Genomic DNA, 72,089 nt, shown 5'->3' with positions numbered 1-72,089 from the left:
CCTGGGTGATGCAAATCCCTTTGCATATTGTAACAATATCAACCATCAACCAGATATTATCATTCCCAACAACAGAGAAGCTATCCCATCCACATCATATGTAAGTCCAGCCTCTCTTTCCAGTTCAAACACCATTATACCCAAGCAAGAGAACATAAAGATGAAAATAGCAGAGGAAGGTCCTGGGGAGTACAATCTAAGCCAACTCTTTTGTGTTAGGCAACTACCCACTTCCCCTAGAACTCATGGTAAACCTCAAAGGTTACTTCACACACCATTGGTCAAGCCAGCATGCACTTTGATGCTTTTATCCTTGGAAAGAGTCAAGAAGAAGAGACCAGAGATGAAGACTTAGCAGAATGGATCTATAAAGACCCTATCACCACGGAAACCCCACAGGATAAGCTTCCCACAGATCAATATGGCAAAGGCCTTTTCATTATGCAAAGAATGGGCTATGATGGTCAGAGTGCATTGGGACCTTGCAAGCAAGGATGACACGAGCCATTGCAGCCTGAATTAAAACCTAAAGATAAAACTGGATTAGGCTTTCAAAAAGAGACTTTGACTAAGCTCAAGTTCAAAGGGAAACCCAGCAAACCTCTATATCAGCCTAAAACTTTAAAGAGGTCACCTTTGATTATATCAGCAACACCAAGAACCGTACCAACTACCCCAATGAGGCTAAAAATCCTAGCAATACCATCTACAGTACCAATCATCCCACCAATCGAACCGTCAACCCCCTCAGCAGCAGCAACTACATCAATCGCACCATTAGCAGTATCAGAACCCCCAGCAGTATCGACAACACTGATAATTCCATCAGAAGCAGCAGATCCAACAATATTGATACTCCTAGTATCGGATTCATTGATTCCCATCCTTCCCGCAACACCAACCATTCCATCTCCAACGGTACATAAGCCGATTACACCAGCAGTGTTTAACTCAAAGGATATCCCGGTTTGGTATAGTAATTGGATATTGGAAAGTGACTCAGAGACTAACTCACATGAGTGGGAATTTGATTATGTCTAGCTCAATACTTCAGATGAGGAAGATGCATCACTACCTCCACCTTGCAAAGAAATCCCTATTTACGGAGAAGCACAGATAAAAACCTTTTGGGTTCCTGAACTGGAAACATCTTTCACAGACCCTACATCACATCCTACACCTGATTCTGACAAGGAGAGTACCATCAACAACCTTCACCACAACGTCTTAACCCTCACTGACACATCTTATGAACTTAAACTGATCGATGAGGTAATGCCCATTATCCATCCTGAACTCATTGAATGGAACCAACCAAATCCCCCATGCCTTGACCAATTCCAAAACAATGAGGCGATCATTGACTTTTTGGAACTACGGGATAACATACCAAGTGGGGATCACAAAGCTGGATTCGACATTGAACTTAATAGCGCAGCATACTTTGGGGCGGATGCCAAACCTTTCAACTGCAAAAATATAACAATAAAACATGGATCTTCCAGTGAAAACCACACTATGGCATTGTTTGATCCCAAAAAAGTAAAAAGAAAGAGTGTATCCAATGGTGAAAACCTCTCAGAGGTGCTTGAGGATGAAAGGTTTGACATTCTCCCCTCTAGTACAAATCAGGAACGATCAATGATCCTTATTGAGGAAACAAAAGAATTCAATGTTGGGACTCCTGAAACTCCTCACCACATACATCTGGCATCTCTTTTAACTCCAAAGGAACAGCCTAAGTTTGTATAATTCTTCCAGAAGCATCAAATAAATTTTGCATGGTCATATGTAGACATGCCTGGTCTTGATCCTGATTTAGTCATTCATCACCTCATCGTAGTAGTAGGAGATAAGCCGGTCAAATAGAAGCTTCGCAAGATGCACCCCCAGATTGCGGTACTAGTCAAAGCAGAACTTAAGAAACTCCTGGATGTTGGTTTTATTAGACCGATTGATTATGCAGATTGGATATCCAACATTGTGCCTGTCAGCAAACCAAATGGGGGCATTTGTATCTATATTGACTTCAGAGATCTAAACAAGGCATGTCCTAAAGATGACTTCCCCCTACCAAACATTGACATGATCGTGGACCTAACAGTGGGACATGCCATGCTCTCTCTTATGGATGGCTTTTTAGGGTACAACCAGATAAAGATCGCACCAGAGGATCAACATAAGATGGCCTTCACATGTCCATGGGGAACATATTGTTGGAATGTAATGCCTTTTGGTCTAAAGAATGCAGGGGTGACCTATCAAAGAGAAATGACCACCATCTTTCATGATATGATGCATACCATAATGGAGGATTATGTCGATGACTTATTGGCCAAATCATTAACAAGAGAAGTTCATCTAGAAATATTAGAGAAAATCTTTGACAGACTAGAACAATATCATGTTCGACTCAACCCAAAGAAATGTGTCTTTGGAGTAACCTCAGGTAAACTTCTAGGATACATTGTCTCAAGCAAAGGCGTTGGGGTCGATCTTGCAAAGGTCAAAGAAATCATGGACATGCCACCTCCAAATAATATCAGTCAGCTAAGGACATTACAAGGGCGGCTACAATCCATCTGAAGATTCATTGCACAACTAGCAGATAAGTGTCACCCCTTTACACACCTGTTACACAAAAACATCCGCTTTCAATGGGATGTCAAAGGCCAGCAAGCATTCTAGATGCTTAAAGACTATCTCATGAATATACTGTTGTTGATCCCACCAGATCCAAGTAGACCTCTATTGCTCTATATTTCAGCAACTAGTACAGCATTGGGAGTATTGTTGGCTCAATATAATGCAGAAGGGAAAGAGTGTGTTGTATACTACATTTCTCGCACATTGGTCGGCTATGAACTCAATTACACACCTATTGAGCAAGCTTGCTTAGCAGTAATCTTGGCAGCCACTAAACTAAGGCACTACCTATTAACGCATAAAGTACAACTCATTGCAAAGATTGATCCACTAAAGTACTTACTTAGCAAAGCAGCATTGACAGGTCGCTTGGCCAAATGGGTGATGATTCTAAGTGAATTTGACATCGAGTATGTGGACCGTAAGGCTATCAAGGGTCAAGTTATTATAGATCAGTTGGTCGATGCACCTCTCATAGGCGATCATCCTCTCATTTCCAATTTTTTGGATGAAGAGATATTCATGATCACAGCAACACAACCATGGAAACTATACTTTGATGGTTCATATACTAGGCATGGCTCGGGGGTAGGCATTTTGTTTATCACACCTCAAGGTGATAGCATCCCGATGTCTTACAGGCTCACATTTCCATGTACAAACAACATAGCATAATATGAGGCCTAGATCGCAGGACTTAGACTAGCCTTACAATGGAAATTAAAAGTTACAGATATATGGCGACTCCCAACTGGTCATTCGATAAGTCACCGATGAATATCAGACCAAGGATGATAAACTCATGTCATACAAGCAAATGGTAGAAAATTTAAAGGAATCATTTACTACTATCACCTTTGAACAAATACCCACAGATCAGAATCAAGTTGCTAATGCTATGGCTACCATTGCATCTCTCCTAGATCTTCCACAAAATTCAACACGCTACGAGTTCTTGGTAGAACAGCTTTGGATTCCCGCTTATGATATCCCCAAATTCGAGATGATATGTCGCCTTACCGGTTCTGCATCCCCATGGTACGGTGAGTTCTACACCTATCTACGTGATCACACACTTCCTCCTAACCAATCAAATAACCAACGTAAAACCTTCATTCCTCAAACCGCTCGATATACCATTATTGTTGAAACCCTATACCGACACAGTCTTGATGGTACTCTCCTTTGATGTCTGGAATAGGATGAGATAATAAAGGCCTTGGAAGAAGTACATAAAGGAATTTGTGGGACTCACCCAAGTGGTCCTTCCCTACCAAAGAAGATCATGTGAGTAGGATACTATTAGTCATCCATGGAAAAAGACTCCTATTATTTTGTCATAAAATGCAAGAAATCTCAAGTTCATGGAGACCTGATACATACACCAGCATAGGAATTGCAACCAATCACAATGCCATGGCCCTTTTGTCAATGGGGACTTGACCTTGTGGATAAAATCCATCCATCTTCATCCAACGGCCATAAGTTCATCATTACCACTACTGAATACTTCACAAAGTGGAATCGAAGTTGTTCCACTTACCTAAGTCACCAGCAAGCAGATCACCTCATTCATCCTTAATTACATCATCTATCGGTATGGTGTACCCATGTCCATCATCACAGATAACGGCCTTCCTTTCAAAAATTAGGATGTTCGTGAACTTTGTGAGAAGTTTCACATCCAACACCGCTTTTCCACTCCTTGTTACCTACAAGGAAATGGTCAGGCCAAAGCATCAAACAAAAACATATTAATAATTCTCAAGAAGACAGTCAATAATGTTGGTCATTATTGGCACGTTCAATTAAATCCAGCGCTATGGGCATATCGAACTAGCATTTGAATCCCTACAGGCGCAACTCCCTACTCACTGGTCTATGGCGCAGAAGCCATCCTTCCTGTTGAGGTTGAGATACCATCTCTACGGGTTTCCTTGCATAATTTGATAGATGATGAAGCATACCGAGTACACGTCTCCAGGACTTGAAACTACTTGATGAGAAATGACAAGATGCATACAATCACCTCAAAGACTATCAGCAACGAATGAGCAGAAGCTATAATCATCGAGTTAGACCTCATACATTTGAGCTATGTGATCTTGTTCTTGGGGAAAATCCTCGTAACCAACCAAACAGAGAACATCAGCGAAAGTTTGAATCAAACTAGTTGGGTCCATATGTTATCACTGTTGTATTTGGGTCTAGGGCATATCAGTTGGCTACTTCAGAAGGAGAACCGCTAGCAGATCCGATCAACAGCATGCACCTAAAATGATTTCATACATAAGTTGTATAGAGCATCAGCTCCCATACATATCATAAAAACACCAAAAACATTCAAATAAATGTACTGAAGAAAATACAAAAACATCAAAATACTAAAGAAAAATCATGCATCCAAACAGTGAACAACCCCTCTGGTGGCATCTTGGGTAAGTACGATGATGAAAACCTGACAAATAGGCGCCACTCATAAAGGCTATGGCTCCATTGTCTTTTTAGACTTGTTGCAATCACATTCATTGCATCCACTCATCCATTCATCAAACCATGGCTTGATTATTGATCTGCAAATCAAGGATAGTACTTCATGTGTCTTGTGACTCATTGAGTTCTTCATTCAAAACTGTCTCATAAAATCCACAAACATTCAAAAAATTGTCTCATAAAATCCACAAACATTCGAAAAACTCTCATAAAATCCAAAAATATTCAAAAAAATTGTCTCATAAATTCCAAAAACATTTGAAAAACACTCACAAAAATTCAAAACCATCATAAAACATCAAAAATCAACCAAAAACATGGCAACATAACAAATCCTTTGTACATACACAATCACAAACAGACACCAAACAAACATTTTGAGCTACTCAAATGATGATCATTTATCAAATCAACCACACAATCAGCGCAGGTACCTGCAAACTGTCTTAGCAAGGATGCATCCTTCCTTACCAAAACAAAGACATGATAACATTTTCTTTGACAAGGAAATTTTGTTTAAGCTATCAAGTACTTGGTTAGTTTGATAAATTTATTTATTCATTTATATTAGGTTCCTACACTACTCTGGGATACACACAAGAGATTAGAGTAGTCGGGATGGTTCCTAAGCATTGTTTGTTTATCTTCTGTGAATTATTCCAATGAAGTTCTAGGGTATGTACTAATGGTGTCTATGTGGGAAGTTCACTAAGCTACATGATCATATGCAAAATCTAGACATGGATCACTATGGCTTACTGACTACAGCATATACCGCGACCATATGAGCATGAACCATTATGGAGGGTTCATATTCTTTATTTATTTATGCTACTTACTTGCAAGTACAATGCTCCAAACTTGGTTCCTACTGCCTCGTCCAATATTGATACTACCATGCTCAATGATTAAAAATAAAGCACTATGGATCGTCATTTCATTTCATCTGTTTATATTGCATTTTGTTGCATTCCATCCATCCATACATTCATAATATCTGCATATCATACATACATAGTCATAACAATGCATACTTTATTTTACTCATCTTCTTCCATAGGACTCGGTCCTAGGTCCTCCATATCTTCTATCTAAACACTGAATCCCCACTTCGCCCTCCCTATCTTGACATCAACATCATCATAATCCCTTCATCAGTTCCCATCAACCCAATCAAGCCAGTTACTCTGTCTACGCAAGCACATCAACTCACACACACCTCGACTATCAATAGATAATATGATCAAGTATCTTCAGGTCTCAACAGGTAATCGATTATGGCAAACCTAGACTACAATAGGCATTTATCATAATGACCTAATCTCAATGGGGCTGCTATGATTCACCACAACCATCCATTCCACGCATGCACTATCAATTGCTCAATCAATCCAACACAATCACAACGGACAATTACATCCATTGTCTAAGTCTCAACGAGTATTTTGCTTCATATACCTTGACTTCATCGGGAAATTACATCAATTGTCTAAGTCACCAACATGTCACTTTGATTCACTTACTCAGACTTTATCTTGTCCAAGCAAACAACTGACATCAATTGTCATGCTTTGACTCGACCGGGGCAATTAAACCAATTGCACCAGATTGTTCAACAAATTTTAATCAATTGTATAGCATCAATCAAAAGCACACACCACATTTGCACTGTATCTCTTGCCTGACCTAAAGGTACTCACTAGCTTGATGTTTCTCCGTTTCACTCCGATTTCTTCTATTCTTTCACCGTTATTGCTAAATTCTTATCTTCTACCTCCCTGTCGATTCTCATTCTTTTTCGAGAGATCGCTTGATTTTTCATAATTTTCGGCCCATCTCTCGAGGGGGCATACCACCCACTAAATTAACATTTATGGGGCATATTTCTTCACACCTATTTTTCTTTCTTTGAAACGACGCGATAAATCGCACCATCTCAAAGAGGGGCAAATGTAGTCACATAAATTTGTCCATCTTAATTAAATGAATATTTACTTTTTATTTGATTAACAAACCATCCATAACCAATTAATTAAATTAGCATTTAATTAATTCATTTTCAAAACATTCTCCTATTAAGTAAATAAATTATTCAATTTATTTTAATTAATTCATTAAACTAAATTCATGATCAATTAAATAAATAAATCATATTTATTTAAATTAATCCCCTTTCTTCTTTTAAATAAATAAATTAAAATATTTATTTAAATCATTAAAACCACCACCCCCCCCCCCCCGCCCGCCCCCTGCCCACTTGCATTCTCCTACATATGCAAGTTGCACCTATTTGTTGAAATAAATGAATTTTATTTTAATAAAAATCTTATTTTCCCTCACCCATCAAATCCACTTGCAATCCTAAATCCCCTTCTAGACTCTTCTAACCCCTTCCTCATTAGCGTAATCCATCTCCTAAATATTGTCACATTCCTAAGCAACTTGGAGTCACTTCTCAAAGATTCCAAATTCTTTGAAAATCATTTAATGCTTTATGTGCCCCACAAGCTAACCCCTAAAGTCTTCCAAACCACTAATGGCTCTTGCATGACCATTAGTGGCTCTTACATAACCATTTATGGTTAAATCTACTTGCTCCCATGGTTAGAGACTTTACCTCTAAACTCAACCCTCATGTAACCCATGTGTCTTCTCAAGCATTTATTGCTTTGACCATGGTTATCCTCACTAACTCTTGCACAAGAGTTTATCCATTGGATAAAGACGTTATTTATTGGATAATGGATTTATTCTGTCAACTCAACATTTACCTTACCTCCCAAGTTAACCTTCAAGTCATATCAATCATTTAATGTTTCTTCCCTCTCCTCTCAAGCCATCTCATGTTGACATTTGTCATCCTAGGATTGGGTCGAAATCCCTCACATGGATCATAAACCCTTCAATCCTGACCCTTGTTGAGATCACTCAATCTCAACCCTCCATTGCTCCATTTTACCTATAAATAGAGCTCACGTTCCTCATTTTCAAATCCTCATGTATTCGCAAGCATTCTCAAGCACATCCATGATCCTGAAATCTTGTATGCATTTAATCTATAGTCAATTTTAAAAGAGAATTCTAGCATAATCACTCATATTGTCATTTTGGACTAAAATTAATCTTAGTTCATTTCATAATATCTCATATTTAGTTTGTTTTACACTTGCATAGCATAGTTTAAAGCATTTTTTAATCTTGAACCTCCATAAGGAATTCATAGTGCAAAAAGTTGTTGAGAGCTACACTCATTTGGAACTTGGAGAGGAGAGGAGCAAGGGAGGAGCCACTATGAATGTTTTGGGCAGCATTTGGAGGAGTTTAGTTTACTTCTTTGGTCTTTGTATGCTTTCTATTTCATGCTTAGTATCTCTCTTGATATGCTTGCTTAGGATAGTGCTTAATCTTTGATTTGCTAACACTAACATCTAACGTTTATTTCTTGTGCTCTCTTGTGTGTGTGTGTTGCCATCAAACAGATTTCCTAACCATCATTTTCGTAGAGCATTAATATGTATGTGTTCTTGTAAAATTTGGGTGATTGCAGCTTCTTGGTAATATTAGAATCTTTTTCAGCATTTCCAAAGTGTCCAGAAGGCTTGAGAAAGTCAAATGTGACTTTTATTTCACCAAAATCAGAGTTTGGAGGACACAGTAAAAAAATTAGAGTAAAATCTGTTTACTGGAGTTGTTTTCATTTCAGCTTTATAATTCCAACTTCCACTCATTTGCAAAAAGAAAAATTCTGGGTTTTTCTACGAGCATCAAAAAACTTTTGAATTTTTGGTGTTGTTCCGAGAAAATGAATATTTTTTGCAGATATCAAGTTTGAACAGGGAGTAAGCCATTTTTCCAGTGGCCAATTCAACAACCTCTCTTAAAAGTTGCATAACTTTTGCCTTAGGTGTCGGTTTTTTGCAAACAAATACTTGACGGAGAGCTGGAAAGGAGAAATTTCCATACATGTGGGTATCATTGAAAAATTCCTCCTTTTTCCATCAGATATATCAGGTTGAATCAGCTGCTTATTTTTCTCTTCAACGGGTCATATCTTTTACCTCACAACTTTGTTTTTCAAAAACTAATAGTTGTTGGAAAGGTATTGATAAGTATTACACAGCTATAAGGATGATTTTCTCAGATCTTGTATGAAATTGATGTTGGCATTGGGTTGTCATTGATGTCAACTGAATTGTGTTGTCATTGATGTCAATCGGCATGTCACTTGTAAGTATGGAGTGTTGACTGGTGAGAAAGTATTTGAGACCGGTAAGCATGTGACCGGTAAGAAAGGAAGGATTATCCATAAAGAATGTGCAGACAACTGGTAAGTAGTTGGATGTCAATCAGAGGACTCCCATTGGATGAAGATGGTGTCACCGGATGAAGAGAAGATTGGCAGATAGAATGGTAGACAAAAGGGATGTCTACCGGGTTTGAGTTTTCATTGAAGATGTATATGCTCAAACAACTAATTCATATCAGTGTTATACAAGAAGTAGAGAAATCAATGTATTGGCAATCAGTTCCTACTAGATGATGGTTAGCAAGTGACAAAATTCCACTTCTATCGATAAGTGATAATACTTAGTTTATCCCACTACATGCAGGGAATGCATCATGAGCCTCCTATATGTGAAACCAGAGATATGCACCAGTTCAACAAGTGAAAGCATGATGAGCTATCAGGATAGAAGAGGAACAATAAATTGTGATGAGTTTGCAATTGAGATGGAGTACAAGCCGATGAAGGAGAAGGAAATATTTTGCATCTACAGACATGGACCTACTCCAGGATGTTGATGTCAATCGGAATGCAAATAGAGATTAGTGTCACCGGAATGCAAGCAGATGAACTGTCAAATGGTAAACATATCTACCGGTATGCTATAAGATCAGATGGAGATTGATGTTGTCATGGTTAGACACAGTTGAAGATTGTTGACATAGTGATCCTATGGGTGTTACTGGTCACTCCGGTAAGTATGTCAAACAATAAGTCAGTAAAAGAGACAAAGTGAAGATATCCTATCAGATGGACATGTGTGTGAGTTTGGTGATCGGGCAAGTGTGATCCAACCCACAAAATAGAGAGAAGAATGGCATGAAGGTTGATTGGTTAGTGTATAATCAACAAGGTAAGATGAACTAGTAGGTGTATACCGATAGTACACTTGGTCGGTGACTAAGCTTGAACCGACACAGTCTATTAAGGTGGATGCTGACAAAAAAGACATGTGGCTTCTAGGTGGCAAAGTAGAAAATCTAATATGCAGAGGTCGGTGAATAAGGTAGTTGGTGATTGGATCGACAGTTAATGCAGACTGCAAAAATCATGGGCTAGATGCAGAGGGTTGCGGCTCAAGACAGAACGAATGATAGAGATCTGATTCCTTGAATTCAACGGCTGATGCGGGATATCCAAGGGTAGATTGGATCAGGTGAAGGCAACCGAGAGATCATTTAATGCGATTGATAGATATAGGTCGATGATCATTTTTTCATATTTGCTAAATATAAAAAACGTGTATTGGAAACAACGATATTACTGGTGATGTCTGATTGCTTACAGGTTGTCAATCCCCATGCAAATCAGATATGATTTGATACTATCCACAGTCGGTGGAAGGAACCCTGGCGTGCCAAGTTTGAATGTCCATCTTGGCGGGAAAGCTCAAGTATAAATATGCAAACCAAATATAATAGAAGATGATGTTGCAGGCCAAATAGAGGAGAAGAAGAGTGTGTCAATGATTCAATCCAAGTGTAATCTTTGGAAGATAATAAATGACAGAGTGTGTGGAGGTGCAACCGGAAAGAGGGATTAAGAGGGGTTTAACCGATAAGGTTAGAGTGACTGGTAAGCTGCAAAGACTGTATCAGTCAAGTGAATAAATAGTGACAAGTTGTAGTGGGTTAGTGTGAGAAAAGAATCGGTAGAGATCAAAGAAAAGTGAACCGGCAGAGAAGAGGCAGAGAAACAAAAACAGGACTCAACCGGTAAGGTTGCAGAAGAGAGTGAAGGAGAGCAAGATCAATGTGAGAAGACAACCAAAAGAGAACAGAGCAGAGGAAGACTAGTTCAGAAGAGCTAAACTGGTAGAGTGATTTGATTGTGTGAGGTTACAGAATTCATTTGTAGCCAGGTAATAACTATTGTATTATTTATAATCATTATGATCACTGAGTTGGTGCTCGATGTAGGGGTTGGTTCTCCTTGGGTTGGTGCCCTAAATTAGGGGTTGGTGCTCCTTGGTTTGGTGCCCTAAACTTTGTAATACAAGTGTTTATTGTGAGGCTGGATTGGAGCAGTAGACTCCGATAGTATTTCTCACTGAGGTTTTTCCCACATTGGGTTTTCCTCGTACATCTGGTGTTATGTGATGTGTATTTGTGTGTGTTTGCATCTTTATTTCTTCCCCTATCTCACCGGTATATTTACTTTGTGTTTGAACTTCTAACCCGTACACACTTTTAGGATTAAAAGGTTAAGTTTTTTGATAACCACTTATTCACTCCCCCTCTCAGTGGCATCTTGTGTTCTACAATTGGTATCAGAGCCTAGGTTCCCGGTTAGATAAGCTTTCTCTAGCTTGGGTAGGTTCTGGTTTGAGAACAGAATGGTGAATTTTGAGTCAAGCCCCACTCCTTTTTCTAATGGGTCAAATTATTCCATTTGGAGTTGTAGAATGGAAGTCTACCTATCCTCTCTAGGTTGTGATGTTTGGATGTCGGTTGTTAATGGTCTCTCTATTCCTAGCAGTCCTCCTATTGGTCTTGAAGCAGAAAGAAGATCTAAGTGCAATGTTGAAGCAAGGAAAGTCATACTCAGTGGACTCACCCGTGATGTTTCTTTAAAAGTGGACAACTGCAAATCTGCTAAGAGTTTATGGGATAGATTGAAAAAGCTATATGGAAATGAACCTAGCATTGCAAAACCGGTTTGTGAGAGCAAGAAGGGGAACGGAACACATCATGATATAGATGATATTTGTAGATCTGTTAGCTGCTGCAACAATGATGAAGAAGAAACCCATCTCTTCATGGCTCAAGAGACAGAAAGTGAGATGCACACAATAAGAAGGGATAATACAAATCAATCCTACTGGCAAGATGTGTTTAGAAGTGATGATGAAGATGAAGAAGAAGATGAAGCATAAATTGATCTTGAAGGAGAACTTGTAAGTGCACTTGAGGAGCTTAGTAGAGTAAGAAAAGAATACAAGTTGTTCAAGAATGCTACTATTGTGGAAAAAGACCGGTTGATCAAATTCCTTCAAGAGTGAGAGCTAACCACTGCTACTCTGAAAGCACAAGTGGATGGTGCTAGAAGGATGAATGTAGAATCAAAATCAGATTTGGATACCAAGGAATACAGGAGTAAAGATTTAGCATCAGAACTAGAGGCCAAAGATAAAGAGTGTTGGAAGTTAGAAGGAGAAATGGAGAATCTTCGAAAAGACCTTGAGAAGTGCTAGGATGAGATCAAGGTCAGGATCCGGTATGATGGTAGGACGAAAGCCTTGGACAAAATGTTGAACAAACAAAAACACTCCAAGGATAGCAGACGATTAGGTTTTGGTGTCGGTGAATGCTCCACAAGCAAAGTTATCACCAACAAAGAGATTCAATTTGTCTCCACAAATAGAAACAACAAAGAACAAACCTCCACTGTCAGAAATGCTCCAAGAAGGAAGATAGACCTAACTACAACCGGTGAAGACATGAGGATGAAAATTGGTGTTGCAAGAAGAAGTAATGTTGATCTAAAAGGGAAAGGAAAGCTAAGAGAAAATGGCTTCACCGGAAACAAGAACATAAGAAGACACCCTAGAAGATCTCCTACCAGTAGAAGATAAAAAAATGTTGTTGCCCTCAAGACAAAGCAAGTGTGGGAAAAGAAGGGATCAAATGAAAGGACTGTAGTGACCAGACAGCTCAAGACAAGTCCTCAGAGAAGTAGAAATGGAGAAGCCAAACCGATAAGATCACCTCATGCTTGGCAAAATAAATTTGTAAGTCGTAAGCCCTCCTTCTCTAGTTATTGTTATTCATGCAAGGATTATGGTCATAGGGTAGATGAATGCAAAATGAGGTCTAGGAATAAAAAAAATGTTTTTCCTAGGAATGACAATTTAGTTTGTCAAAGATGTAATGGTTTTGGCCATAGAAGTTGTGAATGTAGAAAGAAGAGCTTGCAGTCATATGGTAGTCGATTTAATAGTCATGCTCAGTATGGAAATGGTTATAGAGCATATGAGAATCAAAGGCAGGCATGGAACAAAAGGACAAGTGTTCCTACAAGACCAATAAATCCATTGGTTCTGGTAGCGGGCTACAATAGCATAGTTTGGAGAAGAAGATCAAACCGGTTTGATAGAAGGTCCTCCAACCATGTGTTTGGCATGAACACGGGATGCTAATACAACAACGTTTGTGGAGAAAGAACCCATGAGAAAAAGGAAGTCAATACTTCTCCCAAGACTGCAAATGAGAAAAGGAGGGAGACCAAGTAGGTATGGAGGAAGAAGGAAGAGAATATGACCATGGGCAGGCATTGTGCATTCAATGCATAGGTGATATCTCCTAAGGCTTAAAGGAGATGCAGGACCTCAGGGGGAGCTACATGTTGATCACATCATTCACCCCCAAATTTTGAAAAGTACAAATGTAAGGACTGGTTGCTACCGGTACAAGGAAGAAGATTAGATGCCAATGTATGTAGTTAGTGTCTTGGCTACACATCCACATAGGTGTGATGAATTATTGATGCATGTAAAATTGGATGGTCCAAACTGTTGATTGGTAGCAAAGGCTTTTGATTCAAGAAGATGGAATTTGGTGGATAAAGTGTCCCGATGGAGATGTTGGTCTAGTATACTAAGCCGGTATGAATAGTATGTTACCGGTATGGATATTGACCGGAATTGCAGGTTATGTAAGTTAATGTGTTATGGGATCATTGCAGTAACTCTGGTGGCATGGATTGAGGAAATTATGTCTCAGGTGATATTGGAGAAGACCTTAATGACAATGTGTTGGTTCGGTGCATCTTTTTTATTCAATTGATTTGGTGGTTGAAATAATAATGATGAGGTTTGGCATTGTGGTCATGCAAGATCATGTCTCAAGTTGTGATGGGAATCATGGAAGTGAAAGACCTTCTACTGATCACATATACTCAGTTCTACCAGTACAAGGTGTAGTTTGGAATACTAGTTTAGAATCTAACAGACAAACATGACCTGAGATCTATGGCTCGAGGGAAGTTCATAGCCATATCTTCTGATTGGTATCAGATATACTGAACAAGGGGGAAGATCAAGTGTCTATGGTTGTACCATTTGAGACTTTGGGATGTGCTCATCGGTCCGTGTTTGTGAGGTCTTTCAATGTCTATTCAATGTGTGCTTAATTGAAATCACAATTGGACCATCGGGAGAGTTGCCTGCAACAAGGGAGAGAATATACAACTAATATGATTGGTATCAGACTAGTATATGCTATTAGTATCTGGTTGGTGTCTGAGTCCTCTATCTAAAATGTTGTTGGATAAGAGGATGCAGAGTATAATGGTCAAAGGGGGAGAAGAAATTGGTAGAAAGCTCTATGAGGTCCCTTTACCATTTTTGTCAAAGGGGGAGAGAAAATATATAGTATATCAGATACTACATGTGTTGACATCAATGCCAAAGGGGGAGATTGTTGGCATTAGGTTGTCATTGATGTCAACTGGATTGTGTTGTCATTAATGTCAACTGGTATAGCATGTCACCGGTAAGTATGGAGTGTTGATCGGTGAGCAAGTATTGGAGACCGGTAAGCATGTGACTAGTAAGAAAGGAAGGATGATCCATAAAGAATGTGCAGACAACCAGTAAGCAGTTGGATGTCAATCAGCAAGACTCCCACCGAATGAAGATGGTGTCACCAAATGAAGAGAAGATTGGAAGATAGTATGGTAGACAAAAGGGATGTCTATCGTGTTATGATTTTTTATTGAAGATGTATCTGCTCAAACAAAGCTAAGTCATATCAGTGCTATACTGGAAGCGGAGAAAGCAATGTATTGGCAATCGGTTCCTATCAGATGGTGGTCAGCAAGTGACAAAGATCCACTTCTACTAGTAAGTGGTAATACTTAGTTTATCCCACTACATGCAGGGAATTCATCATGAGCCTCATTTTTGTGAAACGAGAGATATGCATTGGTTCAACAAGTGAAAGCATGATGATCTATCGGGACAGAAGAGGAAGATTCAGTTGTGATGAGTTTACCTCTTTGGCAAACCAGTTGAGAAGAGATATGAATTGATGAAGGATAAGGAAATATTTTGCATCTACGGACATGAACCTACTTGGGGATGTTGATGTCAACCGGAATGCAGATAGAGATTAGTGTCACCACAATGAAGGCAAGTGAACTATCAAACAATAAACATATCTATCGGTATGCTAGAAGATCAGATGGAGATTGATGTTTCCAGGGTTGGACACAGCTGAAGATTGTTGACATAGTGATCCTAAGGATATTACCAGTATGCAGACAGTAGTGTAGTCAACCGATAAGTATGTCAACCAGTAAGTGAGAAAAATAGACAAAGTGAAGAGCTCCTATCAGATGGACATGTGTCTGAGTTTGGTGACTGGGCAAATGTGGTCCAACAGACAAAAAAAAGAGAAACATGGCATGAAGGTTGACCAGTTAGTGTATAATCGGCAAGGTAGGATGAACCGGTAGGTGTATACCGGTAGTGCACTTGGTCGATGACTAAGATTGAACCAAAAAAGTCTTTTGAGTTGGATGCCGACAAAGAAGACATGTGGCTTCTAGGTGGCAAAGTAGAAAAGATAACATGCAAAGGTTAGTGAACGAGGTAGTTGGTGATTGGGTCGATAGTTAATCCAGACTGCAAAAATCATGGGTTAGATGTAGAGGGTTGCGGCTCAAGACAAAACGAAGGACAGAGATATGATTCCTTGACGTCAATGGTTTATGCAGGATATCCAAGTGAAGATCAGATCTAGTGAAGGCAACCAAGAGATCATTTAATGTGATTGATAGATGCAGGTTGATGATCAATTTGTCATGTTTGCTAAATATAGAAAATGTGTATTGGAAGCAGTGAGATTATTGGTGATGTCTGATTGCTTGGAGGTTATCAATCCCCATGTAGATTAGATATGATTTGATATTATCCACGTTCAGTGGAAGGAACCCTAGCATGCCAAGTTTGAATGTCCATCTTGGCAGGAAAGCTCAAGTATAAATATGCAAACCAGAGATCATAGAAGATGATGTTGCAGGTTGGATAGAGGAGAAGAAGAGCGTGTCAATCGTTCATTCCAAGTGTAATTTGTGGAAGATCATAAATGACTGAGAGTGTTTGGAGGTACAATCGGAAAGAGGGCTTAAGAGGATTTTAACCAGTAAGGTTAGAGTGAATGGTAAGTTGCAAAGAGTGTAGCAGTCAAGTGAACCGGTAGTGACAAGTTGTAGTGGGTTAGTGTGAGCAGAGAACCGGTAGAGATCAGAGAAAAGTAAACTGATAGAGAAGAGGCAAACCAACAGAAAGAGGATTGGATTGGTAAGGTTGTAGCAGAGAGTGAAGGAGAGTAGGATCAGTGTGAGCAGAGAACTAGAACAGAATAGAGCAGAGGAAGACCGGTTTAGAAGAGCGGAATTGGTAGAGTGATTTGATTGTGAAAGGTTACAGAATTCATTTGTAATCGGGTAATAACTATTGTATTGTTTGTAATCATTGTGATCACTGAGTTGGTGCTTGGTGCTCCTTAGGTTGGTGCCCTAAATTAGGGTTTGGTGCCCTAAATAGGGGGTTGGTGCTCCTTGGGTTGGTGCCCTAAAAATTTTAATACAAGTGTTTATTGTGAGGTTAGATTGGAGCAATGGACTCCAACAACATTTCTCACCGAGGTTTTTCCCACATTGGGTTTTCCTCATACATTCAGTGTTATATGATGTGTAATTGTGTGTTCTTGCATCTTGATGTCTTCCCCTATCTCACTGATATATTTACTTTGTGTTCGAACTGCTAACCAGTACACATTTTTAGGATTAAAAGGTTAAGGTTTTTTTATAACCATTGATTCACCCCCCCTCTCAGTGGCATCTTGTATTCTACAACTGATTTGTATTAAAACTTTCTATTTTTGGCCATTGGATCCTGAAAAGCATTGTAATCTGATAAAAGGCCTTGTAAACACACTAATTATAAAGTGCCAACCTTGTAATATTTGGGAGGGTGATTTTTGAGACTTGTGGAAAGGGGGGGTGTCTCTTGTGTCTTCTTTCTTGGAATTTTCCTAATTCTTTGCAATCTTATTTTCTGCTATCATGGATGCATCTACAATTCCACTTTTAACATCATATAACTACTTTGAATGGAAATATATGATAATATATCTAAAAAGACATGGATATCATTGTGTTACTATGGGAAATGAAAATGAACCTCAAGATGATGTAGAAAAGATTAAATGGTTTAATAAATGTGATGCAGCTTTAGGTACTCTATGTATGTCAATTTCTCCTGACCTTCTTTTTCACATTGAATCTACCACTACACCAAATGCAGTGTGGAACACTTTGGAAAACATCTTTGGTAAGCAAGATGAGTTAAGAGGTCATCAATTGGAGAATGAACTCATAGGGTTGAATCCAACCAATTTTGATACTACACAAAACTTATTCACAAAACTTAAGTTTGTAAGATTGCAATTGGAACAGTGTGGAACTAAGAAAGATGATAAGCAACTGATCTTGAGTATTCTTTCTAATCTTGGTCCTAACTATTCAATATTTGTTTCTACATTCTATGCTACAAAATGTGCCCTAGGTACCACATTCAAAATGCCTTCTCTAGATGAATTTGATGCAGAACTCACTATGGAGCAAGACAAATTGGTTCGAATGGGTATAATAAAACCCTCTAAGTCACATGTCTTAGTTGTAAATCAAGGCACAAAAGAACATAAAGGGTCTAGTAAGCGAGATAAGAAACAAAAGAACCAAGGAGATAAGAAGAGAGATCAAAAATTTGCTACTTGAAAAGAAGATAATCAGACCTCTTCATCAAAAGGTGAACAACCTAAGAAGGAGAAGGTCAAGTGTTCTTATTGTAAGAGGCCTGATCATGATGAACATAAGTGTTTAAAAAAATAAATTGATCACATTTCACATCTTCTTGAAAAGAATAATATCAAGGTGCTTGATCCAGTCAAACAGAGTTCATCAGAAGGATCTTCAAAGGACATAAATAAGAGTAGGGGGAAAGGAAAGGGTAAGGCCCTAGTTGCTATTGCTTCACAACCCAATTCTTGGGTAATTGACTCAAGTGCTTTGCACCACATGGCTTCTTCAGAAGATGATTTCACCTCTTTAGAGCCATGTTTTATGCCTACCATACTAAAGGGTGATGACACTCCTGTTGAAGTGCATGGGAAAGGGTTTGCTGATGTGGGTGAAGGAACATATCAAGATGTCCTTTGTGTTCCATCTTTATCATCTAATCTCCTATTTGTTTATCAGATCACTCACACTGGTTCTGGTAAGAGAGTTGAGTTCATACCAAATACAGTTGTAATGAGTGAAATGTATAATGGATCTACTGTTGCTATGGGAAAAGAAATTCCTCATTCTAGATTATATTAGTTTTCTCACTTTGTTCCTGACTCTCCTTTGATAGTTTTACTCACTCATGCAGATGAGGTGAGTCATTTGTGGCATCAACAGTTTGGCCACTTGAACTACTATTACTTGCAACAACTCAGTCAATAAGACATGGTTTCAGGGTTGCCTTCTATTCAATTTTTTGATGGAGTTTGTCAAGGATGCATTTTGGTAAGCATCCTAAGGAGAAGTATGATAAAGGCAAAGCGTGGAGAGATACGTAGCTATTGGAGTTGGTACACAGTGACTTGGCAGGACCGTTTCCACAACCATCTTTCAATAGAGCTAGATATGTCTTGACATTTATTGATGACTTTTCTAGATATACATGGCCTACTTTCTCAAACAGAACTCTAAAGTCTTTGAGAATTTTCTAGATATCAAAGCTTTTGCAGAGAAACAATCTGTGAAGTTCATCAAGATTCTGCGTACAAATAATGGAGGTGAATATGTTAATAATCAGTTTGAATGGTTTTGTACTTCAAAAGGTATCAACATATAGCACACAGTACCATACAGTCCTTGGTAAAATGGTGTTGCAAAACATAAGAACTCCTTGAAGGAGATGGCCAATTGTAAGATTTACTCCAAGTCTTTGGCACCTAAGTATTGGGAAAAGGCTATCAATTGTGTGTGTTACATCCAAAATCAGGTTCCTCACAAATTTGTGAAGAGGGTAACTCCCTTTCAAGCTTGGACTGGTCAAAAACCTACAGTTAAGCACTTTAGAGTGTTTGGTTCTCTTGCATGAGCCCACATTCCAGTAGAAAAATACAAGGCTATAGATCCCTAGAGAAAGCCTTGCATATTTGTTGGGTATCCAAATGATGTCAAAGGGTATGGACTTCTCCATCCCTCTACTCATGAGTTGTTCATTCAGAGGAGTGTTCATTTTGAGGAGAGTTCTTCTAGTTCTTCTCATACCACTTCTCCATCCACTATCACATCGGAGACATTGCATCATGATGATAGTTCTTTACAGGATCTTAATCCTCCTAATCTTGATGAGGAATCTTCTTCCTCCACTTCATATGGGCACAATGATTACGATGATTCACATTCTTCCCATAGTCATTAGTCAGAGGTGGATGATTCACACCCAAACTCTCCAGCCTCAATGCCTCTTTGGAAACGAAAAACATTTGAGTTAGTAGGAGATTAGCTTGGTGATACATCAAATACTAGAAGAACAAGGTCACAATTTCAACAGGCTCTGCATCTCTTCATTACTTCAGTTTCTTATCCACAGTCTTTTCAAGAAGCTTCAGGTGTTCCCCAATGGGATGTTGCAATGCAAGAAGATTTTAATTCCTTGGAAAGGAATCACATGGGATTTGTTGGCAATATGTTACATTTGGTTAAGTGTTGTCATTGATGTCAACACTGTATCCCAGTTGGAGACTATCCCGATTGGACCTATCTCGGTTAGTCTTGGTGATCATCTTGGTTTTGGCTATAATTTTGATCTGGTATGATCATATCTATGGAATTGATTTTGGATGCTTGCTCTGGAAGGTTATTTGTTTGTCATATTTTGTTGGTTCATGTTTTGTTGCTCCAGTAGCTATCGCTTATGTTCCTGGTTGGTATTTCCTGGTACCGATTAGCTTTACCAGTAAGTGTTATTTGGTGTTTTGGTCAGACGATTTTGGTCCAACTTATGAAATTGGTTTCTATCATGTTGAAGGTTCTTCTTGATCATATTACCAGTTTTTGGTGACTTTGCATTAGCTGTCATGTTGTTATGGTGGTCCTATTTGGATCCGATTAGACTTTCTATGTTACTTCACTAAGGGTTTCTACTGGTTGGTGAAGCGTGTTGAATTTTGGTCTTAGCAGAATTTCCAGTGGATGGAATTGTTTGGTTACTTGATTTAGGTCCATGTTATGTAATGTAAATCATAACATTCGTCCGGTGATATCGTGTAATGTAATTTTTGTTATTATGGGTTTATGGGTTTAGGGTTTAGCTGACCTTGTCAATAAGGTTGATGATTTGTATTTATAGGTGATTTAATCATGCAATTTGAATATTGATACATGGATGGGATCGATGGCTATGTCTACATTATTAGAGGAATGTTTATGTGCGAACAAGTGATATATCATTTAGTGAAGGTTTTTGTGTTATAGGGCACACGTCTGTGCTTAACAAGACTTGTATCAAGCATTAGGAGATGCTACTTTCACGGTTCATTCTTTTTGAATTGTAGTCCGGTGTTTTTTTAATTCAGTGAGACTTCTTTTTGTGATGAGGAGTGAGCTCTAGGTGGTTGGCTTGATTGCAAGTGCAATCCCCATTGTAATTTCACATACTACTGCAGAAGTATTATCTGATTGTGGGTAGGGTTTCCCAACGTGGTTTTTCCCTTTACTAGGTTTTCCAAATCAAAATATTGGTTTTGTGTGTACTATGCTTTCATGTTCTATTCTTCATTGTGTTGGTTTCTTTGTGCTTCGGTTTAATAGTTTTGATATGCATTAGTTCTGATTTCTTATAGTAAACTAGTTCCCCCCCCCCCCTCAGTTTACTCATGGTATCAGATATGTCTATCAATTGGTATCAGAGCAAGGTCCTCTCTACATAAGCTTAACCGCTTGAGGAGATTCAATAGCAACTACATCTAGTTCTACATTCAATTCCTATCAGAAGGAGAGTCCCAGATTTGATAAAAAATGGTACAAATTACAAAATATGGAAGGAGCGAATGAAGATTCATCTCAGATGTCGTGGAGCTGAAGTTTGGGAGATAGTGGAGAAAGGATATATACCTCATGATCCTAATTCTGGAACACCAGCACCTGTTGATGAACATAAGAAGGCTTAAAATGATGTCAGAGCAAAAGAAGCATTGCTAAGTGCCCTATCTGATGAAAGGCTATTGAATGTCATAGAGTTGGAGAATGTAAAGCTGGTCTGGACAAATCTTGAAACTCTTTATGAAGGTGACCAGGTTGTGAAAATTGCAAACCTTGAAGGTTTCTGGGTAAGGTATGAAACTTTGAAGATGGAAGAAGATGAGAAGATAAGTTCTTTCATGGATAGAGTAAATGAGATTGTTATGGGAATCAATTGTTGTGGCAGATCGGTTAGTGAGGATTAGATATTGTCAAAGGTTCTGAGAGTTCTACCTTCGGCTTATAAGATGAAGGCTACTGCAATCAATGAACTCCAGACAATGTCAAGTACCCCTATTACCAGAGATACACTCCTTGGGAAATTGACTGCTTTTGAGCTTGAGGAACTTGAAGATCTGAGTTCTACTAAAACTGAGTGCATTTAAAGCATCTGCCTTCGGTAAGTAGAAGATAGATTGGAAAGAGATGTATGCTAAAGATATGGAGGACATTGAAAGAGAAGAAAGAGAACTTGAGGAGCTAGAAGTCCTGATTGCTAGAAGAATTCCTAAAGGACCGACTGGAAGTAAGTATGAAGGAAAAGTCCCTTTTAAATGTTTTTCATGCAATAAGATTGGTCATTTTGCTTCTAGATGCCCTAAAAGAGCTGTTAGGAATCATGAAAGATTTGTGAAGAGTTATAAGCCTAATCTGGAATATCAGAACAAACCTAGATTCAGAAGTAATAAGGATAAATCATGATATTATGTTGGTGATGATGATTTTGGTATTACTAATAATGATGATGATGAACCTGTGAGTGGAACTAGTAATGGAGCTACCTCCAGTAAAGACTGGGTTTTTATTGCTATCAAGGATGATTCTTTGGAACCTGTCATTGAAACAACTCATACTGAGGAAAAGGCTTTAGCTGCTAAAATTGAAGAAAATGATGAATGAGTTATAGACAGTGGATGCTCACATCATATGACTGGTGACAAGAGAAAATTTCTATCACTACAAGAATTTGATCGCGAATTAGTCATATTTGGAGACAACAAGGCATGTAGGATCAAAGGCAAGGGAACAATATCATTGGATGGTAAGACTAACACTGATAATGTTTATTATGTTGAAGACTTAAAGCATAATCTTTTAGGTGTAGTTCAAATGATGGATAAAGGATTTCATTTACAATTCAAGGATGGAAAATGTAAGATCATCAATACATCTGGATTGGAAATTGCTTCTGAAACTCAGACCAATGGAAACATCTTTCATTTGAACTCAGTTGAGAAAGCTTGCTTGATTTCTCAAATTGATGAAAGATGGTAATGGTATAAAAGGATGTGTCATTTAAATTTTGATTTCATAGTGAAGATCAGTTCAACACAGGCTGTCAGAGATTTGCCCATTGTCAAACCTCATAATCTAGTATGTAGAGAATGTCAAATGGGTAAGCAAGTCAGAACTTCTTTTAGAAGAATACATGATAAAAATAATGAAATTCTTGATCTTATTCATACTGATCTGTGTGGACCGGCAAGGACTAAAAGTTTTCAAGGTGACAAATACTTTATGTTACTTATTGATGATTATTCTAGAATGATGTGGGTAGCATTTTTAAAAGGAAAATCTGAAGCTTTTGAGAAATTCAAAATTTTTAAAGCTATGGTTGAGACTGAGACAGGACTGAAGATAAAGTGTTTGAGATCAAATCAAGGTGGTGAGTTTACATCCGGTGAATTCAAAAACTTTTGTGAGAAGAATGGAATCAGAAGACAAATTTTTGCACCTAGGACTCCACAACAGAATAGATTGGTGGAAAGGAAGAATAGAACCATATTGGATGTGGCAAGGACTATGATGGCAGAAGCTAAATTTTCTAATATTTATTGGAGGGAAGTTGTCAATAAAGCTTTATACACTTTCAACAGAGTAAACATAAAAGGTGATACTGATAAGACTCCTTATGAATTATGGTTTGGTCATATACTCCTACTGTCAGATATTTCAGAATTTTTGGAAGTAAATGTTACATTAGAAGAGATGATGAATTAGGAAAATTTGATCCTAGAAGTGATGAAGGAATATTTTTGGGTTATTCTACCAAGAGAAAAGCATATAGATGTTATAACAAAAGATTGAATAGGATAACAGAGAGCATAAATGTCAAGGTGGATGAACATGGCAGTAATCAGATTAGATCATATGACAATGGACCGGAATATGAATTTATCATACCTGAACCAGTAATGCATGAAGTTGCTTAGAACAGTGAACCTGTCACTCTGATAAAATCAGGTTACTCAACTGTGACAGAGGAACAGTAGAAAGAGTCAGTAAATCAAGAAAATTCAAAAACTCCCAAGTATGTGAAACTAAATCATTTTGAAGATCAGATCGTTGGGGATTGTTGCATGGTGTGCGCCCTTGGTTTCCTTATGTTGTGCAGTGCAGTGCTCGGGTTTGTTTCATGGACTAACCACCTCCTATGGATTATATTGGTTTCATGGCTAAGCAAGAAACAATCATGTACTACATTATCTACTGCCCAAGCAGAATATGTAGTTGTTGCTACCAATTGTACTCAGATTTTATGGATGAAACAAATGCTAAAAGATATAAGGGTAAGTTATGATGAGCCTATTATTATTCACTGTGATAATACTACTACTATTGATATGTCAAAGAATCTGGTATTTCATTCCAAATCAAAACATGTTTCTATAAGGTACAATTTCTTGAAGGAATAGATTGAAGCAAAGGAAGTCAGATTGGTATATGTGCCTAATAAGGAGTAGATTGCGATATTCTAACTAAACCATTGCCTAAAGATACTTTTAAATATCTCACAGATCAGTTGGGGGTTACCAACCCTCTGAAAGAGATGTAGAGATGCAGGAATGTATCAATCCATTAAGCTTCTCAGATATTTTCTTTGATCCGGGTTGATGAGATGATGCTACTACTCAGGGGGAGTAGTCGGTTGCTTGGTTCAGTATTTTTGACTTGGTATCTATCCTTTGTCATTGATGTCAAAGGGGGAGAGGTGGTATACATGTGAAAATTAGTTATATCTTTGAGGGAGATTGTTCGCATTCCTTGGCAATTGGATGTTTTTCACATTCAGTGTTGCCATCAATGCCAAAGGGTTAGATTGTTGGCAATATGTTGGATTTGGTTAAGTGTTGTCATTGATGTCAACATTGTATCCCAGTTGGAGACTATCCCGATTAGTCTTGGTGATCATCTTGGTTTTGGCTGATTTGGTTAAGTGTTATCATTGTTGTCAACATTGTATCTCGATTGGAGACTATCCTAGTTGGACCTTTCTCGTTTAGTCTTGGTGATCATCTTGGTTTTGGCTATGATTTTGATCTCGTATGATCAGATCTCTGGAATCAGTTTTGGATGCTTACTCTAGATGGTTATTTGTTTACCATATTCTTTTAGTTCATGTTTTGGTGCTCCGGTAACTACCGCTTATGTTCTTGGTTGGTATTTCTCGGTACGGGTTAGCTTTACCGATAAGTGTTATTTGGTGTTTTCATCAAACGATTTTGATCTGGCTTATCGAATCAGTTCCTATCATGCTGAAGGTACTTCTTGATCATATTCCTAGTGTTTGGCGAATTTGCATTGGTTGGCGTGTTGTTATGGTGGTCCTATTTAGATCCGGTTAGACTTTTTTGTGTTACTTCACTAAGGGTTTCTATCGATTGGTGAAGCATGTTGGATTTTGGTCAGCGGAATTTTCAATGCATAGAATTATTTGGTTACTTGATTTAGGTCCACGCTATGTAATGTAAATCATAATATTCATCTGGTGATATCGTGTAATGTATTTTTTGTTATTATGGGTTTATGAGTTTAGGGTTTAGCTAATCTTGTCAATAAGATTGATGATCTATATTTATAGGTGACTTATTCATGTAATTTGAATATCGATAAATAGATGGGATCAATGGTTATGTTTGCATTATCAGAGGAAGGTTTATGTGTGAACAAGTGACATATCATTCGCTGAAGGTTTTTGCATTGTAGGGTAGACATTTGTGCTTAACTGGAACTGTATCAAGCATTAGAAGATGCTACTTTCACAGTTCATTCTTTCCAGATTGTAGTCCGATGTTTTTGTAGGTCGGTGAGACTTGTTTTTGTGATGACCAGTGAGCTCTAGGTTGTTGGCTTGATTGCAAGTGCAATCCCCATTATAATTGCACATACTGCTGCAGAAGTATTATCTGATTGTGGGTAGGGTTTCCCACCGTGGTTTTTCCCTTTACCGGGTTTTCCACATCAAAATATTGGTGTTGTGTGCATTGTGTTGTCATGTTCTATTCTTGATTGTGTTGGTTTCTTTGTGCTCCAGTTTAATGGTTTTGATATGCATTAGTTATGATTTCTAATGGTAAACTGATTCACCACCCCCCCCCCTCTTAGTTTACTCACGGTATCAGATCTGTCTAACATGATTTATTTCCTCTTCCTAAGGGAAGGAAAATTGTTGGATGCAAGTGGATCTATCAAACAAAATTTGCAGCAGATGGGTCAGTTCATAAGTATAAGGCTTGTTTGGTAGGAAAAGATTTTTCCCAAGTTCTAGGGGTTGATTACTCTAAGACATTTGCTTCAGTTGCTAAGATGAATTACATTCGACTTTTCCTTTCTATAGCTGCAACCAATCATTGGTAAGTTCATCAGATGGATGTGAAGAGTGTATTTCTTCATGGTGACCTTCAGGAGGAAATCTACATAGAGTAGCCACGAGGGTTTGTTCAGGATCCTTCACTTGTGTGTCAACTTTGAAAGTCTCTTTATGGCCTTAAATAGGCTCCTCGAGATTAGTATGCCAAGATAGACTCATTCCTTCTAATATTTGGTTTCACTCGATGTCATTTTGATCTGAATGTATACATACTATAGCAGGATGATACTCTCACATTTCTGGTTCTCTATGTTGATGACTTGTTGATCACAGGGAGTCACTCATCCGCCATCAAGATAGTGAAAGTTGCTCTACATGATAGATTTATGATGTCAGACTTGGGTCTTTTGCATTACTTCTTCGAGATTGAGATCACTAAGTCTTATTCAGGTATCTTCCTTGGACAACCTAAGTATGCACTTGATATTCTCTTCAAATTTTGCATGGTTGATTGTAAGCCTGCACCTACTCCATTTTTGTTAGGGGTCAAACTTGAGGCTAAGTGCTCTTCACCCTTGGTTGATGGCACTTCATACCGATAGCTTGTTGGGAGCCTCATCTACTTGACTCATACAAGACCTGACATTTCATATGTTATGAGCATGGTCTCTAGATTCATGCAGGAACCACATGAGTTGCATTGGAAAGTAGCTAAGTGGATTCTCCACTACATTCAGGGTACTCACAATTATGGAATTCATTTTGCACCAAGAATGGATATTGATGGTGGGATATACAGATTCGTATTGGGTAGGTGATTCTAAAGATCACAAGTCCACTTCAGGGTTTTGCTTCTGACTTAGTTCTAGTCAAGTTTGTTGGTTGAGCAAGAAGCAGTCTGCAATTTCTCTTTTATTGACAGAGGTTTACTATCGAGGGGTAGTCAATGCCAACATTGAGGCTATTTGGCTTCAGAATATTCTCACTGAGTTTGGTATTCCAATCAAAAAGCCTACCATCATCTTTTGTGATAATCAGAGTGCTATACAAATCTCAAGAAATCCAGTTCATCACCAGAGGACGAAACACATTGAGATACATATGCACTACATTCGAGAGCTAATTCAGGAAGGCATCATTGATCTTAAGTATTGCTCTTGATTAGAGCAGACTACGGACATCTACACCAAACCCTTCACTGAAAGAAAGTTCCTTCATTTGCGATCTTTTCTTGGGATACGACAGGTGTCTACTTCAGGAGGGGCTTCTTAGTCCTTCATTCTTTCTCTCTCTATTTAGGGGGGTCTATTCCTCTTATGGGGGGCTTCTTCTTTTGGGGGTGATATCTATGTACATGGGTACCTAACATGGCCTCATTTATCGGGACCCATCTTTTCACCCACCTAAGCTACGCTTAAGGGGGTGTTAGTGTAGGTTTTTTATTTTCCTTATGTTAGGGGATATTTATTTTTCTGACACATATTATTTAAGCTTGCTTAGGTTATTAGGAGTGGTTATCATGAGGACACGTGGAGAAATACTTCGGCTACATGTGTAACTCTCCAACTCACATGGTTTTTTGAGTTACACACCCTCTTTTGACTTGTTATGCCACCTCTCATAACCACTATTTTGTCATTTCCTAAGTGGGTTATGGGGTAAACGAGTTGCTCACCCTCTTTTGGCCTTATGTGCCAACTTTCTCAACTCCTTTCTTGTATTCATGTAAGGAGGTTGATGAGTAGCCTTTTTGGTTATTTTATATGGACTTATGTTGTGTTAGATTTGTCACTTTGTGACTTACACATTCCAGGTGATAGGTATAATCTCTTTTGTGTTTAAATCTATGAACTTTGCCATCTATAAAACAACCTTATAAATGATATGATAAATCTCTTTTAATGATATGGAAATGCTTGATTAAATTTTGGTTAGAAGTATAGTGTTCAAATATGTGTTGTGTGTATTAACTTCTATTAATGCAGCTGGAGGAGAGACTAAGTCAGCACAAAGACATTGGTTGTTGTTTCAGAGAGTTACAGTCCTCCTCAAATAGGATTGTTGGACCCATCAAGCCAACAGTTGATGACTCTAACAGAGCTCCTAGTTGCGGTTAATGAAGTTATTATTTCAAAACATGTCCTGCTCTATTAAGGAGATCTAGAGGATGTCATAGGCTATATTTATGCATTAGACTAAGTCCTAGAATGATTTACCCTTCTATACTTTTATTTCTAATAAAAGTCGTCCTCCTAGTTTGTTGGGAGTGGATTGGTTGTGTAGATAGTTAGTTGTTAAATTTCCTATAAATCCATCAGTTAAGGATGGAGTATGTAATGCAGTTTTATTTTTACTTGAGCACCAAGGGTACTTTGTTTCACAGTTAGAAATAACAAGAGATTTCAGTTCTGCCATCTTTGTTGTTCAAAATTTCAATGTGTATGTGATGTTGTCATAATATTTAGATTTGGTTAAGGTTTTCGAGGATCAACCAAGGGAGCCCACTTGGTGAGCATCCACATTCATTCACTTTCATGTTTTGCTAAGTAAGTTTATTATCAAGCTTATGTTTACTATTTAGAACCTTTTTTTTGATTGTCCTGTAGCCACAGAAACTCCTTTCTGTGACTGTTCCTGCAGCCAAAGGAAAAACAGAGTTTATAATTACCAGCTAGTTATTTTATTTCCTGCATAGAGTTACAAGCTTCAATTTAAGTAGGTTAAATTGATGTTAGTAGAACCAATGTTAGAATGTTGTGATTTCCATTAATTCCTTGTTTAGTTGTTTGAAGTTTGAGTTAGTATTCCTCATGACTCTCTTGGTGCACATATAGTGCAGACCTATTTCAAGTATATGTTCTTGGGTTGACAATTGAATGATTTCCTTATTAATGAGTTAGTAGTCCAATGATAACAGAGAATTCAACCCCTTTTGGTCAATAAAATGAGTCTTTATTAGTAGGGCATTATAAGGAGCCATTATTTTTGGCGTCAGTGTTGGGGATGGTGTCAAACTAAGAACTTATTGGGAATATAGAATTTATAATATTTAAACCTTTGTTTCATGTCATTAGAGTTTAAAAAAACCTTCGAATCACTTGAGAAACATAGCACAAACCCATTACCTAACATTTTGTGTAGGCATATTGGCAATTAAGAGAAAATCTGCATGCATAGGGGAAGAAGAAGGGATGCATTAGGAATATTTCTTCCCTCAGAGCCTAACCTTGAAATAAATCCTTATCAAGCTCTAGATATAAATCCTTTTACTGAATCTTTTATGGAAGCTAGAAACCGAGGTATTTTTGATTTATCAGAGGGAGACCTTGATTTCTTAAACGAACCCCCTAAAGAGAATATTTTACCCCTAGTTCTTTATCAACCACAAATGGTGGCTCCTGGTGGAGGACGTCCTCCACCTCCTAATCCCACTTTTGAATTCCCTATTCCTGACCAGCATTATAATGCAAATCTGAAGAATATACCTTTTTGTTTGAGTTTGATATTCTCTACAGAAGTTATGATTATACTACTGATGGTCACAGAAGACCCAGACACCTTTTTGCACAACAGTTGTATGTTGAGGTTCATTTGAACCTCAAAGTCAACTACAGTGATCTACCAAGAAATTTTGGTCAAGGGTGTGGTAGGGTTTCTTATAGGGAACCTTATCATCGATCTAATAGAGCGACTCCAAATTATAAGGCATTGGTTGGTGAGAGGTCCCCTACTATTTTCCCAACCCTAGGCCCCATAAAAAACTAGGTTGTCATTGTTTCCCAAACGGAAGAAATTGATAGTGTAAGTGATATTGCAATTGTAGCCACTAGGATATCTTTGATCATGTGGGTTGATATTTGATGAGATAACCAAGATTGAGATTATTTATAAACCCAGTGATATTGATGATCCTTATGTTATGGCGAGCATCCCTTCACCCATAGACATGGAGAATATTACAAGAGGCATGTTATGGACTACAACTACTTGTTCGTCTGAGCTCCTATTTGAAGCATATACTTTCATTGTAGTAGAGCTTCAAATCCCTTTACACATGGTCAGAGATTGTTTGGGTAGAGTTTTTCATCCACATTCAAGATCCCAACATTCTCATCACCCTGGGCCCAACACCAATGCACAACATGATCCACCTACAAATCATTCAATTGTTGTAGACACATATACACGAGCTACTAATCCTTCTGTGAGTGTTGATGATCATACATACAAGGGCTTGGATTCAATTCAAACCTGGATAGGATACAAACATCAAGTTATATGGATAAGCTATTAAGTTCAGAGCCATTGTCGATGATATCTCAATCGCATAGTCCCATGCACTCATCATTAACATAGCACGTCAGGGAGATGGATGTGGAACATGTCAAGGACACAAATTTAGATGATTTGGTGGAAATGATCATTGCAGTGGATCCTATGCCACCTGATATGAAGGTATGTATTTATGTATGTGCACGCCTATGATTTAAAAATTATAAGTTATTTAATATATAAGTTTTAATTGAATGATACATATTTTATAGATGGACTTATGTTACTTATAGCTTGAGGATCTAGATTGTGTACGTAAGATTGATTTAGTTGATGATACTAAAGTGAATGGACGTGTGATTTTTTTATTTTTAAATCGTATACACATTTATTTAATTTGTACACATGTTACATACATTTTTAAATGTATGTTTTAATATAGCATTTTATATTTGCACATGTATTTGATGATATGTAAATGTGTACGTCATTTATGTTTGATGATCTAGATCTTGTATTTGTCTAGAGACTTGATTACATACATTTAATGATACATGTTTATGGTCATATATTTGGATATAGACATGTTTTCATGTTTGATGATAGAACATTTGTGGACATTTAAGTTTAATATATCATACATCTGCACGGAATTGATTACATGTTTGCTTATGATACACATATTTTTCTTATTCATCTATGTACATCTTTTCTTATGATTGTGGACATTTTAATATTATAGTTAGAACATGAGTAAATTAAATATTATATGTTCATTTAAATATGTAACTTATGTTTTCAAAAACTGCTATGATTACATGGTTTGTGTATGTTATATTTGTTGCAAATATGTTGTTGATGATTATGAGTGGTTGTCGTTGATGTCAACATAATTTTTATCATTGATGTTCTTGTGTTGGTGATCCAGAATATGTGTTCTCAGAATATTTGATGCTCCAGAAGATGTGTTGATAGATCAGATGTGTTGTTGGTGATCCGAATATTTTTGGTTATCGGATAAGGTGTTGCTGATCGATGGTATTCATGTGTATCTTGGTTCCATTCTTATTTTTGGTATTTTGGGCAATGAAGATTGGATCCACATTAATTTTGGAATTCGAGGATGTCTAGTGGCTTTGATGTAGCTTGTGAGTCTTGTTTTGGGTCTAGAATTTGTAATAGTTATAACATGTTGATCTGACCATTGATGTGTGTTGTGATATGGTCTACTTCTCATTCCTTCTCACCACTGGAATGTTTAGTGTTGGCCTATTTTTAGATCCCTTTCTTGGTCGACTTAGAAGATTATGCTTCCCGGAGACAGTATATATATGAGAATGATATGGATGTGTTAATATAAAAAAGTGTGACATTGTTATTGAAGATATGCAAGATTGGAAAGGAAAGATCTAATTGTTAGTCATATGTGAGAGTGTCTTGGTATTGCGGCTATGCAAGATTGGAAAGGAAAGATCTAATTGTTGGTCATATGTGAGAGTGTGTTGGTATTGAGCCACTGGAAGTAGTCCGGATTTTGCAGATTGTGTTCCAGTGGTGGATTCTTTAGATTTCTTTCTCTCTTTCTTCGACAATGAGCCTTTTTCTGGGCAGTGATCCCACCTGCAATGAGCATTCTAGCAGTGAGACACCTTTTGTAAAAATCAACTTAACCAGTGTTATATATTGAAAACTAACATTCTCCATGGTTTTTCCCTTCTTGGGTTTTCAGCATCATATCTGGTGTTCATTGTGTGATTTGTTGTATATTTTTGTTTTCATGCTATATATGTTTTGATGGTTAATCTGGTTGTGCAAAAGAATAAAAGAAATTGATTCACCCCCCCCCCCTCTCAGTTTCCTGGATATTCAACAATTGGTATCAGGATCCGACTACAGTTTTTGGAAAGTGAAGATGAGAAGCTACCTAATCTATTTGGGATACAATACTTGGAAAGTTGTTGAAATTAAGTATGTTCAACCGACAAATGGTCTTATCACTCCTAATAAGATTCAAGCTTATGAAGAGAATGAAAAGACAAGGTATTCTATCTTTAGTGCTTTACCTAAGACTAAATTGACAAAGGTTATTTCATTGAATACTGCTTATGAGGTTTGGGAAAAGTTGAGAGATATCTATGAAGGAAATTACAGAGTCAAATTATCAAAGAAGCTAACAGCTAGGCGCATATATGGGAACTTGAAAATGGAGGAAGAAGAGGACATAACTAGTTACTTTTAAAAGGTTGATAGTACGGTAAATGAAGTCAGAGAACTTGGTAGCACCTTGATTGATGAAGACATAATTGAGAAGATCTTGATGTCCCTATTGGAAAGCTATAGTGACAAGATCTCAACTATTGAAGAAACCTACAATTCGAAGAAGTTTACTAGAGAGAATATTTGTGGTAATCTATCGGCATTTGACATAAGGAAGTTTGGAAAAGGCAAAGCTAAGACTGAATCTGTCTTTAAAGCCACTGAGGAAGATCCAGAAGATAAAATTTCAAATGAGATGGAAGCAAACTTCATAAGGAAACTGAAGAAAGGCATCGACAAATACAAAGATATGTTACCCCTTAAAAGCTTTAGATGTGGAAAGATTGGTCATAATGCTACTAGGTGTCTAGAAAGAGGTTCAAGACAAAAATCTAGAGAAGGTAAAGGAAAATTTAATAGGAGAGCCTATTATGTCAAAGATGATGTTGAAATTTTAGATGATTAATCAGATTATGAAGATGGTGATTGTTTGTTTTTGGTATAGAGATATACCTACGATTGATATTCCTAAGACTATTGCTACTACTTTCCATGCTAGAAGAGATAGAAATGAATGGTTTATTAATAGTGGATGTTCAAATCATATGAATGGTGACAGAAGTAAGTTTGTGAAACTTGATAAGTATGATGGTGGTTCTGTTAGGTTTGGAGATGATCAGACAACACAAATTGTGGGAATTGGTTTTGTTTCTTTTGATGGAAAGCATAATACTGACAATGTTTACTATGTGAAGGGTTTGCATCATAATCTTTTGAGTGTTGGACCAATGTGAAAAAATGGTTACAATGTTGTTTTTCGGGATGATGGTTGTGAGATCTAGAAAGGATCCAAAATTGTTATTGCAGCAAGGAAAAGGACTAGTGGAAACATGTATCTGCTAGAAGGAGCTACAAAGCATTGTTTTTTATCTCAAGTCAATGATAGCTAGCTCTAGCACTGAAGGATGTGTCATATCAATTTTGGCAACTTTGTGAATATTACTTCATCAAGCGTAATGAGAGATTTACCGAGACTGACCAAACCAGATAACAACATTTACAGAGAATGTCAAGTTGGAAAGAAGACGAAAGGAACTTATAGAGGAGATGAGCATTCATCCATCGGTTTGTTAAATTTAGTACATACTGGCCTATGTGGTCCAACCGGAACAAGGAGTATACAAGGTGAGAAGTATTTCATGTTGTTGATTGATGATTATTCTAGAATGTCATGGGTTGCATTTTTTAGAGAGAAGTCAGAAGCATTAGAGAAATTCAAAATATTCAAGGCTAAAGTTGAAAATGAATTTGATAGAAAGATTAAGTGTTTGAGGTCTGATAGAGGAGGAGAATTTACTTCTAATAAGTTTAATAACGTTTGTGAGAAACATGGTATTAGAAGACAATTGTCTACCTCGAGAACACCTCAGCGGAATGGTACAGTGGAGAGGATGAACCAAACAATTCAAGAGACACCCAAAACAATGATCAAACGAGAAGAACTATCGGAAGTCTATTGGAGAGAAGCAATTTGTAATGCAGTCTACACTTAACAAAATTCTATATCGGAAAAGACATGGAAAGACATCTTATGAATTGTGGCATGGTAGAAGTCCTACAGTGAAGTATTTCAAAGTGTTTGGAAGCAAGTGCTACATCCAAAGAGATGAGAATAATCTTGGAAAATTTGACAGCAGAGCTGATGAAGGCATATTCCTAGGATACTCTACAAGGAGCAAGGCAAACCAGTGTTACAAAAAAAGGTTGAACAAGATTGTTGAAAGTGCAAATGTGAAATTTGATGAAGATACTTCTAAATAGTCTGAAAATTTGGCAGGATATGAGTCTAATGAACTGGATGACAAAAAAAGGGAAGAGAATTTCAGAGAAGGACAAGAAGAAAAGGAAGCTCAAGAAGCTCTGACATCTACATCTAAGACCCCAAGATATGTTCAAAAGAATCATTCAGTGGATCATATTATTGGAGATAAGAACAAAGGTATAATCACAAGAAGCAAAGCAGCTCAAGAGAAAGTTTTGTCATGTCTACTTTCAGATATTGAACCCAAAACAATAGAGGAATATTGTAATGATCAGAATTGGATGAAGGCAATGAAAGAAGAGTTGGATCGGATTGAGAAGAATCAGACATTGGATTTAGTCAATAGATCGGTAGATAATAATGTGATTGGAACAAAGTGGGTATTCCGAAACAAGTTGGATGAAGATGGAAAGGTTGTGAGAAATAAAGAAAGATTGGTTTGCAAAGGTTATACTCATATTTAAGGTATTAATTTTGAGGAGACATATGCCCCGGTTACTCAGATGGAGGCAATCGGGATGTTTTTGGCCTTTGCATCTTTTAAGGATTTCAAAGTTTATAAGATGGATGTGAAATCGGCATTTTTAAATGGAGAGTTGAAAGCAGAAGTTTATATTGAACAATCAGAAGGATTTAAGTTGAAAGATGATTTGAACATTGTTTGCATATTGAAGAAGGCCATGTATGAATTGAAACAAGCACCTAGAGCTTGGTATGGAAGGCTAGATAAATACTTGATTGATCAAGGTTGATAGAAGGGTTCGGCTAACAGCAATTTATATTTCAAAATTGATTCAGGTAAAATCTTAATTATTGTACTGTATGTTGATGATATACTTTTTGGAGGAAATGAAGGTATGTGTAGAAAATTTGCTAATGAGATGTAGAAAGAATTTGAGATGTCCATGATTGGTGAGTTAAATTTCTTTCTTGGTTTGCAAGTCAATCAAAATCATAAAGGAATTTTTATTTCTTAATCTAAATACATTAAGGAATTGTTGAAGAAGTTTGGGTTAGAGAACTCCAAACCGATGTGTACACCTATGACCACCAGATGCAAATTTCAACAAAAGATGATAAGTCCCCTTAAGCAGATGCAAGTCAGTACAGATCAATGGTTGGAAGACTATTATATTTGACTGCTACCAGATTGAATATCATGTGCATGCAATCTATTTGGTGGCTCGATTTCAACAAGAACCGAAAGAATTGCATGTTGTGGCAGTAAAAATAATTTTCAGATATCTAAAAGGAACAGAGAAGTTTGGTTTGTGGTACCCTAGAAATTCAAATTTCACCTTGACAACTTATACTGATGTAGATTGGGTCGAAAGTGTTGATGACAGCAAAATTACAAGTGGTGGAGCATTCTTTCTCGGCTCCCGATTATTTGCTTGGTCAAGTAAGAAGCAGGATTTTATCTCTTTATCTACAGCTGAAGCAGAATACATTACAGCATCATCATGTTGCACACAAATTTTATGGATAAAGCAGACTTTGAAGGATATTGTTGTAACATTCAATGAATCCATCTCTATTATGTGTGACAACACTAGTGCAATAAACATTTCTAAGAATCAAGTACAGCACTCCAGAACAAAGTATATATCCATTCGGTATCACTTCTTGAGGGAAAAGGTGTTGGATAATGAAGTAAAGCTTGAGTATGTACCTACAAAAGAGAAGATTGCAAATATCTTCACGAAGGCGTTGTGTAAAGATACTTTTGAGTATCTCTAGTAGAAGTTAGGGGTATTACCCCTTCCTAGTGTGAACTGATGTACATTTGGTATTGCATTAATCCAATGAGTAGCCTGCATATCATTATCTGGACTGATGCTTGGGTGCTTCCTCATAGGGGTAGCAGGAGTAAGTTTCTTAGGGGGAGTTATGCATTCCTTTGTCCTTGAAGTCAAATGGGCTGAGATTATGAGAGATTAGGAGATTTTGAGAGATTCAGACAGTTGTTGAGCTATTGTAGAGTTGTCGAGAGAGTGTCATGCATTTGTTGTTGATGGATGTTGCCATCAATGACAAAGGGGGAGATTGTTGCAGATATGTCATTGATGATTATGAGTGGTTGCCATTGATGTAAACATAATGGTTGTCATTGATGTTCTCAGTGTTGGTGATCCGAAATATGTATTCCTAGAATCTTTGATGCTTTGGAAGATGTGTTGATAGATCAGATGTGTTGTTGGTGCTCCAGATATTTTTGGTTATTGGATATTGTTAGAACATAATATTATTAGGGGTCAAACCTTGATAATATATAATGTTTTATCATAATGCTTGAAAAGCATTCAACATTTCTTGCGAATAATTAATAAATTAAAGAACTATTAAAAGTTATTTATTTATTAATTGTGAACAAGATTGTTATTGAAAAGGTATGGTAACTACCCTTTCGGGTATTTTACCAGCCTTTCTCCCTATATTTAAGGGAGGATTCCTCACCATTTTGGTAGAGTGAAATATTATTCAATTTATGTAAATTATTAGAGAGGCCTTGGAAGTTTGAAGAGAAGTCTCCCCAAGTTGTGTTCTTATAATATAGATGCTATATTTGTGGGGTTTTTTACCAGTAATGGTTTTCCCCATGTAAATTCATGTGTTTTGCGTAAATTCATTGTTTTTTCTAACATTTCTATAGTTTACATTCTTGAAATAATTTAATTTAACTATTTCATTATCATAGTTTAAATATTTTACATGTTCAAACATGGTATCAGAGCCAATTTAAACTGTGATAAAAAAATTTTAAAGAATAATCTAATATTTGATCATTGTGCAGGAAAAGATATAAATGATAATTTAACATTGATGATTATTACAGGAAAAAGATATAAAAGAGAATTTAACATTTGATAATTGTTGCAAGAAAAGATATGATGATTACTATTAAAATTTAATCAACCTTTTAATTCTTTCTATTTATTTATTTTAGAATTCTTTTTATGTGACTTAAATAAAAAATTAAAAATAAATATATAACCAAAAAATTAGATTCAAACTATTTTGTAAGGCTATTAAAACTATAGAAGTTAATAGTTTGGAAATCATAAATAACACAAACATAGAATATGATTTACTCATTAAATATAATTTTTCATCTCCTTTACTTTAGATTTTCACTATAAAGTTAAAAAAAAATTACAAAATTAAATTTTTTATTTTGCTTATTCTTTATTCACCATGAAGTTAAAAACCTTCCTTTTACTTAGAGAAATTTATTCTCTCTTATTAAAAAGGTTAAAATTACATATATAATATGAAAATGTTTTTAAAAAAATTATTTTCATATCTACTTTATTCATTTATCTCATAAATATTTCTAATATCTGACAATTATTACAGAAAGAAAGAAGGGGTGATTTTTTTTAAATAAGGCACTAATATATTTTTTATCAAAACTTCCCCCAGGTTATTTTATTATAAATTATTCAAATGGGCTCACATATCTTCACAATTGATAAAGCTCACATGTTGTGTGGAGATAATTATTCTATATGGAAGATTCGAATAAAAGCAGAATTCATGGCAAAACAACCTACAGGTGGAAATATTAACCCTGATCTTGTAAGTTTCTTTAATAATAGATCACAAGAAGCATTGTCAATTTTATTAAGAAGTGTAGGAGATGATTTTTTATTACACATTGGGAACATAGAATCACCTTTTGAAGCTTGGAAATTATTAGAATCCATGCATGAAGGATCTAGGCTTTCAAAAATAATTAAATTAATTTTAGAATTATTTACAACTCCCATGAAAGGGGATGAAAAAGTAATTAACTATCTTGCCAAGATAAAAAATATTAAATCTCAATTGGATGGATGCAAATGTGATCTAATAAAAGATAAACTTTTGTACTTTATAATACAAATCAACATCCATGAAAGATTTAGAAATTTTATTTCCATTTTAAACACTAAGTATCAAAATGAAGATGATCTTCCTGATTTATCAATGCTATCTTCTCTTCTTATTCAAGAAGAACAAGTAATGTTAAACTTTGATTCTAAAGAGAAAGCTTCGGAAGCTCTTTTATGTCAAGAAAAAAAATCATATACACATCGTAATAAAAATAAAGATAATATCTCCAAATCATTTCACCATTCTAAAAATTCTCAGATAATTAGCAAAACCAACCAATTAAAGTGTTTTCATTGTGGTAAACCAGGCCACTCTGAAAGTTTTTGTTTTTAAAATAAAAATAGAAATAGATATCATAACAATCAAAATAAAAGTAGATTTCATAACAGAAATAGATCTCATAAAAATCAAAATTATAAACCTAACACAAATCAAAATCAAAATGGGAATATTGCACTTTATATTGCCTTATGTGCATCAACTAATGATGAATGGATTCTTGATAGTGGAGCATCTAGACATATGACATACATGTATGATATTTTATTCGATGTAGAACCTTGTAATGAAAATATTTATTTAGGAGATAATTCAGTAATTAAAGCTGAAGGAATGGGTAAATTTAAAAATTTTAATGATACCATTGGACATGCATTATTTGTTCCAAATTTAAGAAAAAATTTGCTATCTTGTTCTCAACTTACCCAAGATAATTTTAAAATTTCTCTTACAAAAGATAAATGGTACATTAAAGATCAAAATAAAACAATTGTTGCAGGAGGCATTCAAAAAGATGGACTTTTTATTTTTAATAATACTTCAAAAGAAAATTGCTTATCTACACAAATAAAAAATGAAACACAATTATGGCATGAAAGATTAGGACATCTTAATATTAGGAGCTTAAATGAAATGTCTCGTCATAACCTTGTAATTGGATTACCAAAAATTGAAAATAAATTAGAAGCTTGTAAAGGTTGTCTCTTAGGTAAACAACATATACAACCCTTTAACAAGAATCATAATCGAAAGCAATATGAAACCCTAGAATTACTTCATAGTGATCTAATGGGGCCATTTCAAGTTCATTCTCTTAAGGGATCCCTCTATGCCCTTACATTTATCGATGATTATTCTAGAATGATTTGGGGATATTACCTTAAAAATAAAGATGAAGTTCTCTCTAAATTTAAAGAATTTAAAACTCTAGTTGAATATCAATCTAATTACAAAATTAAAATTCTTAGAACAGATAATGGAACAGAATACATTGATAGAGACTTTGACAATTTTTTGTGCAATATGTGGGATACAAAGACAACTAACATGTCCTTATTCTCCCCAACAAAATGGGGTTGCTGAAAGAAAAAATTGAACCATCTTAGAAATGTTTAGATCTATGATGCACTCTTCTAATACACCAAAATTTCTTTGGGCTGAAGCTATGAATATAGCTATATATATTTTAAATAGAGTTCCTACAAAATCTTTACATCTTTCAACTCCCTTAGAAAAATGGTCAAATGAAAAACCTAATATTTCTCATCTTAAAATATTTGGAAGTCCTGCGTATGTTCACATCCCTAAACAAAAGAGACAAAAACTTGACTCGACATCTACTCAATGTATATTTGTTGGGTATGGGATAAACACAAAAGGAGTTAGACTTTATGATCCCTCAAAAAGAGATATTATTCTAAGTCGAAATGTTCACATCTTAGAATCCCTCTTACCTAGCTCAATTAACAATATTGTTGAAACATCAAATTGTGAAGAAAATAATCAATCAACCTTTAATTATAATCTTGTACAACCTTCTAAAAAACCTAAGTGGGTTCAATCCTTAATCCAAGATTCAAATGTAGACCCTTCTATTCCTAAAATGACTAGAAGTCAACACACGTATTTTGCCTTAATGACACTATATGAAATTGAACCCCAAAAATTTGAAGAAGCCAATGAAAATCAAAATTGGAAAAATGCCATGCAGATAGAATATGATGCTCTCATTAAAAATAAAACATGGGAACTTGTTCCACTAACGCATAATCATAATATTATTAATTGTCGTTGGATTTATAAAATAAAATGTGATCCTCAAGGAAATATTGATAAATATAAAGCAAGATTAGTGGCTAAAGGTTTTTCTCAACGACAAGGCATAGATTATGATGAAACATTTGCACCAGTAGCCAAAATGGGGACTATTCATTTACTTATTGCACTAGCTGCTCAAAATGGATGGGAAATTCACCAAATGGATGTTAAAAATGCATTCTTAAATGGAGATTTACAAGAAGAAATATATATGCATCAACCTCAAGGATTTGTACAAAAAAATAAAGAGAGCTATGTATGTAAACTCAAAAAATCTCTTTATGGACTCAAACAAGCTCCTCGAGCATGGTATTCTAAATTAAGAAACTTCTTTCAAAACTTAGGTTTCTCTAGTTGTAAATCTGACAATGATTTATTTTTTAAATTTGAAAATGATCATATAGTTATTATTGTAGTATATGTAGATGACTTACTCATTACAAGTAGTCTCTCACCATTAATACTAAAATATAAACAAAAACTAAGTCTTAACTTTGAAATGACTGATTTAGGAGTCTTTCATCATTTTTTAGGAATGTCCATTTTTCAAGATCATCATTCGATCATTATATCTCAAGAAAAATATGCACAGAACTTAATTTCAAAGTTTAATATGTCTGATTGCAAACCATCTATTACCCCTATTGAAACTGGTATCAAACTTGAAGCTCATCCTCCTTGTGAAAAGTTTGACTCCACACTTTATCAACAATTAATTGGGAGCCTAATTTATTTAACTATCTCTCGCCTTGATATTTCCTATGCAGTTGGTGTTGCATCTCGATTTATGGAAGAACCTTATGTTCAACATTGGAAAATGGCAAAACGTATTTTAAGATATATCAAAGGAACCATTAAACTTTGGTCTTTATTATTCTCATACTAAAAATGCACATATATATGGATATTGTGATTCTGATTTTGCAGGGGATTCCATAGATCGAAAGTCCACTTCTGGATATGTGTTTAAACTTGGAATAGGTGCAATCACATGGAGTTCTAAAAAAAATCAACTGTAACACTATCATCTACAGAAGCTAAATATCGAAGTGCCTCTGAAGTAGCTAAAGAAGCTATTTGGTTAAACCAACTTCTAAGAGAAATTAAAATGGAATCCAGTCCTAGCACCACACTCTTATGTGATAATCAAAGTTGTATTGCACTTGCTAAGAATCTTGTTTATCATCAAAGATCTAAACATATTGAAATTCAAGCTCACTTCATACGTGAGTAAATGGAGATATTTCTCTTCAATATTGCCAAACTGAAGATCAAGTTGCAAACATATTTACAAAGCCATTATGCAGTGCAAAATTATCCAAATTCAGATCAATGCTTGGCCTCAAGGAGCTTCCATTGAGGGGGAGTGTACATGGCAATGTCACCTCCTAATAGATAGATCCTATATGTAATATGCATAAGTCCTATGGGCAGCTTGTAAAATCTTCTCTCTGTAAATCTTCCACTTGTATTAAGACCTACGGGCACATTGTATTAAGACCTACGAGCATATTGTACTAAGTCCTATGGGCACTATTAACTTGGGGAGAGGCTGATTTGAGGAGGCCCGGGACTCCAACAAAAATCTTATAAGACCTTTTAAGATAGCATCTATTAAGAACACTGGGATTATAAATTATGACAAAATGACCTTCATGTAGTCCGGAATGCATGATTTTTATTTTGGCATATATTTGTGTTCCTATTTATCCTTGTCAAGAAGACTTGCATCATTGGGGTACTTCATGTTTTTCTTTTAAAGAAATTGACAGGATTTGTCCCCTATTAATATTAAGGGGGAGTGTTAGAACATAATATTATTAGGGGTCAAACCTTGATAATATATAATGTTTTATCATAATGCTTGAAAAGCATTCAACATTTCTTGTGAATAATTAATAAATTAAAGAACTATTAAAAGTTATTTATTTATTAATTGTGAACAAGATTGTTATTGAAAAGGTATGGTAACTACCCTTTCGGGTATTTTACCAACCTTTCTCCCTATATTTAAGGGAGGATTCCTCACCATTTTGGTAGAATGAAATATTATTCAATTTATGTAAATTATTAGAGAGGCCTTGGAAGTTTGAAGATAAGTCTCCCCAAGTTGTGTTCTTATAATATAGATGCTATATTTGTGGGGTTTTTTACCAGTAATGGTTTTCCCCATGTAAATTCATGTGTTCTGCGTAAATTCATTGTTTTTCCTAACATATCTATAGTTTACATTCTTAAAATAATTTAATTTAACTATTTCATTATCATAGTTTAAATATTTTACATGTTCAAATAGATATGGTGTTGATCGATGGTATTCATGTGTATCTTGGTTCCATTCTTTTTTTTGGTATTTTGGGCAATGATGTTTGAGTCCAGATTAAGTCTAAAATTTGAGGTTGTGTAGCGGCGTTGATGTAGTGTGTGAGTCTTGTTTTCAGTTTGGAATTTGTAATGGTTGTAACGTGTTGATCTAACCGTTGATGTGTGTCATGATATGGTCTACTTCTTATTCTTTCCCACCACCGAAATGTTTAGTGTTGACCTATTGTTAGATACCTATCTTGGCCGACTTGGAAGATTATGCTTCCCGGAGAGAATATATACATGAGAATGGTTTGGATGTGTTGATATGAAAAAGTGTGACATTGTTATTGAAGACATGCGAGATTGGAAAGGAAATATCTTATTATTGGTGATATGTGAGAGTGTGTTGGTGTTGAGGCACCAGAAGCAGTTCAGGTTTTGCAAATTGCGTTTCAGTGGTGGATTCTCTCTTTCTTCATCAGTGGGCCTTTTTTTGGGCAGTGAGGCCACCTATAATGAGTATTCTAGCCAGTGAGCCACCCTTTGTAAAAATCACCTTAACCAATGTCATCTTAACCAATGTTTTATATTCAAAACTAACATTCTCCATGGTTTTTCCCATTTTAGGTTTTCCATGTCATATATGTTGTTCATTGTGTGATATGTATTATGTTTGTGTTTTCATGCTATATTTGTTTTGATGGTTAATTCAGTTGTGCAAAAGAATAAAAGAAATTGATTTAAGTTATCAACTAATTCACCCTCCCTCTCAGTTGCCTAGATATTCAACACTTCAATATTTATACTATATATGAGTTTATCTATATTACATAGTGTACATTTTTGGAATTCAAAATTTTATCAAACTTATCTTGACAAAAAATTGATTGCTTATGATTGTGGACATGTTTCAAGATACTAATCTTATTGAATCTAAATCTTATTAATGTCTTTTCCGGGATATCTAACTATACATATATATATGAGAACTAAATAAATAACTCGATATGATTTAAAATACTATTGGAAGTTAACTTTCATTTGAAATGAAGCATTGACTAACATCTTGATTTATCTACCTCTTGACAATTTCTTAAATTAGGCTAATGATGATAAGAATTAAAACTCTATGATCTATGGTAGCAATACATGTCAAGGCAATAAAATTGTGTATGATTTAAATATTGATAATTTATATAAAATAAATATCACTTTGTATATATGCATGTGTGTATTAAACTTATAGAGATAGGATAGAAGTTATATGGAACAAGCTACAATATTACATGAACATGTTCTCTAAATCACATGACTTGTAGCACTGCTAACTATAATTCCATGAGTATATATAGTCATATCAACCTACATAGACCAATCCAAGTTCAAACAAGTAACTTTTGACAATTTAAACATGAATTATAGTCAAGGCCACCCTTAACAAATTAAATGGAACTTACATGAAAACATGGAATATATGTATTTACACAAAAACGAAGGATCATTTAAATTCATGAACCTAATGTATCCAAGTTTACCATAAACAACTCTAGAGTTCAACTTAAATAAAACTAAGAACTTATGAATATGTGATCATCCACTCATCATATATCTAGTTTAGGTAGATCATCTCTAGAAATGTGTGTGTGTGTGTGTGTGTATTCAATCGGATATCTAACTCAAACAAGGACCTAGAAAAATGTATGTAAACCTACTTTAATCCATTCCTACAATGTGTGTAAATTATTCAAGGACGATCATACATATGTATTATTCAAACCACATCAAGTGGTTCATCCCACTCTTCTATAATATGTAATATTCTCCACGATGATCATCATTATCTAGTCTCCATTTACGACATGCATGTGCACATGGAACTAGATGAAGATCTAGGGCAGCAAAAATTACTAGGTGACTATACTAATATACCTTGCTCTCAAGTTGATAATCAATAAAATGAATCGCATGTGGAACAATTGTGACTTGTTTGAGATATGTCCCTTGCACTACAATTGAACCTACAGAGGAAACAACATGAACCTAAGATAAGACATGCAACATTTTCACTTAGTATTTATATAAGGTAACAAGTTTAATATAGCATTTTCATAATTGAAATCAGAATCTAGATAAATCATCATATATCTATCATCTATATATTTAAATTGATCTATGGGTAACAATATTCTATAGCTTGTTTCAGGTTTTGTTAGCTTCCTTTACAATTGTTTTTCTTAAATAGCTCCAGAGGTCTCACCTTCCTCGTATCCAAAGAAACCAAGTCCAGTGGTATCCTTTGATGGCTTCACCAATTCTAGCTTTTGTTCCAACTTAGTAGCACTCTGGTTGAACTTTGCAAGTATCTCCTTTGATTCAGCAAGTTCCTTGGAGAGAGCATCATTGGTTTTCATCAAGGTTTCATTTTGAGAGATAGTTGCATTTAGATTTGCTTGTATTTCTTCTTTCTCTACATTACCCTCTTGCAGATGAGCGGTGATGGTTCCAATCTCTTGTTTCAACTTAGAGATCTCACGCTCCTTGTCCTTCACTAAATTTTCATCTTTTCTTCTGTTTTCTAGCTCCTGGCTCATCCTGATAGTCAGTCCTTCCAACTCCCTCCTTAGGTTAGTTTTGGATTCATTTAGTTTTTCCACTTCTCCGACTAGGGCCTCCATGTCTACTTCATCAGAAGAGTTGTTTTCAGTAAATTCCATCAGTTGCTCAACAAGTTCTCTTCACTTGGCTAAAGAGGCTTTGTACTTGATTTTGAGTACATCATAAGCTCTCTCAGACTCGGTAAGACGGTGAGTGAGTTCCCTCATGTTGTATTCCCCCATATCTCCTTCCAAGTGGTTAGACTTATAGAAAGGGCGGATCTGATACCAATTGATGAATACTAAGAGGGTGGGGTGAATTAGTATGCCTAAAAACTTAACCAAACTATTAAACAAATTTACTGTAGACCAGTGCAGTAGTTTAAACAATAAACCAGTTAAAACATAAACAAGCCAAATAGCCAATAAAGCATTTACCCACAGAAGCACAATCACCATAACACAAGATATTTTGACGTGGAAACCCAAATGGGAAAAACCATGGTGAGTAAGACTCACAAGTCAACTATCTGCAAAATAGTAACCAAACCGATTAAGGTCAGACCGGTTAAAGCCTTACAGTGTTCTTCACCAAAACAGATCCTATTAGGAATCCAGATATTTGTTAGGAGATAAGTCTTGTTAAAGACTACCCTGTTAAAGGATTTTAGATCCACAATTGTGAACCACCTTGTTAGAGGATTCACGATAGGCTTGGTTGGGCCTAACCGGTTAGGGGTTTCAGACTTGTCGAAGAGATTAGCAATCAACAAGTGAATGATCTAGAAAGTAGCATAGAATGCTTGATTAGATCCTTGATAATTCTCTCTTAATGTATCGCAGTATTACTTCAATCTTCTATCCTTTGCATTCACAATCTCTGTAGTGAAAAAGTGTGTCATTGTTATTGAAGATATGCGAGATTGGAAAGGAAAGATCTGACTATTGGTGATATGTGAGAGTGTGTTGGTATTGAGGCACCAAAAGTAGTCTGGGTTTTGCAAATTGTGTTTCAGTGGTGGATTCTCTCTTTCTTTCTCTCTTTCTTCATCAATGAGCCTTTTTCTGGGCAGTGAAGCCACCTATAGTGAGTATTCTAGCCAGTGAGCCACCCTTTGTAAAAATCACCTTAATCGGTGTCATCTTAACCAATGTTTTATATTGAGAACTAACATTCTCCATGGTTTTTCCCATCTTAGGTTTTCCATGTCATATATGTTGTTCACTGTGTGATATGTATTATGTTTGTGTTTTCATGCTATATTTGTTTTGATGGTTAATTCAGTTGTGCAAAAGAATAAAAGAAAATGATTTAAGTTATCAATTGATTCACCCCCCCTCTCAGTTGCCTAGATATTCAACACTTCAATATTTATATTATATATGAGTTTATTTATATTACATAGTGTACATTTATGGAATTCAAAAATTTATCAAACTTATCTCGACAAAAAATTGATTGCTTATGATTGTGGACATGTTTCAAGAGACTAATCTTATTGAATCTAAATCTCATTAATGTCTTTTCTAGGATATCTAACTCTATATATATATATATATATATATATATATGAGAACTAAATAAATAACTCGATATGATTTAAAATAATATTGGAAGTTAAGTTTCATTTGAAATGAAGCATTGACTAACATCTTGATTTATCTACCTCCTGACAATTTATTAAATTAGGCTAATGATGATAAAAATTAAAACTCTATGATCTATGGTAGCAATACATGTCAAGGCAATAAAATTGTGTATGATTTAAATATTGATAATTTATATAAAATAAATATCACTTTGTATATATGCATGTGTGTATTAAACTTATAGAGATAGGATAGAAGTTATATGGAACAAGCTACAATATTACATGAACATGTTCACTAAAGCACATGACTTGTAGCACTGCTAACTATAATTTCATGAGTATATATAGTCATATCAACCTACATAGATCAATCCTAGTTCATACAAGTAACTTGTGACAATTTAAACATGAATTATAGTCAAGGCCGCCCCTAACAAATTAAATGAAACTTACATGAAAACATGGAATATATGTATTTACAGAAAATAAACACAAAAACCAAGGATCATTTAAATTTGTGAACCTAATGTATCCAAGTTTACCATGTACAACTCTAGAGTTCAACTTAAATAAAACTATGAACTTATGAATATGCGATCATCCACTCACCATATATCTAGTTTAGGTAAATCTTCTCTAGAAATGTGTGTGTGTGTGTGTGTGTGTGTGTGTGTGTGTGTGTGTGTGTGTGTGTGTGTGTGTGTGTGTGTGTGTGTGTGTGTGTGTGTGTGTGTGTGTTGTGGGGTGGTGGGGGGGGGTGGGGGGGTGTTGTGTTCTACATAAGTTCAATTGGATATCTAACTCAAACAAGGACCTAGAAAAATGTATCTAAACTTACTTTAATCCAGTCCTACAATGTGTGTAAATTGTTCAAGGACGATCATACATATGTATTATTCAAACCACATCAAGTGGTTCAGCCCACTCTTCTATAATATGTAATATTCTCTAGGATGGTCATCACTATCTAGTCTCCATTTACGACATGCATGTGCACGTGGAACTAGATGAAGATCTAGGGGCAGCAGAAATTACTAGGTGACTATACTAATATACCTTGCTCTCAAGTTGATAATCAATAAAATGAATCTCTTGTTGAACAATTTTGACTTGTTTGAGATATGTCCCTTGCACTACAATTGAACCTACACAGGAAACAACATGAACCTAAGGTAAGACATGCAACATTTTCGCTTAGTATTTATGTACTTGGTAACATGTATAATATAGCATTTTCATAATTGAAATCAGAATCTAGATAAATCATCATATATCTATCATCTATATATTTAAATTGATCTGTGGGTAACAATATTCTATCACTTGTTTCAGGTTTTGTTAGCTTGTTTTTCTAAAATAACATTTAATATTGAATAGTCCACTACCACAACTATTATTAATTCATGCTTATGTATTTGCATCTCATTGGATCAGACTACATAAGCATCTCATTGGATTAGACTAGAGTAAGCTTTAAGCAAAGTAGCTTTGCCTTCACAATATCATACGTCATTCTCCAAAATATTCTTTGGATTTTTGGGGTGAAATTGCTTACTTTAGCCCACATCTATCATTGATTTATCGACCATGACTGGCACAGTGCGTAGCTTTCCCTGTTTCTCTCAAGCTAGATTAAAAACTCAGCTCAAACAAAAGCAAGAAAAGTACGTGACATTTACAGGCCAATCTAACTAAGGATGCGTATCATACCAGTAGGAAGCATGATATTGATGTTCAAATTTGAAACCATCGAAAAATACTGGGACCTTCAACTTCTGGTCATGTTCGCAGTAGAAAGAGCCAAATATGAAGAAAATTCTCCCTTCCCTGCTACAATCCATTCCTCTATAAAATAATTTATAAACCCTTCAATCAATATTAATTTTCTTTATATGCCACTTTCGCTTCTCCATTTCTCCCATAGAGAAGCTGCTCACTAGTTAATAGGGTTCATTCATCACTTTCTAGCAGCTTACACAAAGAACAAAGGATGGAATAAATGATAATGGGAAGGATGTGATGTGATGTGATTTAGATTCTTGCAATTAACAAGTCCTTAGAATCCCATATATTTATTGTATAAAACTTCAACCAGCTTATGAAAAGCTTCAAGGACTTCTTGGGCCATTTGATTGGATTGTTATACAAGATTTTAAGATCTAGAGTGAAGAAGAGAAAATGGAAATGGAGAAAGAAGGAATGCTTAATAAAACAGTAAAAGTAGAGGGCAGAACATTAAGGACCATTTTTTTGCTTATTCAAGGTTTGTTGGGAGTGACAGCCTGTGCATTAGATTTAGTTTGGTGTTTGTACTACCGTGGTGGCTTGGCTTTCAGATCCTCCAATAAATATCACATATCCAACGTGAGAATCCTTTCATAAGCTTCAATTTCTTCTTTCATATAACTTTTACAGAGAAGTTTACATAATATTCAAAGCAATGATCGTTGTGTTTATTATATGATCAATTTCCAGGTACATGCTATTTGCTCATTTATAGGTTTCATCTTTTTACCAAGTGAAGGTAAGCAATCATGTTCTATTAGGTGATCGTTATGTTTATTATTCTGTGTCTTATTCATTTTATTTCTTTCCTCACAGCAATTCTAGCTTATAAATTTATACCTCTAAAACATGGAGGCCAAAAAGCTGTGCATGTGGCACTTCTAGGCATAGCTATGGTAATAGGAGCTCCTGGGATATATGCAATCTTTAAATTCCAGAAAGAGACCAGAACTTCCAGAGGCATGTACAGCTTGCATTCTTGGCTAGGCCTTAGTACCATCATTTTGTTCATTTTTCAGGTAAATAAAATTTTCACATTTATTTCCATTGAAATTGATGTGGGTTATAACATGATTTTTTTCTAATTAAATGTAAAATTGTAGAATTGTAAGTATGGTAGTAGTTTTAATTTATTGAATGTAATAATATTTATCTAGGTGTTTATAATATGGTTGCCTCATTACATCAGATGTCACTGCTTACAACATGATGTAAGCATCAGATGTCCTTCAACACTATATTATATTTTTAATGTGATATTTTTATTCTATTTAGACTATCTGATTCAATAGTCAAACAATTAATTATAATTTTACATTTCATTTCTATAAATAATGAAAAATATTCAAAATCAATCTTACAGAATTTATCTATTTTTTTCACTCCACAGTTCATGTGACATTTAATTTGAAGTTTAATTTTAGATTGGATGTGTTATGCTAAATTTCTGTGTGCATTTGAGCAGTGGGTTATAGGATTATGTGTTTTCTTGTACCCTCGTTTGCCAGACAAGAGAAGAGCCATATTTTTGCCTCGCCACAAAATTGCTGGGCTCTTCATTTATGGGATTGCAATATTCACAGCTGTGACTGGATTTACAGAGAAACTTTTACTGTTTGAAGTGAGAGGGTTAAATCAATTTGGGGCAGAAGCCATGCTTGTGAATGCTACTGCAGTTATTACAATACTCTTTGGCATGTTTGTTGTTTTGTCTGCTCTTCTACCATGATGACATCCATTTCATATTCTATTCTATTGGTTGGTATAGATCATAAAGCATTTGGTGCAACTTCAATTCCATTGATGGTATTGAAAGTATTTGTACCACTTTTATCTTAGGAGAATGATCTTGTACATGTTTTTTTCTTAGGGGAAGTATGATCTTGTGCGTATTTTTCTTACAAGTAGTATGATTTTGTACGTATTCATTCATATTGTGAATTGGTCAAAATTTGTTGTAATTAGTCTTATTATAATCTTATTTTATCATTGTATTGGTTGAATTTTTATAATTAGAGACATATATTTTGTTTTTATCATATTATGAAGATTCTCTTATATATGCATAATTTAATTACAATTGTGGCTGATGTACATGTTTTATATCTTATTTGCCTTTGACTTGAAATTAATACTAACAAATGTTTGATCTAAATTTGTATTGTTAAGTTGTTTATGGTGCATGATAAATTGCATAATTTTAATATTATTAATCAATAATAATATCTATATAATTAAGAGTTGAGTAGAAAGATTGTGAGCACATGTTTATAAACAAGCATAAAAAATGATAAGATGGAAGTATTTTGTTCTAGAGTTTGATGAAGAGTATTTTCTAATAGATGATGTTCTAATTGTCAAAGTTTTTGTCAATCAAATTTAATTACATGATCTATGTATCTGCAAATTGTGAAATTGACTATGTTTCAACTTTTGATCAATCTTGTAAAACTGTGTATCTAATCTAGGCTACACCTAAAGCTTTGAATTTTTCTAAGAATTTAACTCTCTATTGCAATTTTGAACGTCCTATCAAATTTTCTCTTGAAAGTATTTGTCCCTGTTGTTTAAATTTGATGATGTCAAGAGACAACACTAGAATTCATTGTATGCTAGGTGCAAGAGGTGACTTGCACCCCTCCTATTGCCTTAGGGAAATTGTTGAGTCGATTTATTAATTTTGAACAAGTTCAAAGATACTTCAAGTAGTCACACAAGATGTATAATCTATCCTTATCGATGTAGTGATGATGCAATACTAAATAATTTTGTCATAAGATATATTTTCTCCACCCATGATGATGTCTAAAATAAATTTATAGATTTGTCCTTTTTACAACACCCTAACATGCAAGTTTGAAATTTTGACACTCAAGTCAACAAATAATGGCTAGTTGAAAAAAGTTATCTTGGACCCAAGATTAAATTTGATTTTTAAAGTTTAGGGGTCAAAACCTAAGTTGTGATTCTAAACCAAGTTCATATCCACGCCTACAAGTTTGAACCTTGGGATGTATGAAGCCAAGTGTAATTCCTATTTTATAAAGGCAATAGTTAGTAGCTAACTTTACACACACAAAAAGCATGCCAAGTATAAGGCATATGTGGCAAAGAGGCAAAGTGAATCCATAAAAGAGGAAAAAAGTACAAGGAATGCATTTTTTAACTTACATTCCGACCCCACTTTGACTTGGATGTGAACTGTTATGAATCATGCATGCCAAATTAAACAAGTAATCAATATTAAAGAAGTAAATAATAAACATTCATTAAAGATATGAAGATTTCAAGCATTCTCTTTCTAATGGACAAGCTCCATAACAATACATGAAAGCATAAAATTATATGAGTAGAATCTAATAGAAAACTAAAATAAGAATGAGTAACTACTTAATAATGTCAAAAAATACAAAAAAGTGTTGGTTGCTAAGGAGGCTAGCAGTATCGATGCTTGGATTTTTTCCCAACTCACCGATTCTATTGTTGTGCTTCCTCCCAAGAGAAAACATTGTCCACTTCTTTGTGTCAAACCCTCCCCTATGGTGGTTTGTGGCCAAGATGTATTTAGAAATGAAGACTTATATCCCAAGTCGCTAGCTCTATTGTTGCACTTCCTCCTAGGAGGAAATCTTGGCCACTTATTTATGTCAATTTCTCTCCTATGTTGGTTTGTGGTCAAGATGTGATGGAAAAAGAAGACTTCTAACAATGCAAGGGTCTAGTGTACAAATTCTCTAAAAGAAATATAAAGAAGTAAAAAGAGATCTAGTTTGAGGGAGTACACAAAAAAAAGTTGATATGGTTATGAAGGAGCCTACTTAACAAAATATGGTAAATGTGATTGTGAAGGGGCCTTCACAAGAATTGATAAATATGATTGTGATATAACCTAAAATGAATATGGTTATAAAGGAGTATACAAATAATACGATTGTGAAGGATCCTATAAAGAATATGGCTACAAAGGAGCTTGAAAAGAATATGGTTGCAAAGGAGTCCACATGATCAAACAAGTAAAGGCTATGAAGAATATATTGTGACCTTGATATAGCTATTGTAAACATAACCATCAAAAAATATGAATGCTATTATCTTCCTCCCTCCAATTGGTTACATATGAAGGATACAAGGAAATGGAAAGGGGAAAATGTAATCATAATAAACCTTAATAATCATGGAAATATTATGAACAGCATCACGTGACTAATAATAGCTAAAACAATCAAATGTAAACATGTATGTACATTATATGACAATATAGTACATAGTATGTGAGTACATGCAAGCGCATGAATAATGTTACCTAAGTTTAATTATATAGTTATAATGACATGTAGGTTAGTTATCATGTAGGATAAGGAGAATGGCCAAAAAAATTAGCAGCATTCAATTGGAAAATAATTTGAATTTCTAGATCTCACTATTTTGGTCAAAAGAATGAATTGGAAGGGAGGCCAATCGCCAAGATTTTACTAGAAGTCGGTCCAATGGTAGTTAGATTGCCTCCCTCATATTTATGAAGCATTTACATTGGATCATTTTTGTCATAATAAACTACATGTAAATAATGAGGAATCGCCTAGAATTTAAGAGACGTGTTTTAATTTATCATTATATTCACCAATACACCTTATATCCCCCATTTATGTGGCTTTAAACGGTTAATCTCTCAACCGATTGATGAAAAAATGTAAAATAGACACTATGAAAAGTGGGATGGGTTAAATTTAAATTTCAACAGAACTTCTAGTAGAAACCTGGGACCCTCAAGTGTTGGGTGTTTTCTAAGAGTCCATCAAGACAACACCCTAGCATTGGAGTCCATAAAAAAAAATCAAATTTGGTCACAATATACCCTAGCATTGGTCAATTTATACAAATCCTTGGGATCTAAGAAGCTCCATTTGGAGAGAGATGCACTAATCATCATCAACGTCATTCAATGTCAAGACACCCCCAATCGAAAGTTAAAGAAGTTCATCCCATGAATATGGGAAAGCATAGAACAGTTGGAGGATTTCAAGCTAACCCAGATTCATCGAGAGGGTAACACCGAGGTGGACAAGTTATCCTAAGTGGTAAGTGTAATAATTATTCAGCACAAAAGAATAGTTTTGGTAGATATAGATATGACCTCAATAGCACCAAACAGCTTCAATCACACATATTAAACACTTGGAGTTGACTAACATTCTCTAAGCTTAATATGTTGCTTGGTGTGTGGTTTAAGGCTAGCCCAATAGCACTTCGAGGAACAATGGGGGGAGGATGATGGCAATTAAGAGGTAGGCTAGCAGAATTAAATGGCCAAGGTGGATAGTGGCAAGAAGCATTTATCTTGCCATGTCAAAGAAGAATTGATAATACAAAAATGGAGACTATCATTTGTATTGACTCTAAGAAAAGGCAGATGGCATTCAAATGCAAAGTAATAGACCACCACCTGAAGAAGATCCTTAACATTGTAGAAGTGGAGACACTAGAAGCAATGGAGGCGATTCTAGGGGCAGACTATATTTGGACATAGCGGTCGTGGGTTTCAATCTGCGCCTAACAAACTGAGGCAACCAAGCACATCACCTTCTTAAAGTATATCACGAGGTGGTAGATCAATACATACATTGTGGGGTTGATGCATTCTATTGGCTCCATATATGACTCTATGACCAACCTTGTTTGTCCTATCCTCAATGCAAAATGTCCCCACCAAAAAAGAAAAAGCTGACACTAAGGAAGATGAATAGCAGATGGGTCATCATTGTCAAGAGGCAAAAAAAAAATTAATTTTGTAAAATGTATTTTGGATTTGGCCTATTTAGTGCCAAATTAATCAATCAAAAAAAACCACTCTATATGAGGAATAAATTTAGCAATACCAATATATTTATCAAAATTTAGCAATACCAATATATTTATCAAAATTTAGCAATACCAATATATTTATCAAAATTTAGCAATACCAATATATTTATCAAAATTTAGCAATACCAGTATAAATCCACCCTACTATTAGGATAATAATCACCACCCATATTTTGGATCATGGTCCTAATCACCTAACATTTATATCCATCATTTATATAATCTAAAAGTTTCACCTAAATTTGAGCTCATATATAAGTAAAAATATCAAATGGTTCTTTTACTTATGCTCTTACAATTGATTATTTAATCTGTATAACCTTTCTTTAATTATTTTATGCCCAATGCCTACCTCCTACCTAGAATTCTAATTTTAGTAATTCAATCTAATATATGAACTTTGTAAACTCATGGATATTCCATCAATTATCAATATTCAATGGTGGTCATCTCTTGAAAGATCGAGCTTAGATTTATCTTAAAGATTATTGATACTTTCACCAACACACCAAGCTTGTAGTCAATAGTTATAGACAAACAAATCACATGCATTGGTGATTCAAGGATAGACAAGTGGAATTCTTTGTTGTACTATGAATCTATGATTGCCCCTATTGATTTGTCTATTAAGTTTCATCATTAGAGATTGCATTGAGAAGTGATACATCTAGGTGAATACAATGGAAAATGAGTGGAAAGATAAAAAACTAAATACAAAAAATATAAACCTTGCCTTACTCCCCAATGCTCCTTAGATTAAACTTGAAGAGGAGTATGACTAAGGTTGAGAGATCTTATAATATATGTGCTCAATATGACTTGAGATCCACCAACATGCTCTAGATAGAATTGATGAATGGTAGAAGCATGCAAGTTAACTTGAGATCCACCAACATGACCTTGGGAAATTAGAGTTATTGATTGAAATGGCTTGGATGAGGGTTTGATTCACAAGTGTGAGTATGTTTTAATCAATGACTTAGGTTTCACTTGAACATCAAGGGATAGGAATGGTTGAGAGGTTACAATTGATGAGAGGATGTCATGTGTCATCATTAGATTAATGTACTTAATAATGGGGATCAAGGAGAAATGAAGGGTTCTCATTGATTTGACCAAATCTAAGGGAGAGTGAGTCATGTCACATGGATAACAAGGAAACATAAGGAAAAGTGAATGGATACATTAACTCCTCACATGTGTGACACAACACATGGACAAAAGAGACCTAACAAGTGTCATCTCACATGTGTGGAAGCCTAGGGATATATGGAGACTATATGACTCCTCACACATGTGGGGGTCACTTGTGCCAAATGGATGGCTAGGATTGTCTATAAATAATGAATGGCTACTATTTTATTACATCATGTTAAGGGTAAATGAGATTTAGGTGAATGATTAAATTTATCACTTAAACATGTGCAAGAGATCAACAAGCAAGGAATACATACATATATATATATACATACACATATATATATATACACATATATATATGTATATATATATATATATATATATATATATATATATAATTTTATTATTCCTTTTGTTGATCTTGTTTGTTTAATTTCATTAATAGAGATGATACTAAAATTTTGGAGTCTTTGACAATGAACTTAACAACATTTTATAGTTTTCAACTTATGAGAGATGTTGAGCGATACCAAGTTTTGTGGGAGTGGAAAGGGTGCACATCAAAATGTAGAAATATGATGTCAAATTGACATGTGTAGTATAGCAAATTCAACTATAATATTAATATTGATTTCATTAATTGAAGAACAAGAGAATTTATTCTCAAAGAATATTGAACTCAAGTAGATGAAAATGAGAAATATGATGTTACTTTAGAAAATTATCAATATAAAAATAATGAAGAATTTAATAAATTAACCAATAATATTTATTAGAAGAATAATATCCTAAACAAGGGGAATGAGTGGGACCTATTAATATTTTTTTAATTGGATTGGGTTCAATATACCCTCTAGTAGAGAACAAAAATAAATGTATTTGCAACAAGATATTGTAGCTAAAAGTTAATGTCATTGTTAATTTTTTTGCACTACTTTCATTGATATAGCAACATTAGGTGAAAATGTGGCCAATTTTTTTAATTGATGAAATCCATTTTATAAAATATATTAAAAAAAACTAAGCAATCCAATAAAAGACTGCAAAGAAAAGATAGAAATACTGAACCAAAGATTACATTGTTGTGAAACTAACACAAATCTAACAAATACAAAATTAAATACAAAAGTTACACAAACTAAACAACAAATACAAAGCTTATAATTTCAAAGTCAAGGATTACAAACAAACTTACAACATAAGTTTGCACATCAATAGCTAAACACAACAAAAGAAAAAAGCTTAAAACTCCAATCAGCTGAAACAAATATAAAAAACCTAAACAACAGTTTGAAAAACTTAAACACTTACCCTATGTTCTCATGCAACTGCTTAACTATATTTTCTGCTTTAAGCAATTAAGTATTCCCATGCAACTGCTTAACTATATTTTCTACTTTAAGCAATTAAGTATTCCCATGCAACTTTAAAAATTGTATCTTTCCCTATTTTGGTGGAGCAGCTATTGTTTACAAATTAAAAATAAACCACAGAAAAAAAAGGGGGGGCTAGAAATAAGCAATGACTGCTTATTAACAAAAATGGCATGGCTCCAATTGTTTTCAAATTTTTAAGTGCACAAAATAGCATTAATACTATTAATACAAAGTTAAGGTGGATTTGTTTGAATATAAGCAACAAAGATAAATATTGGTGGAGTCCCATGGAGGGGGCTTGGGCTTCTATTTTTATGGAATAAGTGGCCCCATGGAAAAAAATAAAATTGCTACAAAATTGTTTGGAATCTTTTCCACAAAAATGGGAGCTCCTAAAATTTAGGCATGCATATTTTAAGCAAGTAAAAATGGGGTGGGACTAGAAATTGCCCTACTAGCTTAGGAATATTATTTGTCATTTGTCAAAGATCTAAAAACTTAGATTCCTCTCAATAGAAAAGTCCCACCAAAACTAAATTTTAGAGCTTAAATTTTTAAGCAAACCTGCATACTAAATTCATAGGATCACTAGGTTCCAATAAATTCCAAAACTTAAACTTTTAAGCAGATTTGCATACTAAATTCATGGGACCACCAAATTTAAAATACTCCTAAAAATCCTCAACAACACCCTCTAAAATTTGTTAGGAAGCTCCTCTTCATGGAACCCCAACTCTAAGCTAAGCAACCACATGGGAACATGCCCTTAACTTCTTCCAATTGTAAATGTTTTTTCTTCAACTAAACAGATAAAGAAACAAACTATAACATAATATAGCAATAAAATTACAGCATTTCATGTTTTTTTTAAATGCAAAATGCAACTAGAAACATAGCTAACATCTACTTTCCAACCACATTCTTATAGAACCCTAAACCCCAAAAAAAGACTTTCCTACACAAAAGATGTGCCACTTATTCAAATGGTAAACATTGAATCCATAACAACAAACCAAGTAAATTGAAAGTAATATTCTGAAAAATAAATATTTAAAATGGAGAGGATACAACTCTTAAAATAAAAGGAATTTTAAAAAATTCTTCAACAATAACTAAAATAGCATTTTTGAAAAATAATCTCATTAAATTATAGAGAAGAATGACTACAAATTTAAACAAACTTTGGAGAAAGTTGATTAGAAGAATCAATACAAACGAATTGTAAACCGAATCGTTCTTGCCTGTTACTCTATAATCAGAAGCAAATGATAACACATGAAATTCACTTGCAGATACAACATAGCTGAACAGATTGGTTTGAGCACGTCCTTTCAACATCATGGTGATAAGTCAAACGAAGAAGAGAATTTCAGGAAAGGCGTAGTCAATATGCAAAGGAGAGTGCAGTTTAATCGCATAATATCATATCAAAAATGAATTTTAATGCCCTGAAACTGACTCAAATACAACTTAATTTCCAAGTAACAGAACAATGACATCCAATGTACAGAGAAATCACATAACATTCATTTTTACGCTTAACAAAACTGTACAATTCCATGTAAAACTGTACAATTCCATTCCCCTAACATCTAATGCATAAAGAAGAAACCCTAAGTAAGCGACAAGAAAGGCAACCAAAAAAACCAGGCGAATGGTGGTGTAAAAATACACCGTTAAATAAATGAAAAGCATAAGAAATCTAAGCCCTCTCGCCACGGATGCGGCGAGCGAGCTGAATATCCTTAGGCATAATGGTGACTCTCTTGGCGTGGATGGCGCACAAGTTAGTATCCTCAAAAAGCCCTACAAGATAGGCCTCTGCTGCCTCTTGCAATGCCGAAACGGCAGAGCTCTGGAAGCGCAGATCCGTCTTAAAGTCCTGTGCAATCTCTCTAACAAGCCTCTGGAAAGGCAGCTTCCTTATAAGCAGCTCTGTGCTCTTCTGGTATTTACGGATCTCCCGAAGAGCAACTGTTCCGGGCCTGAAGCGATGAGGCTTCTTCACTCCACCAGTAGCAGGGGCGCTCTTTCTGGCCGCCTTCGTTGCAAGCTGCTTGCGAGGGGCCTTCCCTCCAGTCGATTTCCTTGCTGTCTGCTTTGTGCGGGCCATTTGATTCAAATTTAGCACAGCAAAATCCTACTCAACAAGTGCAGCAAAAACAGTAATTGAATGCTTTGATAATGTAGGGCCACTTAATATAAATAAACGCATAACTCAAATCTCCCCGTTTTTGCCTCGAATTTGTGGGAAGGAGGGAAGAAATCTCCACCGTCGGATCTTCAGCTGCCATCGACGGTGCAAAAACTTTTGCTGCTTGATCCGGGGCAATCCTTTTGCAGTTTTCTTTTTTCATAAGCTTTGGGTTAATATCTAGCAGTGGAACATAATATAGGTAGGTTAACCCTTAACATTCCCATTATAAAATTATTCTATAGGAAAAATAAACACTTTCCCTATCTAATCTCTTACAATTAGGGATGTAAATATATTTTATTTTTTATTTTTTATTTTTTCCTTCTTGAAAGATTCAAACTTGTCATTATTTAGGTGATTACTATAAGGTTTTGTCGTTACATCAAACATCTTTTGACAACAAAATGAACACATATTTATGAGTAAATAAATTATATTTAAACATGAAAGTGTTTAGAAAATTGAGCAATGAAAATTGAACAAGAGATGTATTTTTTTATTAGATATTGGTTATAACTTTTGATTTGTAGATGGATTATAAATTTACAATTTTGAATAATGGGTTATCTTCTACACATCTAGCCCTTAAAGTGAGTTACATATACTTTCCTTTGTCTCAAGTTTTGTAATCTTTTGAATAAACTCAAATGACAATATGAAGATAAGAATATGGCCTTAAACTTTGACACTATTTTACTCCAACTTATAATTTTCTCTTTCCCTTTTCTTTGTCTTTCAATCCATACATAGTCCCACCATAAGTCTACATGACCTTTAAACCTTGTACGAGCAAAATTTACTTTGTTGGATTATTTTGTAGGTTCATGTAGTGTTGTAAATTATATCCTTATACAATTTCATACTCACGTGGGCCTCACTTTGGTATTTATGCCCTCTATGCCTTGATTTTGCTCACACCGGTGCCAAATTTGTGATCTTTTATCTTTGCTTTGACTCCTAGACCTTGTTTTAGCTCGGATGGACTGAACTAGGGTGCCTAGCACCCTTGTCCTCATGGAATAGGGCGTTAGGCACCATAGTCCAAGCCAAAGAGGCCCAACTTTAAATCCTCTGATAGTCAGAAAAAAGTTGAGTGTGAAATGATTTTTGATGTTGCCCTTCTTCGTAATTTTCAACATGTTTCATGAGGATAGGTATAAAATAAACTGAAAATCCCCTCATTTGAAATGTCACATCAATGAAATTCACTTCACGTTTAGCATTCAAGTGAGCAAGTGAACAAACATCATTAAGGTAGTGAAGGATAGGTCAAGTATTCAGATTTTCAAGCATTCAAGATGGCATCCATGATCAAATCCTTATGAAGACATCCTTGAGTTCCCACGTGAAAACATCATTTTTTTATGAAGACTTCAACGCAGAGGAGATTCATAAAGAAGGTATAGCATTTCAATTGAGCATTTTATTTCCAGATCTAGCCTCTGCCCCATAAAGGTAAGCTCTTTTTTTCATTACATTCATCATAGGATTAATTCAAAACCTATTTTGACCTAGGAAACCCCTAACAATCCAAAAAAAATTGAGCTAAGAAATGCGGATCTAGAAAGTGCAGACTAAGACAAACATAACCAAAATTTGAAGAAGTAGAAAAGCCTAGACACTAGGGCTTAGCCCCATCGTCCGACATTTTTTCAATAGAATTTAAGGAGACTATTTTGAGCAACATCCTAATCTTGAATCTGTTTTTGATATCTGCATCTAACACTTTGAGGACTAAGCCAACTATCCAACATTTTCAAGCTCAAATTGCAAACACAGATTCCTCTCTAACTCTCATTTCCAAATTTGTACTTAGGGTTTACGTAACTATTCTAAAGCTCTATATTTATACTGATTACTATCAATTTTGCATAATTAGCCCTAATTATTGCACTCAATCATTCTATCTTGTCCAATTACAACAATTCAACAAAAAGATGAGTAAAGTTCAATAGTTTGTTTAGCTCTTTCTAATAGGTCTGAAGTTGGGCCTATTGGATTTTATTCGCCTTAATGTGATGTTGTCATGAATGAGTTTGATTCCTAGTTTTCATGTTTAGACTAGTGATCTTCATTTTCACACCTTTACATTTTGGGGGGCCTGAGAAGTGCATTGCATTATTTTGTATTCATATGCTCAAATTTGATTTTTATTGCATATTATTTTTAGATTTAGAAGCACTAATTGTTCAAAACTATCATTTGTATAGTGCATTTTTCCTAACTAAGTGGCTAATTGATCATTCTATTGGGAAATTGTATTGTTCAGTCATTTTTTTTGTTTGCATTATCAATTGTTTAGGAGGCAGAGTGAGTCCAAATCTAGTTCATTAGCTTTTCTCTCTCTGTGTATGAGTTTCATTACTCTTTTTCTTGAATATGATATCCCTTTGAGAACAAGTTATAGACTTATGGCTTCCCAAAGTTTAAATACTAAGAGTAATGAGCCTGAATTGACTAACATATTCTCCAAGAACTTGGGTGCATCCTCTATTCCTACACAAGACATGTCTGACATTATTGAGAATCGTTCCCTTCATGCTTCTCATGATGAGGATAACTCTTCAACTCGATTAACTATTGAACAATTGGGGAAGCTTGAAAAGCAATTGTAAGATCTTCGGCAATTTATAAGTCAAGAATACTTGGGTGGAGAGGCACTCTTCTTGATTGAGAGTTTAAGGATGTAAGGAAGTCAAGTAGCGGAACAACTTCCTACACTAACCTTGAGAGGAGGGTAATGCAAAAACTTTTATAGATCATCACAATAGTTGAAGAAAACGGAAATAGATATAATAACATTCAACCCATAACATAGTGATTTACGTGGGGAAAACCCTTTCAGGAGAAAAAACCCACACTCCAAAAGTCGCCCAATATATTATTCAGCAACAAAAAACAAATTACAATATACTTGCAAAGCAAGCTCTTCGCAGGTGTACCACTAATCAGAGACCCAGAGGTAACTCGACAGCCATGAGACTCTTACACACAACCTCTTTCTCACTCACTTCATATATAGGAGATACAATACAAGAAATCGTCAAATGATATTACAAAACCATGGGCTAAAACCACCCAATAATGTGTAGACGACCTTATCTCCCTTCTAGATGCCCTATGACATGTGTCCCTCCCTTTTACAACTCATTTATGTGTCTGATATATTTTATATTTCCTATTTCAAGAGTACAAACTTCCACAGGCCATAACTTGAGAACCGCGTGTCCTATTGACAAACCGTTTGAAGCGCGTGAAGTGCTCAATTGCCTTGTAAACTACTACGTTGTTTACACCCACTTTTTAGGGCATTTCGGGGCCTCTAAAGTTCTCAAAATCAAATTTAAACCTTTCATTGGACCCCTCCAAAATGGAATATTTAATATCTTCAAAACTAGTTGTGATCTTGCAACGTAACTTTACCAGAATGCTTATCTAGCCAACCAGAAGCTTCAGGGAGAATTTCGCACCATTTTGTGCCCAAATTAAAACTTACTATAAATAGTAACCTTACATAAATGCAAGGTTGAGACACCATTTTCCCAACAAAGAAGAATGATTCAAAGTGGTGGACATGGTGCAAATGTGTTGTGTAGCATAGCCTGTGTTGTGGATGATAATAATATTATGACAATGAAAAGTTTGGCCAAAGTACTTGATCATTTGAACCCTACAAATCAACGTGAATCTTCCCTTCCTACATCTTTGCCTAATCTACCTACATATACATCTTCCATCATGGCTACCTCTACACGAAATGGTAATCCTACACATGTTAGTAATTTGGGGAGAGGAATCCTATCAATCGATACTCTACATACCTCATTTTGTTAGCCTTCCTTTCGTGTCCCAACCATTCCTTTGCCCACGTATCATAATGTTTCGCTTACCTGTCATTATGCTACACCTCCATCACTATCTAGTATGTCCCACTCCAATTCATCCGCTAAAGCCACTATCAACCATTTTCTCTAAAATGTTTCATCTTTGCTACAACAATTGGATTCTATAACCCAATCCAAATTCAATCTTCCTACATGTGATACTCTTAGCCCAATTTTTGATGACATCAATCATACTATTATCCCACAACATATTGAGGTTCCTCATTTGGAGAAATACAATGGAAAAAATGACCCCCAAACTCATATAAAAACAATTTGGACTTTGTGTATTGACTTCTCGCATGACCGTGAACTCATGGAAAAACTATTCAATACATTAAGAGAAAAAGTTTTGCAATGGTTTCACTCTTTGCATCCTCGTTCAATTAATTATTTTTGAAAATTTTATAGTGCATTTGTGCAACATTTTGAAAAGAATATTGATTATAAAATTAATTTGACTTATTTGATGCATTGTAAAAAAAGGAGTTAAGGAAAAAGTGATTGATTTCATTAGCAAATATAAACATTTGCATTCACAAACAAAACCTACTGAGAGAAAACGGGCATGTACATGTACAAGGTACAAGAGATACGATCACAATAAAGTGTTGATTAAAAGCAAAACCTACATTCAAGCCAACCAAAATTAATGCAACCTTGAAGAATGAGCACCTGCCAAATCTTTGAGCCCACAATAAGATAAAAAATTTTTTATAAAAATTGCACTATAAACAAAGTACTTGTCGTAGCGTCCTAAAACTACAACTTTGTACAATTTTGACCGCATCGGGTCCCTACCTTAGTGTTTATGCCCCTAGGCCTGATTGGGGCCTAATTTTTCTCATATCACTCAGGAATGTCTACATTTTGACCTTTTGCATCAGCTAGGAACCTTGTCCTAGCCCCAAAATGGGGTAGGACTAGGACGCCATGCTCTGGTCCTCCCTATTTTGGGCCCCTTTCAGAACCTCTTCCCTATTTCGAAAATGAATAGGATTCCTAGCTCTGTGTCAGCTCATGTCGAGAAATTAGCAAGTTTTTAAATGAGAAGGTATAAAAGGAGGCTTTCCCCTCTCATTTTGACATCCTGTCAACAAGCATACACACATGAGATCAAGCACTCAAGAAATCAGTCTTCCTTCAAGCATTGGAGAAACAACAAAGTCAAGATTCAAGCATTGAAGTGGACATTTACATCCTATTTTATCAAAGACTCCATGAAACCCTAATCTTGTGTGAAGACAAACAAAACTTCACAAGGAGGTATATCATTTTGTTTTCAGTCATTATTTAACATCTCCCTCAAAAAGAGAATCTTCATTTACAACAATTCAATTATCTTTTATCTCATGGATAATTCCAATACTGGGGTTTGACTTAGGCAAGCCCCTATTCCCAACCTATTTCCCTTTCTTTCGATAGGTAGGAAACAGGTACGGAGCCGTGACCTTCAAAATTGGCATTATTTGCAGAGATGAATCAACCCCTTTTGGCATGCAAAATTTTTGGAGGACCAGAGTGACGGGCATTCTAGTCCCGACATTTTTGGATTTTTTTCAAGGATCAGATCCAAATCGACATAGAATTCTCAGATCCAGGTGTGTGTCTCAGTCCCGCATCTATAGCTCACTGTTTCCGCATATTACCTTCATTTTCAACATTTTTTCCCTAATTTCAACAATTCAACTCACAAAAGAGGGTAAACAAATTCACACCCCTTGAATCTAATTAGTATTCAATCCTTATTATTACCGAATCTATTGGATTCACCCCTCTTTTGAATGTAATGGTAAATTAGTGGTTTTCATACATCTAATGGTGGAAACCCTAATATTTTTCACCATCACATTTTGGTGAACTCGACTTCTTACATTTTTACTTCTAATTTATGTTTTTAGATTTGAGTGTTTATGCAATTTGAAATTCAAATTTTCATTAACAAGTTTGATTTCAAAGTAATTTTTGTAAATTAAAAGGTTAATTTCAAAACCCCTAATTTTTAAATTTAAGATTGAGCTTGTGGATTGTCTAAATTTTGCATTGATTATTTCAAATCTAATTGTTAATGTAAAATTGAAATTCAAAATTGCAATCTTAGATCCAATTTCAAATTAATTTTAAAAATTCAAGAGGTTATTTTCACAAAACCTTAATCTTTAAATATAAAATTTACAGTCTATTGCATGCTCGTTATGAATTTATCTCTTCAAAATCACAAATCAATTTGCTTAATTATTTGAAGAATCATTTTTACAAAAAAATTGCATTGTTTAATTCAACATTCAACATTCGAATTTCAAATTTCCCTCCCTTAGTGCATGAGTTTTACTACTATTAGTCCAACCTATAATATCCTCGTGAGAAGAAGTTGTAGAATTAAGGTTTCCCAAGGTTTCATTATTGAGGAGACAAATCCTAATTTGGATAACTTGTTCCACAAGGATGTTGGTGGTTCTTCCAATCCTATAAATGACCTCGTTTATCCTCGTTCTTTTCTTAATACTCATGGTGTTGATGAATCACTAACTATGGTGTTCGTTGACCAATTGGCGAAGACTGACAATCAATTTGAAAATCTTCAACAATGGGTGAGTCAACAATACCTAGAAAGTGAAGCTCTACCATTGATTGAAGGATTAAAAAGAATGGTTCAAAGTGATAAACTTGGTGTTGATGTGTTTCACGGTATTGCTCATATTTTTTATACTAATATTATGCCTATGAAGAGTTGTGTTGAAGTCCTTGGTTATACACAACCTCCTAGTCAAGTTAATCATTCCATTCCTATGACTACTCCTATGGCTAGTGTTCCCACCTTTACATCCAACATCATGGCTACCTCTACATAAAATATCATACCTACAAATGTTAGTCGAGGTGGAAACTCCTCTAATCATAATTCCTTCATCCCTCCTCCCACGAGTCTTCCATTTGTTATCCAATCATCTCCCATATCTACCTATCATAATGTTCCAATACTCCTCCTTCTCAATCTAACATGTCCAATTTTGATCCTTCCAATGAAGCTGCCATCAATAATTTAGCTCAAATAGTGTCTTCCTTACAAAAACAAATAGCTTCCATGAATCAATCTAAGTACAATGTGCCTACATTTGATGTAGCGGGCCCATTATCTAATGAAATTATTCGTGTTGTCCCTCCTAAACATGTGGAAGTCCCACAATTGGAGCTTTATAATGGAAAAGGTGATAAAATATTTTAAACTTTGTGTAGCGACTTTTCTCATGATCAAAGACTTTTGGCTAAATTATTTACTATAACACTAAGGGATAAAGCTTTGCAATGGTATTGTTCTTTGCTTCCTTGTTCTATTACTTCTTTTCAACAATTGGCTAATGCTTATATTCAATAATTTCACAATAATTTTGGTCCTAAGGTTACTTTGACTGATTTGATGCATTGTAAGCAAGGTGTTAAAGAAAAAGTGACTAGTTTTATTGGTAGATGTAAACATTTATGTAGACACCTAAAAATGTCTCATTAATCATGTACTAATTATTCATCTAATTGATTGAAAAATACTCTAATTATTTAATTAAATTAATTAATCTTATTCTTCTAAATTCACATTTCTTCATCATCTTACTAATTATTCAATCTATATTCTATCCTAATCAATTAATCATTTAACTCTTTTCTAATATTAATTAAATATTAATTATTTAATTAATTGTGATTTAAATCCTTTAATTGAATAAAAAAAAAATTTAAATAAAAGGGGTAAAAACTTTATTGAAATTCATAAAGAAACATAAGAACAACAGGACCAAGGTAACAAAAAGCATTAGATACAAACACAGAGATCAAGCAAAATAATCCTTCACCACAACCATCTATATCATTGGCAGGAATTCTCTCCATCTCATATCAAAGCTCCAAGGGAACCAACTCCCACTCCTCAAATTGTCCACCATCTAACCGCTCAAAAGCTCATTTTACCAGGCAATCTGTAGCCCTATTCCACTCCCTCGGGATATGAACAAAAGTCACTGAATCCATCATAGAACTAACTTGCAAAATTTGTTGCACCACTAAAGCCAGCTGCCAACTGACCCCCTTTGCTTTCCCTTTCATAAGAAAATCATTAGAACCTGGGAATCAAACTCACAAATAATCCTCCTCCACCCCATCACATATGCCTTCTCAAAAGCTTGAAGAATAGCCAAACCTTCCATGAGATTTATAGTCCACACCCCTTCGTAAAATGAAAAAAAGAACATCATCAACCCTGAAGAATCTTTGTCATTCCCCCTAGTACCAGCAGGGTCAGGATTACCCCAAGAGGAGCCATCTGTATTAACCTTTAGCACAACTTTGAGAGGGAACTGCCACCTCCCTCCCCTTTGAATTTTCTGTTTCACTCTCTGCCCTCTCCTAACACACGCAAAAGCCATAGACAGCCCCTGAATCCCCAGTCTCTCAACCAACCTCGCATCCCTTTTCTCCAAAGGAAAAAACACATCACACTTTGCTTCCACCGTCTCTTGAACCATGCACGAAACTCTTTGCCAAACTTGTTGCACAAGCCTCTTCTCTCCACATAAAATTATTCGATTACGTTGCAACCAGATCTACCACAATATGAAAGCAGGCCCCACATACCACACCTCCTACATAAATGAAGTCAAAGAAGGAGGCTTACCTACAAGACTCCAAAAGTCAATCAAGGAGGAAGCATGAACACGGGGACTCTATCAAACTTCCCACGGGAAATACCTTTTAATTAAATAATCTTTATTATTTAATTAAAATTCAATTTCTAATAATTAAATAGTTTCTTTAAATTATTTAATTAGCTAATTAATTCTTCAAATTCAAATTCCATTTTCCCCAAATTCCAATTTAATCTAGTTTCATTTATTCCTCTAATTCAAATTCATATTCTTCTAATTCCAATTTCTTTTAATTTAAGTTGCATGTGCATTTCAATTTCATGATTTTGAAAATCAAATTCAAAGACATGCAAAAATCAAATTTAATGTGTGAATCAAATTCTAAATACATTCAAAGATTAAATTGAATTTAAATAATTCAATTCTCATGCAAAGATTAAATTAAAAATCTAAATTAAGTACAAACGCATGCAAATCAATAAATTGAATTTTGAATAAAATATCCTACAACACATGCTAAATCAATCAATTCAATTAATTGATTAATTAAATCATTTTCTAAATTCTCTCTAATCATTTATTTTCATCTTCTAGGTTGTTTTTTTTTCTAAAAGGCTTTCTATCAGTCATCTCTAGTTAACAATTCAATCTATTTAGCTAATCAATTCAATTAATTGATTAATTAAATCATTTTCTCAATTATCCCCCAATCATTCTTTTTCATCTTTCAATCAGCATTTTTCCCAATCACTTAACTCATTTATCTATTCAATCAATTGAGTTCCACCTCTCAATCAATAGTTTAACTGTCAATCAACTTTGTAGCTCACTTGAGTTTCACCTCTCATTCAATCTCACCTAAAAATCTATAAATTGAGCATCAATTCTTCATTTTCAACAATCACGAACTTTGAAATCTTGTGTCACTTGCAGGTTAGCAATGCAATATCTAAGAGTCATCATACCGCAAGAAGCAAAAGGACAATGGAAGCTATATGCAATCATGGAATAGGGAGTTTTGATTAATATTATACATCCTTATTGTCTTGTTTTCATTATTCTATTGATATTTATTTAGAATTCTTTAGCTAAAATAAGGATTCATGATTTCCTTATTATTTCTAGTTAACTATGATGAATTTTACTGATAAACAATTTGTATTCTCAAATTGCTTTTCTTGTGCCTGATCAAGATATTCAATGAATTTTCATTTCTAATTTACAAAAAGACATTGGAGATAAACTTCTCTTTTCTAAGTTTACTTCCTTTACACAATTGTGCGTAGTACTTCACAATTATCACCTTACCGTGAGTTAATTGGAACAATCTTCAATGGCTCTGAATGATAAAAGTGAAAGTTCACAACAACCTTTTGTGAAGTTCAAACCAAATAAGGGATTCATCAAGTTCAATAACAACAACAACACTCAAGTAGCAGCTACAATAGCAAGTGCGCCTCCTTTGTCCAAATACTTTAGAAAATAATTCACTCCTCTTAATGAATCTTTGCATAGTATTATGTCACAATTGTTACAAAGGAATGTGTTGAAGCTCCCCCCTATTAAACTAATTGATGCAACTAAGTCTTTGTCACTTGCCTTTGATTCTAAAATTTTTTGCCAATATCATTGTCAACCTAGCCATGACATTGAAAAGTGTTATTCCTTAAGGAGTAAGATTCAAGACGATTGATAACAATACCATATATTTGGTTGGTGTGAATGATAAGATAAATAAATTCGTAGCTCCTCCTAATCAAAATATTTAAAGTTTTACTGATCCTTTACCTTCCTATTCCACTAATGTGATTTAGATTAATCATCTTGCCTTCTCTCGTATTGATCCTGGCCTTGATTCTAATAATGTGGTGAACCTTATTGATAAAACTGAACCTCCTAAGGACTTATGCGTTACATTTGATCCTAGTGAGACTATTGAAGCACCCAGTGGCCCATTATATATCACTGGGAGAATCAAAGACATACCTTCTCGAGGGGTGATCATTGATCCAACTTGCATGGTTAATGTTATAACTGCAGATTTTCTTTATGCTTTGCAATTGCATCAAGTGACAGATGATGAAACTGATGTGATAGTAAGAGTTTTTTATGGTTTCTCTTGTCTTGCTATTCTTTCTATCACACTTACTATTGAGGTTGGCACTAAGTGCTTAGATGTTGTCTTTGCTATCATTCTTACATCTGATAATTTTTGTGTGAAGTTGGGACATCCTTGGCTCTCTTCCATGAAAGTGATCACTTCTACCATTCATAAGTGTTTGAAATTTCCTCATGATGGTAAAACCATAACTATTAATCACATCATGTATCACCCTGCGATGAGGCATGGAGATGTTTATCTTGATTATTTTTGGTCCAAACAATTTCAGCCTCTTCAACCTAGAAGTGATGCTCTTTTTAAATCCTATCAAAAATTAAAAAATGAGATGATTTAATCCTTGAGTAAACCTAGAAATCCGACACTTAGTCTTCCTCCTAGTGATGACCATATTCATTCTCTTGACGTCTTCCTCTTCCTCCTAAGCATGAACCTGTTCTTCCTCCTAAGGATAAACATATTATTCCTCATAAGGATAGACCTATTCCTCCTCCTCGTGATGGACCCAGTCTCCTTCCTACACCTCCCATTCCTCCTTTATATGGTGTGGTTTCACCTCCTACATATTACAAAGGGAAGCACCCGACATCTCCTATTATTCAACCTAAAAGACCTTCTCATATGAATCCTTCCTTAAAAGAAGAAAAGAAGACCGTGCCTGATGAACCTAAACCTTCACAACCTTCAACTAAAACTAAACAAATCCATTGCACGAGAGAACACCAACAGAGACGTCGTGCTAGAGCTCGTGAACTTGTTTCTCAAACTATTTCTTTCCCGAAGACACCAAGTGTTGATATAATACCATTTTCTCAACCTTCTCCTAACCAAGAGGTTCAACCTAAATCTCCAAGACATAAAATGCTTAAAACAAATGATGGTTTAAGTTCTATTCCTATTAGAGCTCCTTTTTTGTCAATCTTGATGAAGAAATATGTGAGAATGTTTTTCATGATGAAAATGTTTATCCTAATAATTCAGATGATTAATATGAATATGTTGATGTTGATGCTGACAATGATTTATCTAAATATTTATAAAAAGAATTAATCCTAGCTCCAAGTGACAGACAAAGCGACTCATCATTAGAGCATGGTCCTTGTTTGGAACTCGTGATAGCTCCATCTATTGTGCTCAATGTTGTTCCTCTTGCATGTCATCCACCTTACCTAAGCAACGATGGGAAAGATGGGGAGGTGAATGGTTTACATGATTATCTTCATTCATGTCATAGATTATCTCTCTTTCCTCTCTTGCTTGTTTGTGATCTTCTATTCATCTCTCAATTATTCTATTTGTTGTCCCTAGTGTTGTCTGCTTGAGGACAATGCAAAGTGTTGAGATCTCTTTTGGTCTCTCCCATGTTGACTCAAAAGACACATGTGCCCTTCTTCCATGGTGGTTTTTCTTTCTTTGAGGGATGAGGATAATTCTATGCACACACACACACACACACACACACACACACACACACACACACACACATATATATGTGTGTGTGTGTGTGTTGGTATTTTGGTATGGTTTTGTCATTGATGTCAACACCTACTAAAACACTAGCACTTTGGAGATGCAGCATTCACCGACAAGCAAGTAACTATTGCACAGTTACTGGTATATGGTTCACCGACAGGATATAATGACCACCGGCACTCGGAATTATGTGGAAGACACTTGGTGATGTCGAAGACATCATTTGGACATCTTGTCCTGGAGTTATGTTCACCGGTATATTCATATTTGCATATTTGCTTTTACTGGCAAATAGGTCCAGGGTTACAATGACAGGTTTATCTTTTCTAGATCAGCATGGCACGCTATGGAGATGATTAATTATTGTTGTAAATGCATTAATCTGACATGTTTAATCGGTTATTGCATCAGATATTATATTGTTTGTAATTTTTTTTTATTGTAATATCTTGTAGAGCCGACCTACTAAAATTGGTCTTAGG

General features: G+C 35.2%; 2 protein-coding genes across 2 annotated transcripts; one reads left to right on the top strand and one right to left on the bottom strand.

Annotated features, from left to right (window-relative positions):
• The first annotated feature begins 49,318 nt into the window (after positions 1-49,318).
• Positions 49,319-50,648, top strand: LOC131858980 (probable ascorbate-specific transmembrane electron transporter 1). The gene is made up of 3 exons (XM_059212482.1): positions 49,319-49,397; positions 49,736-49,938; positions 50,385-50,648. The coding sequence occupies exons 1-3, from the start codon at positions 49,319-49,321 to the stop codon at positions 50,646-50,648; spliced, it is 546 nt and encodes a 181-aa protein (XP_059068465.1).
• An 8,101-nt stretch (positions 50,649-58,749) lies between these two features.
• On the bottom strand, positions 58,750-59,478 carry LOC131051690 (histone H3.2). Its single transcript, XM_057986290.2, has one exon. It carries the CDS (start codon positions 59,408-59,410, stop codon positions 59,000-59,002), a length of 411 nt encoding a protein of 136 aa, XP_057842273.1. The 5' UTR covers positions 59,411-59,478; the 3' UTR covers positions 58,750-58,999.
• Between the last annotated feature and the right edge of the window lie 12,611 nt (positions 59,479-72,089).

Source organism: Cryptomeria japonica, chromosome 10 (assembly GCF_030272615.1).
Source record: "Cryptomeria japonica chromosome 10, Sugi_1.0, whole genome shotgun sequence".
Taxonomy (NCBI): domain Eukaryota; kingdom Viridiplantae; phylum Streptophyta; class Pinopsida; order Cupressales; family Cupressaceae; genus Cryptomeria; species Cryptomeria japonica.
This window is presented reverse-complemented; position numbering and strand designations above follow the sequence as displayed.

Coding starts and splice junctions, on each gene's coding strand:
- LOC131858980 (XM_059212482.1), top strand. CDS start 49,319: ATGGAGAAAGAAGGAATGCTTAATAAAACAGTAAAAGTAGAGGGCAGA. Junction 49,398..49,735: donor CATTTTTTTGCTTATTCAAG/GTTTGTTGGGAG, acceptor CTTTCCTCACAG/CAATTCTAGCTTATAAATTT. Junction 49,939..50,384: donor TCATTTTGTTCATTTTTCAG/GTAAATAAAATT, acceptor GCATTTGAGCAG/TGGGTTATAGGATTATGTGT.
- LOC131051690 (XM_057986290.2), bottom strand. CDS start 59,410: ATGGCCCGCACAAAGCAGACAGCAAGGAAATCGACTGGAGGGAAGGCC.